At 38.0% G+C, this 70,807-nt stretch overlaps 5 protein-coding genes, 2 long non-coding RNA genes and 2 pseudogenes across 21 annotated transcripts in view; 5 read left to right on the top strand and 4 right to left on the bottom strand.

The window, feature by feature from the left end:
* Positions 1–410, top strand: part of LOC130740981 (uncharacterized) — a 5,320-nt gene extending 4,910 nt beyond the window's left edge. For 13 of the 15 annotated variants that reach the window (XR_009020303.1, XR_009020298.1, XR_009020300.1 and 10 more), the window contains one exon: positions 27–410. This is a non-coding gene — a long non-coding RNA (uncharacterized LOC130740981). The remainder of the gene's footprint in view (positions 1–26) is intronic. The other 2 variants (XR_009020297.1, XR_009020291.1) reach the window with 1 other exon arrangement.
* A 2,851-nt stretch (positions 411–3,261) lies between these two features.
* Positions 3,262–4,771, bottom strand: LOC130731984 (pathogen-related protein-like; annotated as a pseudogene).
* Positions 4,772–9,628: 4,857 nt separating this feature from the next.
* Positions 9,629–16,015, bottom strand: LOC130740971 (TMV resistance protein N-like). The gene is made up of 6 exons (XM_057593714.1): positions 15,340–16,015; positions 13,230–14,319; positions 12,822–13,121; positions 11,318–12,719; positions 10,830–10,903; positions 9,629–10,646 (listed from the first exon to the last, which is right to left on the bottom strand). Exons 1-6 carry the CDS (start codon positions 15,846–15,848, stop codon positions 9,852–9,854), a joined length of 4,170 nt encoding a protein of 1,389 aa, XP_057449697.1. The 5' UTR covers positions 15,849–16,015; the 3' UTR covers positions 9,629–9,851.
* A 2,191-nt stretch (positions 16,016–18,206) lies between these two features.
* Positions 18,207–20,404, bottom strand: LOC130731983 (uncharacterized). Its single transcript, XR_009016907.1, has 3 exons — positions 20,120–20,404; positions 19,739–19,817; positions 18,207–19,589 (listed from the first exon to the last, which is right to left on the bottom strand). It is a non-coding gene; the product is annotated as an uncharacterized LOC130731983 (long non-coding RNA).
* A 20,480-nt stretch (positions 20,405–40,884) lies between these two features.
* LOC130731982 (uncharacterized) lies at positions 40,885–46,660 on the top strand. The gene is made up of 2 exons (XM_057584130.1): positions 40,885–41,036; positions 46,591–46,660. The coding sequence occupies exons 1-2, from the start codon at positions 40,885–40,887 to the stop codon at positions 46,658–46,660; spliced, it is 222 nt and encodes a 73-aa protein (XP_057440113.1).
* Positions 46,661–48,662: 2,002 nt separating this feature from the next.
* Positions 48,663–52,017, top strand: LOC130740927 (WAT1-related protein At5g40230-like). The gene is made up of 6 exons (XM_057593658.1): positions 48,663–49,001; positions 49,101–49,214; positions 50,433–50,667; positions 50,759–50,917; positions 51,013–51,164; positions 51,251–52,017. The coding sequence occupies exons 1-6, from the start codon at positions 48,763–48,765 to the stop codon at positions 51,387–51,389; spliced, it is 1,038 nt and encodes a 345-aa protein (XP_057449641.1). The 5' UTR covers positions 48,663–48,762; the 3' UTR covers positions 51,390–52,017.
* A 1,494-nt stretch (positions 52,018–53,511) lies between these two features.
* On the top strand, positions 53,512–56,191 carry LOC130740921 (alcohol dehydrogenase 1-like). Its single transcript, XM_057593645.1, has 9 exons — positions 53,512–53,683; positions 54,166–54,302; positions 54,396–54,442; positions 54,570–54,978; positions 55,073–55,148; positions 55,259–55,320; positions 55,440–55,535; positions 55,629–55,790; positions 55,883–56,191. Exons 1-9 carry the CDS (start codon positions 53,647–53,649, stop codon positions 55,997–55,999), a joined length of 1,143 nt encoding a protein of 380 aa, XP_057449628.1. The 5' UTR covers positions 53,512–53,646; the 3' UTR covers positions 56,000–56,191.
* A 1,983-nt stretch (positions 56,192–58,174) lies between these two features.
* LOC130740934 (alcohol dehydrogenase 1-like) lies at positions 58,175–60,125 on the top strand (annotated as a pseudogene).
* A 1,863-nt stretch (positions 60,126–61,988) lies between these two features.
* Positions 61,989–69,865, bottom strand: LOC130740910 (glucose-6-phosphate isomerase, cytosolic 1). Its single transcript, XM_057593633.1, has 23 exons — positions 69,621–69,865; positions 69,459–69,535; positions 69,281–69,362; positions 69,008–69,055; positions 68,720–68,875; positions 68,536–68,632; positions 68,309–68,351; positions 68,080–68,147; positions 67,908–67,992; positions 67,609–67,657; positions 67,102–67,174; positions 66,939–66,999; positions 66,420–66,486; positions 65,660–65,716; positions 65,509–65,562; positions 65,290–65,418; positions 64,563–64,626; positions 64,389–64,462; positions 64,079–64,132; positions 63,933–64,001; positions 63,229–63,318; positions 62,942–63,049; positions 61,989–62,368 (listed from the first exon to the last, which is right to left on the bottom strand). Exons 1-23 carry the CDS (start codon positions 69,669–69,671, stop codon positions 62,318–62,320), a joined length of 1,707 nt encoding a protein of 568 aa, XP_057449616.1. The 5' UTR covers positions 69,672–69,865; the 3' UTR covers positions 61,989–62,317.
* Positions 69,866–70,807: the final 942 nt, after the last annotated feature.

The following is a 70,807-nucleotide window of genomic DNA, read 5'->3' as shown; positions in this document are numbered from 1 at the left end:
TCTTTATGGACTGTATGTGCTTACAGATTGGCCCAGAGAAAGGGATGCAGCAAGGAAGACAACCACCTTTGTCTGAGTTTTTGCTCCTCTTTCTGAACAGGTAGGAACAAATTGCTACTTTAATTGGATCAGCTTATGTATGTTCCATAAGATTATTCAGGTGCACCTATCCAAATACACTAGACACTTTTACAAACTGAGAATTAAAATTGGCCCTTCACATTTTTTTCAAGCTTTTTTTACATGTCATGATGGTTCGGGGTTCGGGATGAGCAAATGGAGGGAAATTGCTTGAGGTTCCCCATGAGATTCTTCTAAATACATCTTGGATTGCTATTGTATTTTTCTTAATTTTTGACTTTAAACTATCATCGAATTTATGACATATAGACATTTGAGGGTGTGCTTTAGTTCGGTGAGTACTGAATACTGATGCATGTTCTTTTAGAATAGCGTTTCTTATCTCAGGCCTGCAATATATGCATAATTTATTTGGCTACCAAAAAAAGGCAAAAGAAAACAATGTTGAATTACAAGAAGAAAGAAAGCAGAATGTGCAATACAAAGAAAACTAGAGAAGTAGTACATTTTTGGGCATCATAAAAGGTTAGAGCTTGGTACACTGCCAGTTTGAGATTGATTGAAGAGGTAAAAAGTGCACCAATAAAATCACTGCTGTGATAGCAAATATTATTGCCACTGAAACTAAAATGAAACGATGAAAATGCTCCCTATCAGTGATGACAAGGTTGTAGTCAAAAGATTTTGGGTACTGGGAAGGAATGGATTCATAGGCAGCAGTAGACTTAGGAGAATGATTAAATTCAGGTGCTAGGGAGTTCCCTCTGGATGAAGCAAGAAGGCGACCTGTCTCTAGAGCTGTATGCACATATGTAACAGGTTGCTTTTCTGTCTCAAGAGTCAATGGCACTGTTGGTGCCATGATTGATGAAGAAGATGCAGGGTTCTTTTTTCAGTAACTTACTATAATATGTTAATGTTGCATTGGGTTGATATTCCAAAGCTTGGGTTTGTCTTTTCTTTGCCGTCCAAAGTATATATTACATGGGATGTAATGTACAAATGATACAAATAAAGGCAAAATATTTCTTTACTAGTGCCAAAATTGTATTCTTATAAGGCTTAAAAAGGGAATCAAATCCAGGACCTAGAAAATTATTTCATCAAATTGGGTCCCTAAAAATTTTTTTTTAATTCAATTAAGGCCAAATGTTGCCACAGCTCAATTTTGTCCTAGTCACCTTTACCACGTGGCTTTTTATTTATTTATTAATTAAAAAAATTAATTAAATTTTAATTTTAATTTCAAGTCAGTTATATTAGCAGAAAAAAAAACATAATAAAATCCTAATCTAAATAAAATCCCTAATCTAAACAATAACCTAAACTAATCTAAATAATAACAAATCCCTAATCCAATATGGAAAAAAAACCTCAAAACCTAGAATGATGTTGAACAAGAACCAATGGATCCCAAAATTTGGAGCAAATTGCCACCTGAAAACCTAATCTCTTCCTTTCTCTTACTCTCCCACCCTCAATTCCACCGCCACTACCCTCTCTACAATTGCACCCGCGGCACCTGGCGCAACATCTCCCTCTCCCTCTCCCTCTCTGACTCTTCACCCTCCTCCTGTGCCAACATCGTCTCCTACGGTGGCCTCTTCTGCTTGTCCGATTCCACGTCATGTTCCTTGCTCATTTTCAACCTTCAAGTGGATGATTCTCTCCTTTGAAGGACAAGGGAGAGCCTCTTATCCAATTCGAGTGGGTCTCGCAACCAATTTTATGTATGGGCTCTGCATCCTAATAAAATTTGTTGCTTACCCAAATGGCTTTGGATCTGGGTTCAAAGTGAGGGGACGAGAGAGATGGGTGAGAATCGTGTTTGGATTTTCAGAGATGAAGAAGGGTCGAAGTCGGACCCTACCAGTGGATCTGAATATGCCCCGATGGGTCTGTCAGAACTGTCGCAACTCCCTCTGCATCGTCGGCGTCGATTCTTACGCCGACAAGTTCTTCAACGACCCTTCTCGCTCCAGTTCCTTCCCTTTCCCTTTCCCCTCTAATTATCGTTACAATCATTCATTATTTAACGTTCATCTCGATCAAATTTTCATCATTGTATAGTGAATTGATTTTATCTATGATTTCTTTTGGGGAGTTTTCGTTGATTAGGCTAAGCTCTGTTTTAGGTGCAGCATTTTGTGTTTTTATTGATTAGTTTCTATTGTTTAGGAATTTTATTAAGTTTTTTTATTTTTTTCTGCTTAAATAATGAGTTGGAATTAAAAAATAAAGTTTTATAATTTTTTAATTAAAAAATAAATAAAAAAAGCCACGTGGAATTGCTGACTAGGATAAAATTGAAGTCTGACAGCATTTGTCCTTAATTGAATTAAAAAAAATTCTTAGGGATCCAATTTGATGAAATAATTTTCTAGGTCCTGGATTTGATTCCCTATGTAATCTCAGGGGTCTTTGGACCCTTTAAGCCTTCTTATAATGATAATTAAGTTCAAAACGTTGATGCTAAATGACTAAATAGCCTCATCTGGTCCTGTAGCAGAGGTAAAGCCAAACCAGATGAAGATGGTGGTAGTCGTATTATGTGATGAACAAGGCAAATAGGAAACAAGAAGAATAGATGAAGTGTTAAGCTTAGTTGCAAATTAGATTCCATGTCTTTAAGAGTTTTATTCAAGTTATTTGCAAACACTTTCAAAGATTGAATAGCAAGACTCCTGAAAAGACTCAGAAGCTGAAAGATATAATGATAGCTAAGTAGCTAACTGCATAAACTCATATAATTTGATGTGGTAGATGGCCAAGATGATTGTGTTGTTGTCAAGAGACAGGCTAAGAGAATTTTCAAGTAAACGTAATGGGAGAAGAATATAAAATTTGGTGGAATAAGAAAAGTGATTTTAGTGGAGCACAATGTGCATTTTATATTATCATAGTTATAGCTAGTCATTGAACTAATCGCAACTACCTAGCTGATCCGCAACTAACCAATCTAACAGGCAATAATTACATTCTGATCATGGGCCTAAAGTCCCTTTAACTTTGTAATTGAAAAAGACGAGTAATTGGTTTAAGTTGTAAATATTTAATTCCTTTTTACAAGGTGTCCGTTCGAGAATTGTAAATGGAGAAACCTCTTAGCTCTACCAAAATATGGATGTGTTCTGCTTTAACAAGATTGTCGTCCATTAAGTATCCCTATGCTCAGTAAAAAATAAAACTCTTTGCTTAATTTATCTAAAATCCGTGATGTATACACCAACAAATTTGGGATCTAGCCAAAGAGCTTATCTGAGGAACTCCTAATTGAGCATTCACCAAGCTTGTTACACTGGGGTATTATTACTACCTTATTTGCTTGTATTATTACATGCTCTGTTCAAATTTAAAGTTCCATTTGCTGCTCTACCCAGTGTTCCTGAGAATAGGACAACTTGAAACACCACCTTCAGTACTACCATCAAACTCAGGACCTTTAAGAAGACCTCCAATCAGTTCATTTGCATCAAAAAAGAACTCCACCTTCACGATTTTCGAATCCTCATCCAACTGCGATCCAAAAATAACAAAAACATAAAATTGTTGCAGAAGAAAGGAAGAATCACTGTCTAAATCACCTCAACTAAATATGAGGTAAAATTAAAATCACCTCAGTCTTAGGTAGGTCGATAATATTTTGACATGTATCTTAGGAAATTTTACCTCTTATTTACTTAAGCTATGCATAGTAATTATCATCATAGTTGTTATTTTACCGTGAAAATAGCCATTCCATAGAATTCAATTTTTTCTCCAGTTGGAGCGTGGCCTTTGAAAGGACCCTCCATGTAGCCCCAGTGTCTAAACTTGTAGACAATTACTGGTGGTCCAGAATACACTTGGAGAATCTCCAAAGCAAACCCTCTTGGTAAAGTAGTAGTAAAAGCTATGTGAGATGAATATCTTGTTTCTTTGTCAGTTTTTGAGGTAGGAATGTTTGCAACATGGGAATGTAGCCTCCACCAAGTTCCCCTATCTCTTCCAAACTCATAGGCTTTCTCCCTGCATCATAACAACCAAGATTTCTTCAGATTGATTAAATGTTAACTTCAAAAACAGGTTTTTAAAATTCTGTAGATGCAATAATAGCTGGTAACTAAATCATGCTAACCATTTAGGCTGAAAGTAAATTTCTTAGGATCAATTGATCTGAAATCGTTTATATCAACTTTGTGGAAAAATTCCATTTCCCAATTTTTTACTAAAGTCTGCACCTGCTCTTCAAGTGATCCAGGAGGCCATTCCTGCAGCCATGAAAAGCATATAGTTGGTTGCAAACGTCAACTGACAAACTAGAATTTGTCACGTTGAAAATTAATCAGAGAAGCAAGATTTTACCACATCGAATTCAACATGAATTCATATTCAGTTCAACGAAAATCCAAACAGACATTTGGATTTGTCATTGACACATGAAAGGTGTTGTTTATTATTGAATTGAATTCTAACATGAACACTCTCATACATATTCAATACACTAGAATATTGGGAGATGAGAAAAAGAGAGACCTTGGTTCTGCCTTCTTCAAATAACTTATTCACAGCCTCATAGTTAGGTGGGGCACCAAATCTCCATTTGGTGTTCTTCTCTTGATCTCCGTGCAAATAGGTGCGGTACTTGTCCTTCTCAACACTTGGTGATGCCATCTTTGGCTACAAAAAAGAAGGAAGATAAGGTTTATGATATGAACAGAACTTCTGTTGAATATATATAAGATGTATGTTTTTTTTTTTGGGCTTAATTGCACTTTTGGTCCCCCAACTTTGGCCTTCCTGCGAAAATCGTCCCCAAACTTCAAAATTAGCAAAAAAGTCCCTAACGTTTACACCTGGTTGCAAAAATGATCAACCGTTCAATTCCATCCAATATTTAACGAATTCTGGGATAAAAATTAATAAAAAATAAGAAAATAAAACAAAAACCTAGAAATTGATGAAGGTTCATCTTCTTCAAAGAACCTTCAAAATTATCTTTAATTTTTTCCTCTTCTTTCTCCCTTCTTCACCTCTTCTCTCTTCAAGACTTCAACCTAAAACCCAGATGCAATGAACTCAATTACCCAAAATACATGAAACCAAATACATAATTCAAACATTTTGACCGACAATTACATTTCAAAGATCTGGGTTCTAAATCTTTTTTCGGATTCGAAGATATATACCTAGTTTATGGGTTTTTTTTTTTTTCGGTTTCAACCCGTTGTTTCCTTCCAAGGGCGAAGAGGCACCTCTCTGCCACCGCCGTCACGCCTCTTCTCTCCAAAATCCATATCTAATGAAGATCTCTGATTGTTCATGCAAATATAGCAGTGGCGGCTCCAATCTCCCCCTCGAACCTTCACCCAACGTAACAACGACGATCAAGTTTGAAGCATTTGCCCAGATCGCAGAGGAGGTGATGGGTTGAGGATGATGATGGCTGGGTGATAAGTGCCAAATTTACCTAGTTTTACATATTATTTTAGGCACTTATCTATGATAAAAGTGTGGAATTTCATATCAATTCAACCTCAACTGTGTAGTTCAGTAAATAATTAGAATTAGTATAGCTTTTATGTTGAATTTAGATTCTAATCCCTATTTTTGATGTAGGAATGGATGTTAAAGAATTTCCATTAAGATTTCATTGAAGAAAAGTAACAAGAGGGTGAAGAAATCCATTTTAGAGCAAAGAACTCGCTCAAGCCAAAGAAAATTCGCTCAAGCCAAATTTTCAGGGAAGATCTCGCTCAAGCGAGGTGGTATTTCGCTCAAACGAGCTATGGCGGCGCAGGAAACCCAGACATGAAGAAAGCCACCTGCTCGAGCGAACGCGAATCTCGCTCGAGCGAAATTAAGACGGTTTAAAGTCTATAAATGGCCAGAAACATGGCAGAACAGAGGGAGCTCGAATTTTTGCATCTTTTCTTCATTTCTCTTCACTTCCAGACCTTAGAAACAGGGGAGAAAGCTAGGAGCACTTGGGGATGAGGCTTGGGTGCCGGATTCGACGGCGAGACATCGCAGAGTCTTCGGTTCTTCTCGTTTCTTTTCCATGTTTGTAAAGTTATCCATGGAAATGGATAACTAATTTCTCTTGTTGGGGTTAGATGTAGTTGATAAATCTCTATGTGTTCTATTTGATTCAGTTTATATACTATCATGTTCCTTTGTTTATGATTTAGTGATTTTCTCTTGTGCTTCATGCTTGTTTTGGATTGATCACCTAGAACATGAATTTAGATTTAATAGGATGGTGGGAACTGGCTATTTAAATCTGAACTAGGAGAAATCATCTAATGACTCTAAGATCTAGGGATAGGGTTAGATCATTAGTCTATTCAAACATCCATGCGTAATGCTACTCACTATTGTTAATCGATCAAGGGATTGAGGGTTAATATAGCTGAGTTGATAATCTTCCACGCCGAGGGACTGGGTAGTAAGATAAGAAATGGTGGGAGGAATCATATGCATAGACATGATATGTATTTGAATCAGTAGGATATAGAAAGGTTAATCAATGGAATCTAATCCCAACAGTTTCTCTACCCTATTGTTTTCTATTTTGTTTTCCTTTGTTTTTATTTTCTGTTTGTTACAAAAATCCTCTCAAAATCTTCTGAAACCCCATTACTTAAGTTACTAAAACTATTGAACGGCATAGTGTTACCAATTCCCTGCGGATATGACAAAACCCTATGCTATACTGCAATTGAGTCTTGAGGATTTTAAAAGTAGTATTAGTGTAGAAAAATCTCTCAACACTAGGGGTTTTGAGATCCACAAAATAGTTCGTCGAGCTCGTGGATCTAGTTGCGACGATGGAGCTCCTCCGGTGGTTTCAAGAGAGAGATGGCAGTGCTTGCATCGCTATCAGACACGGCGGAGCAGAAAGAGGTTTCGTGGTGACTATGGTTCATTCCGGTGGCAGAGCTTGAGGCCGGAGAGGGCGAGGCGATGCAACATATCTGACGAGGTGCTTGGCAGTGGCGATTTAGAAGGGATCTGGTTTTTTTTTTTTTTTGAATAGGTTTCCATGGGTTAACTCTGTTTCTTTGCTTTTTTTCCTGATGATGTTTGAGTAGCTGTGTGAGGTTGAGGGTGGATTTTCTGCTTCATCTCATGAATATTGTTGGGTGATTTTTTTTAGCCTTGTTGGTGATTTTTTGGGTGGATTTTCATTTGCCACTGGTAATTAGTTTTTAGTGGTGGTGTTTAGAGACTTCGAGTTGATTCCTGCATGTGATTCTTCATGATAAATCTGATGGCAATTTCAATTTCATGAAGGTGAAAGCTGTTGTTCTTGTTGTTGTTGTTCTGTCTGCTGGACTGTTGCTCGTCCCTAAGGGCTTTGATAAGTATGAATTGAAGTGAAAGATGAGTGGGAGGTGGTGGGTGATGGTGGGTTCGGGGTTGGTGCTGGAAAATTTAAATTTAATAAATTCGATTAACTTAATTAAAATTATCACAAGTTAATTTTTTTATTGATATATAAGGATAGTGATTTTTGGATGAAAAAGCTTTGATTTACTCATTTATATGAAGTTGAAGGAAAAATGGGATGAAGATGATGAATTTCTGGGCTTTTAATATGAAGATGATGAATGTTTCATAGACTAAATTTTTTAATTAATTTTTTGAGGAATATTCCGTTAGTTTTTGGATGGAATTGGACGGAAAACCAATCTTGCAACCCGGCGTAAACGTTAGAGATGTTTTTTGCTAATTTTAAAGTTTGGGGACGATTTTCGCAGGAAGGCTAAAGTTGGGGGACCAAATGTGCAATTAAGCCTTTTTTTATAGACAAATGTTAGCTGTTAATTTGTTAGTAAATTAGTTCTTCGCTAAAATTTGAACTCTGGTCCTTCACCCTGCAAATCCCTTCATTTGATATGAATACATATAAGATGTATGTTATGAGAATGTATAACCGTTAGATTTAATCATAAATGGTTAAGATTAAAACATTCGGTCATTTGATTTTTTGTTTAGAAAATCATACATATTTAAGTGGTCACGTGATTATCACATTACAATTAAATTATTTTAATCTTAACTGTTTATGATAATATCTAACTGTTTATGATTATATTTAACGGTCATAATTATTCTCTGATATTCTGATCATTCTCACCAATATATATATAATATGGTACTTGCTCATCAAGTAATTGTTAGAGTCAGTGTCGTCTTCAGAGAAAATGATGTGTGCCAACCCGTTCTTGTGGACTAACAGCAAACTTTTGCCACACATTGGAATTTCAAGATTTTGGGAATGAATTGACTATTTCATAGTTAATACTAATACAATTTCATTTTGAATTAATAACTTTTGTTTCAAAAGGTGACAACTTTCCTGTCAAAGAGAAATTTTAAATGTGTCAAATCTTTTGTAATAAATCATTAGTATTTACGGTATTTACAACTAGTTAGTGACTAGTCTAAAAATATCATCCAACAGTGATTGAAAATAAGAGGCAAAATTTATTCACGGGTTTAGAGATTAATTTTATCAGTAGTTAATTTATTGGTCACTAAATGCTAGCAACTGAACTGAGGTACATTGGATTTATTGTTGAATTGTTAAGATTAAAATTTGGAATGCTCAAGAGAATTCTCAAGTAGGAGTGTTAGAAGTGAGACTATTCTCTTGTGTCTATCTAAAAAAAGTTGCTATGAAGCTGCTACCATCATTCATATTCCTATCATTTTCCACCTAATTTTCTATATATCTATCTTTTCTCTTTTCATTATGTCACCAATACATCTTTTATTTTCTCTATTTTGCTTCCTATCTCTTTCCTCTCTTCACTCCATTTACACTTCACTTATTATGTCATCAAAACTTTTTCCATCTAAAAACTATGTTGACTGAATTTCTTGATGTAGTGGTTGTACTTTTTTGTAACATCATAAACCAATTATCCAAAAGCTTAAATCATTGGTAAATGACATATGAATGATTATATTTCTAACATGTATACTCACTTCTGCTTGGAGCGTGAACAAACAATACACAATACCATGTGCTAAAATTCAACATTTTTTATTAGAAGAATTGTTGGTGGCAATGATTGAATTCTAGACCAATTAATCATAAAGACTTTGATACCATGTCATGAACTAATTATCACAAAAATTTAAGTTGTTGAGTAAATGACACATGAATGATTATATTTCTAACGGTAACAACCCATATCATTTCACTTGTAAGGTTGCGTATGTCATATGGCAGTGGTAAAATTTATTTTTAGAAACCAAATCCACTTCCACCTAAGTGAGATAGTAGGAGAAAAGAGATAAATAAGTATGATATGTGATATGATAGAAAAAGAAAAGAAATATGAAAAGAAAGTAAGTGAAAATGAGATAGAAGAGGAACTAAAGTATGAATGTATCAAAACTCTATACTAATATGCGAATATACGCAGAGTGCAGACAGACTTATAAGGTGTCATTGTCCTGCTTGTAAAATACACTACTGTTGTTAGTTTCCTACTAGTTTGAGAGTACCTCACTACCAACCGATACAGTGTGACATCATGTGAGAAAAAGAACATGTTCAAAGATATTCATAATATAGATAGAAATAAAACTAGAATGTCAAAACAAATAGTTCAGGGTGAACTTAACAAGTTGACAAATAGCAGTGGAAATTAATATAACATCAGAGTAACAAAAAGTTCATTGTCTGCCTAGAAAGGTGACAAAACACAAAATCATGATAAACTAGATCCTGTTACTAAGATCAAATTTCAAGATGTCAATGATAAGATGACCATTCAAATCTTACTGGCTGCAAAGTTCTTCTTCAGATCTGCCCATTCATCTTCAACTATCTTCTTATTAGTTAGGGCCACTTTGTAAGAAGTCTCATACTTCTTTAAATCTGTGATGATATTCTTGCAATCTGGAACCCATTGAGCAACCTGAGCCTTTAATTTCCCACTTTCAACATCACAACAATCCATTTCTCTCTTCAGCCTGTCTCTGGTCTCAATCAAACCCCTTAATTTTTCTTCTAGTTCAGAAATCTCAGAATTGATCTCTTCAAATTGTATTTTATGTTGAGAGACTTTTGAATTAATGTGCTCTTGGCTGGCTTTGGCACTTCTCAGTTGTTCTGACAGAAGAGATCTTGACTGTACAAGCTGATCATAATCATGGATAGTTTTTTGGGCAGTCACAAATTTTACATCAACACCTTCAATGAAATGTTTTAACTTGTAAATTACCGGCTGAAGCTTGACAGGGATTTGGTCTTCAAATAGGTCAAGTTGCTCCAATACATGAAGTAGTTGTTGCTTGACTTCATCATCTAAAGAAATAACTTCAAGGGAAGTTTCCAAAAGCGTCTCTAATTTTTCAAGGAGGTTCTGGACTTTAGTCTCTGAAACAACTGAGTGAGTGGACAGTGGAGACAACTTATAACTATCAAATAACATGCTCTCAAGCTCGGCAAACGGATCAGAATCTGGTTCAAGATGCTGATTGTCTGTCAAGTCTTTTTCTTCTGACAGTTTAATAGTCTGGCTTGAATTGATGTTAGAAGCACTTGGTGTGTCAAAGCAGATAATCTGATAAATATATTAAGTGTTATTTTCCCAATTAAGACAGAAAGGAGTGTTAATTATGCAAAGTTCGTCATGTATGCTTAAAATTAATTTGACATATGTGAAGTACGAAAACACATTGTACAATAACTTTGTAATTCAGTCAAAAGTGGCGAATAGAAATCATAATACAGATAAGTCACTTACTTGATTTTCAGCCATTGAACTTTTACAGCAATCCTCATCCTTCGAACTTTGTGGTTTTCTCTCACAGCTGAGTTCTGTTGAAACAAAATAAAAAGTTAATCCTCCCAAATTCTATTCTTCTTAGTCTGAAAATATTTAAAGCAAAATCAGGTAAAACCAAATATAGCGCCTTCAACTACACGATACACAAGAAGAACACTTGCCTAGAAAAGAATATGAGAATAACCAGCCTATTGTTTTAAAATGCGGTTCCCACATGCAATAAGGGTCAAAGTATTGCGGTTTTGAATAGGAACAACATAACCACAACTGTAGTTGTATTAATTGAATTTCCCAAGTTGGCAATTTTTTTATAATATAATTGGAACTATGAATCTATAATTGGTATTGAAATATAAAATCAGACATGTGGTTTACACCAAATCGAAGCCAATAGCAAAAAGGAGTCTAAACTCTAAAACAAGGGAGTAGGGAAGTTTCATATATACCAGTGACACTGTGACATGGAGATTTTTCATCTAAGTCATTTTTTTCATCTTGCGTACATGATGAAGTGGTTTGGTGCTCTTCCTGCAATTTCTCAATCTGGTAATTATCTTTGTCATGATTAGAACCTATACATCCAATTCCACTGGCTCTAGGTTGTAACTCATCAATATCTTGTGCACTGAAGGGTTCTAACTCAAAGGCAGACACCGGGTAGACCCCACACGCCTTTACTTTCGTCTTTGACCATTGTCCATCTTCACCAATAACACTGAATTTAAATATGTTGAAAGGATTAAACACTCCACTTTGTGGCATTTTCTTATGAAAAGAATTGTCCCCACCTTTCGTGATGTCAAGATACCATAGAAACACATGATCTGAAATCAAGTTTTGGTCGCCCAGAAAGCTATGGATTCTGTTGGAATAGTTGTAGATATTATACTCAACATATTTATCTTTACCATTTGTAGTCAACTGAGAAACAACGACGCAGAAAATAAAGCCGCATAAGCCAGATAGAGAAATATTTGGAATAGTTATCCAAGTCTCTTCAGAACGATAGGTAAACCAGTCCGGAACTCGGGCACCAGGGAGGAGAACAAATCTGGGATGTTGTAGCACTCGCAATTCAGTGAAGTCTGTCTCCAGAGATGTGCAGTTAATGGCGCTTAACATGTGCAGCGATGGCGGAAGCTCCGGTAGAGACACAAGTTTCATGCAGTTGTCTAACCACAGCTCTTCTAGCATCAAGAGGTTCTTGATGTTTGCAGGCAAGCTCTCAATGCTGCTTCCACTTAGTTTTAAACATGTCAATGATGGTAACAAGCCAATGATGTCAGGGAGTTCTTCTAAGTTGCAACAGTTTTCCACATCCAACAATAATAAAGATTGTAGACCATCAAGGATAGAACATAGGTTCGACGCTTTGAGTTGCTTGCAGCCAGAAAGGACCAGACGTGTAAGGGATCCCATTCCCAGATTATAAGGTAACTTATTGTTCTCAAAAGTGTCAATATGATCACAACCTTGTAGATTAACAAGTGAAAGCTTCTCGCAGTGCCAAATTGATGAGGGTAGTTCTTGGATAACTGTACCATCTAGCCACAGTTCCTTTAGTTCCTTTGAGGAGACTGAAAATTCCTTCAAGGATGAGCAGTTGCTTAGGCGAAGGTAATGGAGAGATTTTAAATGAATTTCGGTTTGAAGGGTTTCAAGCTCTGTGCAGCCTCCTAAATCCAGAAATTTAAGCTCGTGGAGACACAAAATGGATGGATGAACTTCACGCAAACTTTTACACTCAAGAAGAGATAGCCCTTCTAGCTTTGTGGCCATAGATAAATCTGGGACCTCAACAAGGTTTTGGGAGAAAGCAAGGTCGATTTCTTTTAAATTCACAAGATCCTGTATCAAGAAAGACATTTCGCAAGGAAATGTTAACCTTAGGACTCCCTCCTATTGCATACAAATTTAAAAACAAAGTATAATGTATAGACAAATTCATACCTGAACTCCGTCCCAAAGCTTTTCTAGGTGGCTGTTGGGCATGGAAAGCTCTACAAGGAATTTAGCAGAGAAGGATGATGGCAAAGACTCCATATGGTATCCGTGCCATTGTAGGTACCTCAATTTGTGAGGCAATGACTCAAGACCATTAGGAAGGTATATATTGCACCTATCACTCCGCATATCAGAATGGAATTTGAGAAATCTTATGTTGCACATTTTTGTAAAGGAATTATAGCTCAAATGAAGATCCTTTATTATAGACACATCTAAAATTATGCCTTCTACAACTTCAGTTCCCTGACAAATGAAAAATTGTAGTATTAGTTAATGAAAGCGATACTAGTTAGCTACATTGTATAAACAACCATTCATTTTCAAATAAAAGTAATTGAAACTTGTACTAACCCTATTATATTTCAGCACATCATATACTTCCTGAGGATCCCACAATCGACTTCGTTTCCCAGGATCATTGATAGATTCCTGATCAACAATATTATGGCCCATTTCTTGTATCAAGTCATGCATTTCTACTGTATCCTTAACTGAAATAGTTATCAGGGACTTATCCAAAAGGGCTTCTATCCCAATAGTTGCATAGAAATCACAAGCTTCAAGTAGACTCGTTACATGATCTCTGGATTCTCCTTTTAAGAAACATGCAATGTCTAGAAATATGCACTGCTCTGTGCGATCCAAGTCATCAAAACTTAATTTTAATACATTGTGAATTTTCACTTCTTGAATCTTTTGGAGCTTTCTCACTTCACTTTTCCATGCTTCTGTACTTCTCGAACGAAGACGTGCACCCAGAACTTTTAAAGCCAAAGGATTTCCTTTGCAGTAGGAAATTACACTTTTTGATAGCTCCTCGTATCCATTTTTAGGATGCTTTTCTCTGAAGGCATTCAAGCAGAAAAGCTGAAGAGAGTCAGTGTCGTTCAATTCCTTGACCTCATATACTTCATCAACATGGCTAAATATGTGCTTATCTCTAGTTGTTACGATCACCCTACTTCCCGGTCCCAAAAAATCGTACTCACCAATTAGACCTTCTAACTGCTCTGATGTAGCCACATCATCCAAGACAATAAGAACCTTTTTTCGTCTAAGCCTACTCGCCACAAATTGGGATTCAACTTTGGGTACATCAACATGGAGATTTTCTTCACCCAACAGTTGAGAAAGAAGTTTGTTACGTAAGGTATCTAGACCAAACTTTTCTGACAGTTCCCTTACACTTGCGAGAAAGCAAACACCTTCAAATTGAGAAGACAGTTTGGCATGTAAAGCAATTGCCAAGGTTGTCTTACCTATGCCACCCATGCCCCATATTCCAATCATTCGAACTTTACCTGAGCCAATTTTCAATAAGGGTTCAACCTCTACATAGTTACCCTCAATTCCAACCAGTCCTTTTAATTCAATTGGGTATCTGAGATTCAGTTTGTGTAAAACATCTTCAACAATGTCCTTGATAAATCCAGATTCAGTCCTACCACAAAAAAGGGTTAAAATAGTTACAGTAAAGAATGTTTCACAAGTCAATCTAGTATTTGGCTCCTCTAAAGTGAGAGGATCACTTTAGAGGGTAAAGTAAGTCATCACATCCATTAATTGAGTTGCTTTATTGACTTTTCAAAGTAGGAGTAGGTAATCACTATAAATGGTTGTGATGACTTACTTGAGAAGAGTTGGACTCGTCAATTTAATAAAGAAGTGAAAAGAACAAACATAAAGATAATTCATTAACTAGAATCTCTGAACAAATTGGTAGCCTAGTGTGAGTGAGTAACAACACAAAAGAAAGTTAGGGAATGATAAATTCAATATCTCAAGAGAAGAAACTGATTTCTCTGTTTTTAACTAGGCACAGCATTCCTCCAGCCCTCTGAATTGTTGAGTAATTGCAAGTGAGAATATGTAAGTATCTAAAAAGAAAAACACTACAAATACAAGACAAGCACAAACATACCACAAATTCTAAAAATGACAAAACATGACACAGATTTACTATAAACATATAATAGTAGTACATATAAATTATATTCTGACTAAAAACAGACACCATATCAATGTTTCATGAGTTAATATTGATAGTTAATACAAATTGATCTTATTATTTTAGTATTTGGAACTTCAGCTAAGATTTCAGTTGTTATATGCGTGAATCTCGTCGTGTTGTAATAATAGTAATCTGGTATTCAGACAAAAAAGATTGGTAGAAAAAGACAAAAGATTGAAGTATTTTATTAAGTTTGTATGGTTATGGAGTTCTGGCACTCACACACTTCTGAGTTTTTGACTTAAGGTAAGACAAAAAGGAAAGACAAAGAAAAACAAGATCCATTTGTTTGGGCATAAAAAGTGATTGTTTATGGTTTACAGTTAAATTTCGATCCTTACTAGCCCCAGTCTTGGAGACAACTTTAGGCTTCCTGACACAGTCGTAATTGTGAGAGCAATTTAATTTAGTAAAAAAAAACAAAAAAGTGTAGAGTTAAGAAGAAGATACCTGTAAGTTTGAAAGTCCCACCCAGCCAAATTGGCTGCTTTTGTGAGAGCAGATTTCCATTTCTGCACCTTTTCATTGTTACCCTTCAGATCCACCTCATGTTTTGCAAACGCTTCTTTGAAGCTCCCTGTCTGCTTCCTTACATGTGATGGATCTACTTTGTAGAACACAGGTATAACAACCTGTCCATGATCCTTCATGCATTCTATAATCTTAGTGATCTCATCCAAGCACCACTTGGAGTTAGCATAGTTTTCTGAGAAGATGACAACAGATACATGTGACTCTTCAATTGCTCTGATGAGTGCTGATGAGATCTCATCTCCCTTTTCAAGCCTGTAGTCTATGTAGGTTTCAATTTTCTTTTGGATTAGAGCCTCATGAAGATGGCTTGTGATGTTGTCACGTGTGTCTTCACCTCGAAAGCTAAGAAAAACATCATGCTTTTTGGGATGAGATTGAGACCCCATTGAAGAAGAAGCAAAGTTGATTATTTGCTGGTGATTCATTATGATTTGCAAATGCTACACCATTGACAATCAAAACAAACACTAATTTTGCTTAGAAGTATGATATGGAAGATTCAGGACAAACAAGAGGAGACTGTAATGGTAGACCAGACATGTTAACAATATTTCTATCTCCTCATCTCCACCACAATTCGCTCTTATCTCTTTCCTACCTCACTTTGTAAAGTCAAACGTGTACTCAGTCCGGGAAGTTAAGACTAGTGATTCCATTTTTTTTTTATAATTAAATTGAAATGAAGCATAAGGATACTTCAATCCAATACAAGTAGTAGAAAATAATACTAGTGATTCCATGTATTTCATCTTAGAGTAAAATGTGAAAAGAAAAAGACTTGGAAAAAGTTGTATTTTGAGGTATGTATCTCATTAATGGTGATTCATTACGATTTTCAAATGCTACACCATTGTCAATCAAATCAAACACTAATTTTCTTTGTCATCTAGCACATCATTTCGTAAGGTTTAAACGCGTGCTCAGTCTTGGAAGTTACAAGTGGAAACTGCAAAAAGTCACCTTACCATACTCATAATACCCAATAGTCGAATACCCACTTTGGTTTCCAGTTTATTTCTACTCATACCAACATTCTCTTTTTTTTTTCTAGTGTGACGAAGGTTAAAATGTCTACTAAAAAGTGTAATTTAGGAATTGAACTTTTTATTTAGGTTTCAAACAACCACTTTATACCGCTGTAACCGCACTCATTGGGTATCATTCTCTTCTTATTAGCACATTATTTTTTGTGAGAAGTGAAAATAACATCAAACAAAGTAATAGCACAAAGTAAGATAATAGGAAGAAAAAATAAATAAAAAATGAAAGGATTTTTCAAATTGTTTGTGTGAAAAATAAATAAATGAATGTCCTTGAATAATAGTTCAAGTGGTAAAAGCATGAGTTAGAAAGGAGGAGATCTAAAAATCAATCATGGAGAGTTATAGTTTACCTTTCTAATGTAAAAAAAAAATACTATTTTATCAATATATATTATATAAGATATACATGTGCTTTAAACCATAAAATAAGATATGCATGTGCCAAATTTAAATATATAATTAAAATTAATATAAATACATATTAGTACAGTTATTTTACTATTTATGAATAAATTATCATGAATATTTATTTTTTTCTCTAACAAATCAAAAGGTGCGATAAGGAATGAGAAAGAAGCGTAATTTTGGACAAAGATTTGCCAGTTTCATGTTTTCTTGTATGAGGAGTGCAGAAAATTGAGTCACTGCTTTAGATGTAAAATTGAGTATTTAGAGTTGATATACAATTTTATATTGAAATTGATAACTTTGATAACAATTTTCCAATTAAAAAGGAATTAAATGCATCAATTTTTATTTTTCTTAAATTCAGTAGCTTGTTTTTTCAATCTATACAACTAATTAGCTACCGCTGTAATTTTTTATGGCTAACAGGGAAAATTTGATCGCTAAAATAGTCAACAATTGGTTTAGAGACTGTGTTCATCACATATAACGTATTGGTTACGTTGATGACTAATTAGTGACAGATTTTTTATAACTAATTTTGTGATGAATTCTGATGTACTTTTCATATGAATTTTAGGCTGCGGATCAAAGATTTTCATGTTGGAGGGGCTGAAAGAAAATAAAAAAACTTTGTCAATAAATCTTTATATATACTTTACATAATTAAAAAAATTATTTAAATAAAACTTTGCATATTTATCAAGTAATATATCAACAATGAGAATGTCATATTCGATCTAGTTGCGAAACCGAGTCTTAACAACTTTCATAGCAGACACTCAGTAGATGTTAAAATAGGAAGTGTTAAAACAAGATGTATCAATTTCTCAACAATTGGGATCATTTCTGCTTTTCCTATTTCACTTAGCTCCTAGTAAAACTCGGAAATTAAACTTTTTTTTTTCTAAATTAAGATCTTCGGAACATTTGAAAGACAATGCCTTATAACGAAACGGTAAATTCCTATTTTCCAACTTGAAAAAAATCATCTTCATAAAGTCTCTCAACAAGCTTACATATTTTCTCATTATCAAATGATTTAAAATTTTCCTTAGGATCTAAATATGAACTAAAGATAAGAAGTTACGCCGCCTCGACATTAAATCTTCTATTTAACTCTGATAGTTGCTAATCAATTGCAGAAAAAAAAATATTTATTCTGTAAGTTTGTGGAGGATGACAATGAAAAAAGACGAAGAATAATATTAATTTGTACATAAAAATAAATAAATAAACTAAAATTCTTGCGGGGGGTGGGTGTGGCCCGTTCCAGTCCCCAGCTAAATACGCCCCAGAATTATGATATACACTGAAAATTCGCTATTACCGATATAAAAATCACTACAATTAGTTCTTAGAGTACGGCCCCGAAACTAGTGAAGTAAAAGTCAACACTAACCATCATTTAGAGTTGACTTAGTGTTGGGGTGACGTTAAACCAATGCTAAAGTTTAGCGTCAATAGTCATGCTTATTTGACACTATTTTTACTTTGTACGAAGACCAACGCCAATGCATTTTTTTAACGCCAGTCGTATAGGCCAATGCTATTTTATCGACATCAGCCTGACCCGGCTCTATTTACTAGCGGTTTTAAAACAATTCGTGGATGTTTAAAACCGCCACAAACTACATGTACAACTTGAAAACGAGCTCTCTACAAACATACATACATAAATCGAGCTACAGACAACACAAATAGTTAGAGACAACATAATCGAGCTCTCTACAAACATACATATACATGAATAGCCAAAAACTGTATGATCACAACTTGGCCCCATGAAATTTAAATATTATAAAACCCAAAATTACAGACTAACATAAATCTGCTAATAGTTATACCTACTTTCAACATAAATCCAGCTATTACAAACATACATACATCTTAAAGACAAACATTACATGAAGCACCACTTAAGTTAAGCCCCATGAGTAGAAAAAAGAAAACTAAAATCCTCTCCAGGAAATAAAAGTTACAGTAAGTTGGAAAGGTGTTTGCAAAATAGACAAACAACCCAAAATAGAGTTACAAAATTCATGCTCAAGTTAACCAAATTTCACAGAAACTAAAGTACAAAACAATATTACAAACTGATAGAGAATGAGTGAAAAAGGCAACAGAAACATGGCAGCAGCAAGAGTGAATTATACCGTTGAGGGAAAATATTAAAGCTTTTGTTGATCACAAAGCAAGATTTAAAGAAAGACAACCAGGAAAAGAGAGAACCACTATAAAGTATTACACTTTTGTTTCGCATCTATCGAAGTTTGAAGCCTTATAGAAGTGGAATAATGATACCAGCCAAAATGGAACTCCAAACATTCTCAGCTTCTCATTCACACAACAGATGATTAATGAATGATACATGTATCAGTAGAAAAACACACTGACCCTAGCGTCTAAGTTTTTCACCTTTTTCTTCTTATCAAACAAAAAAAATAAAACACAAGATGTAATGTTTGTATATACACACACGTCGTGCATTAGTCATTTCCTTTACATATATATGTCAAAATATATAAAATATAAGGAAGATCAAAGAATACATAGAAAAGGAAAGGAAGAGGAAACAGGGGAAGGAAAAAACTGAGGAACATAAAAGGAACACTTACTGGTGGACATGGTAGCAGAGCAAAGTCCTGGTTCTGGTTGTAACCAGAGCAATCCAGGTAGTGTTATAACCTCCTTTACAAACAAAGACAAAGGCATTTCCTGGCGGAGCAAACCCACACACATCAGCACTAACCTCTCAAGTGACACCACAAGTATAGGCACCACAATCCATGGCACGCAATAATAAGATTTAAAACATATATTGTTTCCATATTCAAAAGGAAAGAGACTAATGAGATTAGAGTTACCATATCCACCAAATGACTGATTTTACTACAGCACAAGTGGCCTTCAACACATCTGTGGCATTTTCTTCCTCATCAAAATCTATGACAGCAAGCAAGCTTCTTCAGCATAATGGAACTTGTACCATGACTTAAAACCCAATAGACTCAAATAATCATTTCATCAAACAAGTAATGTGCACATAGAAATACATCAAACGTGAACCAAAATTGCAGAATAAAAACATGCATTTCTTTGATGATCCAATCATTCCTATTTCAAGAGTAAAAAAATATATATACCACATGCTGCAATCAATGGATATCCTCACGTTTGGTTGAGTGCTTAGAAACAAGGAAGCAACAGAAATGGTAGTAAAAGTGAAGAAGAGGGAGGGGAAAGACCTGCTCTTCGCTGATGAGTTGTTGAAACTTGTCCTTGAAAGCGGGACGGTGGCGGGCGCCGCACTCCTCGCCGGTGAGGTAGCGGGAGTCAGCGCTTTGCGAGGAGGAGGAGGGGGTAGGGAGGCATTGTGGCGTTGAGAGCAAAGGTCGTTGCGGAAGCAGGTGATGAATGCGCGGCAAAAGGCGGGGACACTAGAAAGGTTGACGGGGCGGTGTGGGCACCAAAAGTTTGGAGAGGTAAAAAAGGGATTTGGGTTTGCCACCCTACCCATAGGTAGGGGTGTGAGCGGTTATGGTCCGGCTTACGAATCCGATTAAACCAATTCGAACCGAACACATTATGGTGGGTTGGATTGGATCATTGGTTCGATTCGGATTTTTTTTTACTGAATCCGATCACCATCGGTTCGTTATCGGATTTAGGGATGTAAAAACCGATCAATTCGAACCAACCCTATGAATTGAAAATTGTTTTACATTAAGCTCAAACAATTTCAGATCATTACATTACGTATTTATATTTGTATTAGAGATGATAGTTTTATTTAGATTATATGGACTATGTCATTATCGAATGTTCCGTTCTTTAAAAATGTTGGATTTTCTATCTTATTTATATTTTTTCACGTTTTTAGAATAATTTTCATGCATATTTACAAATAATTTTTTTTATTTTAAATCCGATCATCCAAACCCAACCAATCCGATTGAGATCGGGTTGGTTTGATTTGGATTTAGAAGTAAGAATCATGAAATCCGAACCAACGCAAACCGAATGGACTAGGCGAGACTCCAGGGTCCCTCGCCCAGGACCGCCAGCTTAGGGCGACGAGCAGACCAGGGACTTGGGCCTCCTCCCAGAGGCCCAACCGGCCCATTAGGAATGGTTAAAAGGCGCCAAGCCCAATTCAACATCTATAAATAAGGGATGAATACCAATTGTAAAGGACTCTTAGCTCATTTGAGAAATAACAAAATTGAAATTCAGTTACTTTCTCTCTGTAAAGCGGTTACGCTCTCATTCTCTCTAGGAATCTCACATCACGTTCCTTACACTCTAGGTAGGACCGCCAGCTTAGGGCGACGAGCAGACCAGGGACTTGGGCCTCCTCCCAGAGGCCCAACCGGCCCATTAGGAATGGTTAAAAGGCGCCAAGCCCAATTCAACATCTATAAATAAGGGATGAATACCAATTGTAAAGGACTCTTAGCTCATTTGAGAAATAACAAAATTGAAATTCAGTTACTTTCTCTCTGTAAAGCGGTTACGCTCTCATTCTCTCTAGGAATCTCACATCACGTTCCTTACACTCTAGGTACTATACCTCATCTCAATGTTCATGGATGGAACAAGCGGTCCTGGGACTTGGGCCTCCTCCTAGAGGCCCAACCGGCCCATTAGGAAGGGTTAAAAGGCGCCAAGCCCAACTCCACATCTATAGATAGGGGATGAATACCAACTGTAAAGGACTCTTAGCTCATTTGAGAAATAACAAAATTGAAATTCAGTTACTTTCTGTCTCTAAAGCGGTTACGCTCTCATTCTCTCTAGGAATCTCACATCACATTCCTTACACTCTAGGTATTATACTTTATCTCAATGTTCATGGATGGAACATTTGGCGCCGTCTGTGGGGATCGGTAGATTTCGATTCCCGGACTACGTGGATTGTGATTTGGCTGAGAGAAGTTCAATTTTCCGTGCAATTCCTTTTAGGTTTCTTGATTCTCTAGCGACACTTGATGGAGGCGCAATGTCGACGAAGTAAAAGAAGGATGAAACACATGCGTGATTCGCGCCGCGCGTATGGAAGGCGGCGCAGTGAAGAAACAGAGTCCTCAGTCTCCTTGATGGAACCTTCAGGAGAAGGACCGCCATCATCTCAGCCGGTGGACGCTCGCAAGGATTGGGGGTGGCTGATTAGTGACGTCAATAGTCGCCTGAAGCGGCAGGACACGGAGGTCCGAAGGGCGAATGCAGCAGCGGAGCCTTGGACACTGCAAAGGGAAAGCTATTGGAAGTCCTCGCGGGAGTGGAGGAATTCGTCTCCAAAAGGAAAGCTGGCGTGCTTGGACAAATCGTGTGAAGCAGAGAATCTCCGGGAACCGCGAGCGACGCGAATGAGCGGCAAATCGGGAGGTGAATGGTGCGCTTATCACCAGGCCATGGGCCACGTCACGGAGGAATGTCGCACGTTGCAGCGCGAGGTGAGAAAGCTGATAGCGGTAGGAAAACCTATTAGAACACAGGGCGGTAATGCTTTGATACCTAAAGGAGTAAACACGATCGTTGTATGGTTTGGAGGAGGAGGAGTCACTAGTGCAGCTAGAAAGCGTCACGCCAGGGCGGTGAACGCAGTCACGGAGGTTCATTTCGGATTTCCACACTCAGACATTACCTTTTCATCCGATGACTTCTTTGGAGTAAAGCCGCATCTGGATGAACCGATTTTAATCCTCCTTCGCGTCAACCGACTCAATATACAACGAGTACTTTTGGATCAGGGGAGTTCAACAGACATCATTTACGGCGGAGCGTTTGATAGGCTCGGTTTGAATGAGGGAGGCCTCACTCCTTATGCAGGGACTCTGGTGGGATTTGGGGGCGAGCAAGTATGGGTGAGAGGCGTTCTTGACCTTGACACCACATTTGCCGAGCGAGAGAACGCTAGGACGTTGAAGGTGAGATACTTAATCCTAGGAATGGAAGGATCTTACAACATGATAATTGGCAGAAACACCTTAAACCGACTGTGCGCCGTGATCTCGACGGCACATTTGGCGGTTAAATATCCTTTGCCAAATGGACGAATTGGGAGAGTTGTTGTGGACCAGAAGACTGCAAGGGAGTGCTACTACAACGCAGTAGATCGGTATGGGAAAAGGAGCGCTTCGGTAGGACACCGATGCAACGAGGTCGAGGCTCCGGAAGAAAACCTAGATCCAAGGGGCGAAGGGCGAGTCAACAGGCCCACGCCAATCGAGGAAACCAAGGAACTGAAATTTGGCGAGAAAGTGCTCAAAATAGGGACCAGACTGACTGAGGTCCAGGAACAGAGATTATCAAAGCTGCTGGGCGAGAATTTGGATCTTTTTGCTTGGAGTCACAAGTGTGAGACCCTAACCTTAATTATGTATTGCTTAAGTGATTTATTGAATAAAAGGGAAGTTTTGTGAAGTTTGATTTATTTGCTATTCTGTCCGTGATCTTGTGTGAATTTTTGAGAGGTCTTAACGACCTTATCTGGAGAAGCTTCCTTCATGAGAGTTGTAGCTCTCTGAGTTAGCTAAATTTTCTCGTTAATTTCAGGTCATTCCGACCTCTGTAGCCCAAGATATTCATGTTTTAGTGACGAAAGGTCCAGCTGTACACTACCTACGAATTTTACAAGAATTAGAAATTGTATTCTTGGGTTAAATCATTTTGGTTAGTGATTGATTGTAAGCTAGTTCTTTAATTAGAGGTTAATGGGCTGAAGTAGAGTGTGAGCATGATCTAAGTGGGTTGCTTGATGTTGGGCTTGGAAGATTAGGGTTTTGGAAACCCTTAGAGCCTCCTTGTGGCCGCCGGCCACATTGTTATTTGGGGGAGGGGTTTTTGTTTGTTTTAATTGAAACTTAATCTGATTAATTAGGTGATTAAGAGGTTTGATTGCTGATTTAATTAGTTGACCAACTAAACTTTGGGTTTGGGCCAAGAGTGAAGGGAGAAGGGAAAAAGAAAACAAAACCTAGCCCATATGCTAGTGTTGGCCGCGGTTTTGATAGAGAATAGAGGGGGGAAATCCTAATTTTCTTCTCATTCAGAATTAGCAGTGCACCATACTACCATTCACGTAAAAAAAACAACAAGAAAAAAAAGAGAAAAGTGAAAGAGAAAGGGAGAACGTGAGGGAGATCACGCGAGAGAGAGGGAGAGAACGCGAGAGAGGGAGAGAGATCAAGGGAAGGGGGAAGAGATCGAGCAAACCAGAGAGGGACAGAAAGGGAAAAGCCTTCTTCATACTTCATCTTTCACTCTTTTCATCACCAAACTAGCAAGGTAAGGGCTGGTCTAGGTTGGGTAGTTGCCTAGGGTAATTGTCTTGATTTTTCATGAAAAGAAACATGATCTTGATGGTGTTGGCATGAGTTTTGTGTTCATGATGCTTGCTGGAGTTTTGCTATGAGATACCATGCCCTACTATTCACTAATTGCTATACTTGCCATAGATCTTGATGATATGCGAAAATTACATGCATACTTGCTAAATTTGCCATGCGAATCACTTGCCATAATATGATGGTTGAGATGTAATGAGATCTGGAATTTTGATGTTGAATATGTGTGGTATGTTAATGGAAAATGGTTTAGGAGACCTGAACTTGAAATTTTAGAATTTAAATTTGAGGCAGAAGTGACTCTGCCAGTTTTCTGTACTGGACAGCGAACTTCGTGGCCCATTATCACCTAGTTCTGGTCTTCAAATGAAACCGTGTTAAACTAGAAAGTTGTAGGATTTTAAATTAGCTTTCCATACATGTGTAGAATGTAAGTTTTGGTTGAGAAATGAGTCCTGGAGATCGTTTTTAGCGATCGTTGTATTTGCTGTTTTTTTTCAGAAAACGAATGTGACCCTTGATATCAGAAATCTTGTGTCTATCTGTTACTTAGTTGGGTGTTCTTCTGAATTTTGAATATCTAACTTACAGGTACTGTTTTTGATGTGATTTGTTACTGGCTTGAGTATTCTGAGAAGGTTGCTCATCCAGCTGTAATTCCTTCTACCGTTGATTATATTTCTTGTCGTTTATGTTTTATCCGACGTTGAACTGTTAAGACTCTAGGTTGACTTTAGAGCCTTTAACAAAGAGAATGAGATTAATCTCTTGCAAGTGAAATGAGAATTAATGGAACATAGGTCTAGGTGAGACTATGTACCATGAGAACGATGGTGCCGTTAGAGACAAACGGTAACTTGCACGCGAGGGAGATTTTGTGGATCATTGCAGCTCCACGTGATTTGGTTGACTGCGGTCACCAAGAGATTTTTGTGGATCATTGCGGCTCCACGTGATTTGGTTGACTGCGGTCATCGTGAGACTTTTGTGGATCATTACGGCTCCACGTGATTTATACATCTGCGGATGTATGTGATTGGCCAAGGAGTTTTGGTGGGTTGTGTGTTGTGAGGATGCGTTAGTTTAACTGACTAACTGTTATAGAAATTAATTCCATAAACGAATGATTAAATGTGTATTATGATATGGATTATGTTTATGTTGTTTGCGACCTGACCCTTGCGCTACTTGTTTATTTGTTATTTGTGGGGGGGGGGGTAGATGGTCGTGAGAATATCAGCGACGACGCATTTCTGGGAGATGAAGCTCTACAATGAGAAGCAGGACCAGGCCTGGACGTCTGACACGTCCGGGGTTCACCGTGTGTATGTCGGCGACATCAAACTTACCGGAAAAGACAAACAGTGCAACCTCGTGGAGATCTCAAGCGATTAGGAAGACTAGTCGGGAGTGTTACATTTGGGTTTCCGGGAAGAGATGTCGAGCTTATTCACTTTCTTTTGTTGAACTTTACATTATGTTTAAAATACTTTTATTTCGGTTGTAAACCAGTTAAGGATTTTAAAATGTGGTTTTCACACATGGGTGTGGCCATCGTACTATGCTTTAATTACAATGATTTATTTTGGACAAATTAATTATTCGTTTTATTCCGCCGTTCGACTATTGGTATTTTTACATTGTGGTTGGAAGTTAAGAGGTTTCATTTAAAAAGAATATTTGTCACTAATGAGGATTGATAAATCAAACGACGAAAATTCTTTACGAAAATACACGTGATTAGTTACTGTGTGACACTCGAGAAATCGGGGCGTTACAACAAGGACATGCCAAGGATAGACCCGGACTTCATTTTCCACAGGCTGGCGTTGAATCCCGAAATTAAACTAGTGACCCAGACACGCCGACGAATGGGCGATGAAAAGGAGAAAGCAATCCAACAAAAGGTAAACAAATTACTGGCGGCAGACTTTATCCGGGAAATTAAGTATCCTACCTGGCTGGCGAATGTGGTGATGGTAAAGAAGACGAATGGGAAATGGCGAATGTGTGTGGATTACACAGACCTGAACAAGGCATGTCCAAAAGATTCTTACCCATTACCAAGCATAGACAAGTTAGTGGATGGGGCGTCCGGAAATGAGCTTCTAAGTCTGATGGATGCCTATTCGGGATATCACCAAATCAAGATGCACCCGTTAGATGAGGATAAAACGACCTTTATGACCACCAGGGTAAACTACTGTTATCAGACTATGCCTTTCGGACTGAAGAATGCGGGGGCGACATATCAGCGGTAGATGGATAGGGTATTTGAGGGCCAAGTAGGACGGAACATGGAGGTCTACGTTGATGATATGATCGCAAAGTCAACTTCGGGATCAAGCCATCATGAGGATTTAACAGAAGCTTTCGGCAGGCTCCGAAAGCATAACATGAGGCTCAATCCGGAGAAGTGTTCTTTTGGCATACAGGGCGGGAAGTTCCTAGGCTTCATGATTACGTCGAGAGGAATTGAGATCAATCCAGATAAGTGTAAGGCGATCCAGGAAATGAAAAGCCCAAGTAGCGTGAAGGAGGTGCAGCGCCTGACGGGGCAGATTGCGGCCCTATCCAGGTTTCTCCCTCATTCGGGCGACAAATCGGCTCCGTTCTTCAAATGCCTCAAGAAGAATGCGGCGTTTGAATGGAGTTCAGAGTGCGAAGAAGCCTTTAACCGCCTTAAAGAGATGTTGTCTGCATCGCTCGTTTTATCGAAGCCTGTCCAGGGTCTTCCTTTGCACTTGTATTTTTCCGTCAGCGATCGTGCGATCACCTCGGTAATCCTCCAGGAGGTAGACAGAGAACAAAAGATAGTTTACTTTGTAAGCCATACACTCCAAGGGGCGGAAATCAGGTATCAGAAGATAGAGAAGGCGGCGCTCGCCGTCCTCGTTACCGTCAGACGCTTAAGACAGGTGTTGCAGAAGCCAGATTTGTCAGGAAGACTCGTCGCGTGGTCGTTTGAGTTATCGGAATACGGTTTGCATTATGACAAAAGGGGGACGGTCGGTGCGCAGACTTTAGCTAATTTTGTGGTGGATTTAACGCCTGAAGACGATGAGAAGGTAAGCACGCAATGGACATTGTTTGTGGATGGGTCATCGAACGACAACGGAAGTGGAGCAGAAGTCACGCTACAAGGGCCTGGGAGTTAGTATTAGAGCAGTCCCTCAGATTCTAGTTTAAAGCCAGCAATAATTAGGCAGAGTATGATGCTCTAATCGCAGGTCTGAAGCTAGCAATTGAGGTGCAAATCGATAGTTTGCTGGTTAGAACGGACTCGCTGTTAGTAGCAAACCAAGTAAATGGGGAATTCTAGGTGAAGGAACCGGCCTTGGTAAAATATCTGGAGCGCGTACGGCTATTGATGGGTCGATTGCAAGAGGTCGTAGTTGAGTTCGTGCCAAGGGCGCAGAATCAAAGGGCGGACGCCCTAGCAAAATTGGAAAGCACTCGGAAGCCTGGAAATAATCAAAGTGTGATCCAAGAGACGCTCTCCAATCCTAGCATATAAGGAGAGTTGGTTGCCTCAGTTGACCGCCAAGAAACTTGGATGGACCCCATCGTAGACATCTTGGCGGGAGAACCAAGTGAGGTAGTGAAGTACTCAAAGGAACAAAGGAGAGAGGCGGGACACTACACATTACTCGACGGGATATTCTTTCGACGAGGATTTAGTTCGCCCCTCCTAAGGTGTCTTCCACCTGGGAAATATGAGGTTGTTATGGCAGAGGTTCACGGGGGGGGGGGGGAGGGTTGCGCTAGTCACATCGGAGGAAGGTCTCTGGAAAGCAAAGTCCTCAGGGCAGGTTTTTATGGGCCCACGATAAGAAAAGACTGTGCAGAATTCGTGAAGAAATGCGAAAAGTGTCAAGTATTTGCAGACTTGCCCAGGGCCCCGCCGGAACAATTGGCCACGATTAGCTCCCCATGGCCCTTCGCCATGTGGGGAGTTGACCTCGTCGGGCCTTTCCCCACCGCCAGGTCACAAATGAAGTTCATCCTCGTAGCGGTGGATTACTTCACCAAATGGGTGGAAGTCGAGCCCCTCGCAAGCATTACTGCAGCCAAGATCGTAAGTTTTTACTGGAAAGAATCGTATGCCGATTCGGGGTACCAAGGGCGATCGTATCAGATAATGGGACGCAGTTTGCAAGTAACCAAACAAGAGAATTTTGTGAAGAGATGGGTATTCAGAGAAGGTTTTCTTCAGTGGAACATCCTCAAACTAACGGGCCAGCAGAGTCGGCGAATAAGGTAATCCTGCGGGTTTAAAGCGCCGGCTCTCGGAGGCGAAGGGAGCCTGGTTTGACGAACTACCGGTTGTAATCTGGTCCTACAACACAACGCAACACTCAACCACTGGGGAAACTCCATTCAGGATGGCCTATGGGGCGGACGCTATGTTACCCGTCGAAATAGACAACAGTTCTTGGCGAATAGCGCCGCGGTTTGAGGGCGAGAATTCTTCCAACATGGCGGTGGAGTTAGATTTGTTATAGGAAACACACGAAGTATGACTCGAAAGTGCGACCGAGGGCGAGGTGCTTAAGAAACGAACCGGGAACATTGGGAATAAGTTGAGTCCAATCTGAGAAGGCCCTTACAGAATTTTGAAGGCCTTAGGGAAGGGGGCTTATCACCTGGAGAGCTTATACGGAAGGAGAGTGTCACGTTCCTGGAACGCGGCGAGCCTGAAATACTATTACTGCTAAAGGATTGACAGGGAGCTGGTTTCGGCGCGAGGATGATCAGCTAGGCGCGTCTCGCGAAGATTGAAGGTTTACAAATAAAGACACGTTCTTGTTCTCCATCTCGGGAGTTTGTTGACTATCACGTCTGGTTGAAATACAAAAATTGTATATTGGCCAAAGCGCCTAAATGGTAAAAACAAAGACGCGTTCTTGTTCTCCATCTCGGGAGTTTGTTGACTATCACGTCTGATTGAAAATACAAAAATTGTATCCAGCAATTTCAATCACACTGAATTGCGGCGAGAGCTAGGTGGGAAAAATTCCCTGAAGGTGGCGATCCCAACACGACCTTAATGTCTGGGGATCGCTCCGGAAAAGCCGACGCAGCTCGCCGTCACTCATTGGCGATGTGTGCAGATAAGCTTCCTATCCTAAAAACCTCACCGAAATATGGGCGAGCGAACCTAACTAGGCATAAGTCTGGGTAAACCTATATGGCCATTGGGTCCCTAGCAGCAATAAGCCCTCGACAGGACAAAACTGGCGAGGCCGCACCTGCTCTTACGGGAAATATGGTGTGGACAAAGCCTCGGTTCAAAAACTGAGCAAAAGTCCTAGTTAAACAAGGCACACCATCAATGTCGCCAGACGTAATTCAAGAACAAGGGAACTATTGGGGTGCGAGAGAGAAAAACTCTAAAAAGCGCAAAAACAAGCATAAAACATAAAGAAGTAAAGCCGAATCAAATAACTTGAAAGTAAAATACAAACAAAAAGTTTAAACGAAGAAAAGAAGTACTAAGCATTACAATAACTCGAAATAGGTTAACATTATATCTTTTTCTCTTGTTCCACAGCGTCTCCAAGGTCAACGCAAGCAACTTTTGGCGGATCTTCTGAACCCACTAGTCCGGTGGGGGTAACCTTCTTGAAAGCCCCCAGGAGGTCAAGGTTAATAGTAGGATGGAGATACTTGACTTGAGCCTTGGCAATTAGGAAGCCGCGGATGCGCTCATAAGCCGCCGCGAGAGCAGCCTCCTTCCTTATCTGCTTCTCCAAGGCGATGGCATGGGCATCCTTCTCAGCCAAGAGGTTGCATTTCGATTCCAAATCCGACTGGGTCTCAGCAAGTGTCTTACCTTTGTCCGCCAGTTTTTCGCGCAAATCAGCAATCTCCTTGTCCTTAGCAGCAAGGGTTTCCTCCTGAGAAGCAATGATGGCCTCCTTGGTGCCAAGGTCCTTACGGAGCTCCTCGACCTGGACTTCAAGCTTCTTCTCTTTCTCGTCCGCCGCTATCTGAGCAAGCTTCGCTTCCGCGAGTTTCTTCTGCATCTTCTTTGTCTTATCCACCTCAGACGCCAACTGGTTGGACAAACTGGAGTCGGTCTTGTTGGCCTGGAGGTTGATGGCATGCAGTTTTTTCACCTCCCGGCGAAACTCTGCAATTCCGGTAAGGGGCCGAGCTTAGCAAGCCACTTGGGCGAACAGACAGTCGGCGCGGAGAAGATTTGACACGGCTTCTTGGGCAACGTCCTGCGGGTTTTGGCTGGGCACTTCCCTCAATTTTTCAAGATAAGGGTGAGCAAGCAAGAAGGAAAAAGGGTCGGTAGAAGAGCTGCTGGAAGGGTCCTTTGGGCGGTCCGAGGAAAGATTTTCCTCCCTGATAAGCGCATAATTGATGCACTTTACGTGTGTCTTTCTAAGCTTCATTATATACATTTTTGTGCTTAATTATTATGACTTAGCCATATTTTGAACATTAGTGCTTATTTGGATTATTCATGGAAAAGAGCTTAATTCTACACTTTTAGTTTCTATGACTGTTTTGCTAGAACAGATTGAATATGGAGCTAAAAATATCGAAATAAGGCCCATAATATGTCGTTGGAAAGATAACTCGAAGCCCTACAACTTTCATGTTCATCACAATTGAAGAACAAGCCTCTAACATGGTCAAAATGGCCTTGAAAAGTTGCTGCCGCTAATCCTGCGAGTCTGGAACAGTCTGCACTAAAATGATCATATCTTGGGCTACAGAACTCCGAATTAGGATCCGATTGAAGGTCCGCGAAGCTGACTTAAAGATCTACAACTCTCGTGTTTAACTCAATTGAAGATTCAGACTTATTATGGGACCTGCGAATGCCTGATTGTTCAGCAGCTTACTCCTTTATGTGGGCCCGATTTTGTGAAGATTTAGAAAAGATTTAGATAACAAGGATTGTTACTTGATGAACAAGTTTATTTATTAGTATAAATAAGTGAGTTTAGGCTTTTGTTAGACCTCACCACCACCTCACCACATCTCACCATCACCTCCTCCACCTTCTCCTAATATCTCTCTCCATCTTTTCTAGTATGAGTTGCTAAACTCCATAGTTAGTCTTAGGATTTTTAATATTCTTGTGTTTGCAAACTTGAGGTTCTGTTCTTAATGCAAATTTCTTCTTTATTAATTCTCTTCATCTCTATTTCTAATCTAGGGTTTGCTTAATTCCATAGTTTTAGAAATAAGAGTTGATGCATGTTCGCTTAGTTCATGTTAGTTCGTAACCGTTTCTTAATCGCTTAGTTTAGGAAAATGTGAATTAATTTCCGCTTAGTTAATTAGTTCTCACGAATTAGGGAATTAATCTTTTGTAACCAACGAAGGTTTGTTGCACTTGAATGTTATAATCCGATGACTAACACTTTCTTTTATCTGATTAAATCTCTTTTAAGTTTTATTTGTTACTTTACAATCAAATCAATCAAACCCCCTTTTTAATTGCTTTGTTTTACTCTATTATCAATTAATACTTCACTGAGTCCTTGTGAGATCGATCCTGGTGTTCATCACCTTGTACTGCATTCAAAGCAGAATACTTTGACACGCACCCGCGACAGTGCGTTCGTCACTCCCCGCCACCAACCCTAGGGGAGCTAGGGGCTGATGAACCATGAGTAGTCTGGATGGGCGGAGGAGACGGAGGGCGGGCAGAGGACGGTGACTGCTGGCCCGCCATTGAGGTCAGGAGGCGAGAGGTACCCACGGCTGGGGAAGCGTTCACCTCGCCATGCTGATCGAGCGCCAAGGAATCGTGTGCGAAATCCGGAAAAATGGAGTCGAGCGTCGAAGGAGCAACTGGGGAGCTTGGCTCGCCTAGCTTCCTCTTCTTGGGAGAACCATTGCCCACCGGTGAGCTTCGCCTTTTCTCTCCAACCTGGACCGAAGAGGGTGCCTTAACGTTCCCAGAGAGGAAGGCTTCCAGCAGATCGGCAGTAGTGAATTTCATATTTCCTGAAAAGCAAAAAGGGAAAATCATCAAAAACGAAGAAATTCGGAGGAAAGTGTGAAGAAGACGGTAAAAGGGAAAACCTAATCGGGGGGACAGCTTGGAGCCTGGAGGAGCGCCTAGTAGTTCAGTGCAACTAAAAAGGGGAAGCCGGGATAAGACCCCAATGGCGAAACTTTCTATAAAGGAGGAAGACGTTTTGGGAGAATCGGATATGGGTTTGGGTCATTGTGTCCAATAAAATGGAAAAAAGGCTCTCCCTTCCCTTTGTGTGAATGACGACGGGTAAGTAGGGTGGACGACGACCCGGAAGTACCGGCGGGCCAAGTAAGATTCGGAACCAACCTGATAAGGAGCAAACCGTTCTCGACCCGGCCGAGGCACCAGAACGACCCAACCATGGGTCCTCAGGGATCGAGAGTCTGTTTCAAAGAAAAAGTAAAAGAGGGCAGGGGAAAGCGCCACATCAACACTACGTCAGAGAATCTCAAAGCACCTCAGATAGGTCCAGGAGCGGGGGTGAAGTTGGCAAGGAGAAACGTTGATATCACACAACACTTGGGTAAGAAAGGGTGAGAAGGGGAGTTTAACGCCAAGATCAAGAAACAAGTATTCATATACGAAGAAGAAGTGGGAGTACTTGGGGTCATTAAACATGCGGTGTTGCCAAGGGCGGTCTTGCCCCCGGCATCCGGTGGTACGAAGAAGGTCCTCTAACGACGGGGAACAGCAAATCCCACCAACCCTGCGAGCAAGGTCAGAAATAGAGCCGCTGGTAGAAAGCTCTGATGGTTGATCAAGGATCTCCTGTTTAGGAGCTTCAGAGATGGGGGAAGGGAGAGTGCCAAAGGTTGCCAAGCGATGAGCTTTGATTTCCTCCGTAGAGGAAAGGGCCCCGGCGGTGGGCATCGTAAAAATGGAAAAAGAAAGAAGGGATGAAAAAACTAACCAGGAAGGAACTGTGAGAAGAGGAGCAAGAAGGGCCGGAGCTTGGAGTTTGCAAGATTGGCGAAAGGAACCAGTATGAGAGCCAGGGACGAATATGAGAACAATTGACAGCAAGTGATGAATGATGGAAAAAAGGAAGAATTTAAAGGCTAAGGAGAATAGCGGTTGGGAAATCGAGCCTCAACGTGGCAAGATGAAATGATTACTCGAGCGAGTGTGATGTAGATTTCGGGAAGTGGGAACAATGCGTTAAGCGGAGGGTTACAACGGTTGAAGATCATTGGTTCGAAATCAAATCGACAGGTTCAATTGAGATTTGAAGGGGCATTTCGGGAATAGCAGTTGAGGTTCTGTAAATTCATTGACATTTGAATTGTTTCAGCACATTACATGTGGTGTACACGCGTCAAGGCATTGTGGACTCTGGCGGTCACAACTAAAGTCAAGGCGAGGGAACCAAGCGTCATCGCCGCAAGCCCACTTGTGGACTTGGGCCGCCAAGGGAACGTGGCAAGACGTTCAAAATGTTAATTTTAAAGCTTTTATTATCAAGCCATGTTGGCCATTATTCTTTGTTGTTAGACCTCATGTTTTAGCGTCAATTAGCTTCTCATGGTCGTCGCCCTAGTTTTTCTACTTAAAGACACACTTAGCTCTCATGCTTCGAGCTCGGTGTCTTGTGGACTTGTAGACTGGGCGAGACTCCAGGGTCCCTCGCCCAGGACCGCCAGCTTAGGGCGACGAGCGGACCAGGGACTTGGGCCTCCTCCCAGAGGCCCAACCGGCCCATTAGGAAGGGTTAAAAGGCGCCAAGCCCAACTCCACATCTATAAATAGGAGATGAATACCAATTGTAAAGGACTCTTAGCTCATTTGAGAAATAACAAAATTGAAATTCAGTTACTTTCTCTCTCTAAAGCGGTTACGCTCTCATTCTCTCTAGTAATCTCACATCACGTTCCTTACACTCTAGGTATTATACCTCATCTCAATGTTCATGGATGGAACACCGAACATGTTTGATTGGTTCGGACATTTTATCACCCTAAATCTGAACCAATCTGGTCCGATTACAACCCTGCCTATGGGGCTTGGCACCCCACTTATTCAATACAGGATTTAAAGTTCCATATTGAATACGAGATTTAATGTTCTGTATTGAATACGGAAATTTAAAAACCATACTGTATTTGAGCATGACTGTCACTTTTTCAACCATTCATGCCTCTGCCTTTGCATACTAAAACAGATACGGAATTTTATATCCCGTATTGATACAGAACTTTAAATCCTGTATCGAATAAAGTGGGGTGTCAAGCCCCATAAGTAGGGTGGCAAACCCAAATCCCGGCAAAAACAAATACTATTTGAAAATGGAGACTTAAGGCATGTATTTTTTTTCTTTTTTTACAGACTTATGTATTTTCTTTTTTAGTCTATCAGCATTTTCCATTTTTTGTTTTCATTTTTAAAAGAAAAAAAATACAGCTGAAAACATGACATGTTTAACTGATATTTAAAAAATGTTTTCGGAGTTAAAATGAAAATATGAAAAAAAAATAGATATAAAATAGAAAATCATTTTCATTGAAAAATGAAAATGAGCTATTACTATTGTGAGTCTGTCTCTACTCCCGCCACCATGATCGTGGATAATGCAAGGCTATTTAGGCAATTGCCTTAAGCCCCAAAATTAGTATCTGTATAGTATATGCTATATACTACTGAGATTTAAGATAGAGGTAATGGAACAATAAAAAATAATGACATAGAATTATTATCTTCAACTTGCATATTTTTTATAAATCAAAATTTATGAATTGCGAGTACAATGAATACTTTAACCCAATACAAATATGAGGTATAAAATAGAGGTTTTTTTTTTTTGATCAAGTGTAAAACAGAGTTGATTCAAGTATAATTGCCGCACTACAATAATAATTGTTTAACCCCACCAACATACAAGAAATCCTACAATATAATTTCAACTCATCCTTAGAACAATATACATCATCAAGGGTTTTGATTTATTTTCAGTATTTAAATAACTAAGAGAACTGTTAACAAAAGAAATTATGATAGAAGTATGTAGTTATATTAAAATTGTCAAGTTCAAACGCATCATACTAATTTTGATCAATAACAATTTTTATATAGAAGCACTTTAATGTCAACTAAGCTTCTCAATCAATTTGAATTTCAGCATATATTCAATTTGAACAAAGCACTTCGACGTCAAACCATTTCAAAAAGATAAAGATTCAGAATTCGCAGGACCGTCTGGCACACATACAACACAAGTGAAGGCACATTCACTCCTGGCCGTCCAATGTCAGCTCATTATTCAGAAAAGATGAAGACAAATTTCAAGGCACCAAAGATAAAGTCAGAATGCAACCAAATGCTAAGGATTCAAATGAGATCCCATGAAGACTATCTCTTTCCTTAAAGCTCGCTGAACAAAAAGGAAAAAGGACAACATGTTAACACCATATTTCTCAATTGTCTCATGTCTAAAAAGTAGCCAAAGTGTATTGCCACCTACTAGCTAACAAACATCACCTTTTTAGCTAAAGGATAGATTTGAACAGTAGCATTTAATGCATCCACCAACCGAAACATTTGAATCAACGGCTAGAACAACGGCTGAATTTATCTCACAACAGCTACGACAATTGCAAGCAAGTATTTAAGGCAGATCTGAAGAAAGAAGAACATAAGAGTCAAACGACAAAAAGGACAAGAACATCAAAGCATTCATTTCTTCATTCTTCTAAGCATTCAAATCTCTTCAAGCTCAAAGCAGAAATTCCTTAAGTGTCAAATACTTAACCGCCAAATCTGCTGAAAGAGAGAAAGAACCTAGAACCTTAAAGAGTAAAACCTCTTCATTTATTTCTCTCTAGATTCAGAACTCTTGAGTGATCCAAAGTCAATTCTGAACCAAAACACTTAGAGTTCCAGTGCTATAAATTCTCTACTATAACTCTTGTAAGAAGAGAATCTTTGTAGAACCAAACGATCAGTGTAAAGATTGTAGGAGAAGTCTTGAAGAATACTTGTATTGGAGAAGTCCTTGAAACTTGCTAGTGAAAATCTTGGTGGTGGCCAAGTACTGGACGTAGCCCATCGTTCAGGAGTGAACCAGTATAAATCTGTGTGTGCTAATGGTCCGATAACTCGGCTTATATTTCTGCTGCACTAAACGTTTACGAAAAGCCTTCAAAAACATATATTCTTTTCGAAAAACCGATTTTTGAAAGAACACAATTCAAACCCCCATTTCTTGTGTTATTTACTTACATCTCAAAAACTGTAGATGTTTTTCAAATATATACGTGTGTTGCGCGCGCATGTCGTGCGTGCATGTGTATTGTTTATAGAATTTTATTACCAATCCATGTAATATTTGCTACAGCTGAAAGAAGTTTTTCAAAATTAAAATTGTTCAAATCATATATAAGGTCAACAATGTTGTAAGATAAATTGAATGTGTTAACTATTTTATCTATGGAAACCGAAATGGTTTAATTATAAAATTATGAAAAATGATTTCACAACACAAAAAATTAAAGATTAATATAAAAATTTGATAATGTATGATATATTAAATCTTCGAGAGCCCTCGCCGGAAAACGACAAAAAACGGATCTCCATGAAAATATGTTAGTTACTTGTTTGTTACTTAGACTTGCTCATATATAAATTTGTTATTGGCGGTTGCTATTAGTTAATGAGTTTGTTGTGCCTTGAGCAATTGTTAATCTCACCCGCCTCTCATCTAATTCCACCCCTTTTTTCCACGCCCTTGCGCTAGTTCACACACTTATAAGTGCGTATTTCACGACTTCACGCACTTAAAAGATGGGGCATGGAATTAACAACTACCTTGTATAAAAGGTTGTGAGCTTATTGTATTTTGATCATCCATTGAATTCAATTCATAGTAATGATTTTTCTCAAAAAATTGTTCTTTTCTTCTCTCGTTTCCTTCTTCCTCATCTTCTTTACGATTTATTCCCAACACCTTTCCTCTGGAGATCTGATTGGCACTTGTCCCCTTAGCTGAGAGAGCTTCTTGACAGTTTGCTTTGAAGAGGTATTGTTCCTTCTTCACTATTAGTTCTTCATTATTAATCTACTGCATAGTCTTGTTCTTGAAATTTATCTTAATAAAAATACTTCATATGAGGATGAAATTAGAAACCATGGTTTAAGAATTGGATTGTTGAGAATTAGACTGAAATTAAGAAACGCAATGTTTGAGAGAAGCCTGATGCATAATCTTATTTGTACAAATAGAAGAATGTTAATTATAATGTGATATTATAACTTTTTGGTGCTTTTCCTGGATAGTTCTCATAAGTAAATTCATGAATGTTATGAAAGTTAAGGAGTGAATAGATTGGTTGTACTCCCTCATTAATTTTCAAATAAACATAAACACTAGATTGGTTGCCCCCTTTTCCTTCTATAAATAACTCCCCTCATTCATCTCCTCTTCCCTCTCTCTTTGGCTTACACCTTTCTATAAGTCTTCTCTCTAGAACTAGGAGTGTTTGGTCCAAATGTGACCATTGTGAAATTGTTTTTTTCACTTCACTTTCTTGCATGTCATTTGATGTTTAGTAATTTCAGTTTCTTCACTTGAAATGGCTTAGAATACATTCCATTTTCTATATCTTTTGTTCTTCTCCTCTCATAAAAAAATGCCAGTGAGATCATATATATATATATATATATATATAGACACACACACACACACACGCTTGAGATCACTCTCCTCCATAAGCTATCTCTCTCAACACCAAACCTCCAAACTCATTTCAGTAATAAAGCTTTGTTCTTCCACCCTATAAAGCCCAAACCAAGCCCACCTACCTCTTGTGATTGACATATCATCATCCCAGGTATCCAAACAATATTTCTCTCATTGTCTTCTTTCTCCCATACGAAAGCTCTTAAAATCCTTTCCACCTCACCAACAATGCCAACTAAGAGAAGTGTTCACAAAAGAAATTATCACTTTGATAGAAGTATCGAGTTATATTAAAACTTTAACTTCTTGTCCATAGGTGTGTGTGCGTGCGTACGTGTGTGTTGTGCGTGTCGTGTGCGTGCGTGTGTATTGTCTATAGTGTCAATCCATGTAACAATTGCTACTGCTCAAAGAAGTTTGTCAAAATTAAAATTGCTCAAGTTACAGATAAGATCAACAATATTATAAGATAGATTAAATATGTTAACTATTATATCTATTAAAAGCGAAATGTTTTAATTATAAAACTCTGATAAATGATTTCATAGCTAAAAAAACTAAAAGATTAATATAAAACTGATAACTTATATGATATATTAAATCTTTTAACAAAAAGTTTCCGAAAGAAAGTCACTCACCGCTAATGGACCCTGCCGGCCACCACCACCACTATCATTGCCACCCACCACTGTCACCCACCGTCGCCACCCCTATTATTACTATCACCATAAGCACCACCACCACTTCCCCACAATCGTCGTCGCTGTAACGCCTCAATTTTTAAACCAGGGATCACATTAGTAACCCAACAAATATGGGGACTAACTCGGATTTTTTTTCTTTTTCCAAACGGTGATATTTTGAAATCAAAGGTCCATCATCACCCAAGCAGCCCGAGAAGTTCCCAGGTAAGCTGGTAGGGCACAATGTCTCATTAAAAGCCCTTCTTGCCTTAGACAGAACAACACGAGTTCTTACTTGAACTCAAATGAGGTTTTTCGATAATATTTTCAAATCATTTCTAAAACAATTCAATTATCTATTAAGTTCAAAATCCAGTTGACTAGTTTATCTCAATTTTCAAAATTTGAACCTTTAATCGTTTGATTTTCAAACTTTAGCAAATGATAATATCTAAGCATAAGTTTAATAGCCATATAGAGATAATAAGATAAACCGATTAAAAACCTAAATAACCGCTAGCATAATTCAAAATCCAACAAAATATCGACTATCGGCGAGATTCGAGTTTAAAGATAACAATTATTCAAAAACTCCCACTTTGCAAGCCTTCCTTCTACGCCACTCCAAAGCCTCGTCGCCTAGCCCTAGTCGTCGCCCCACTCCTTGTCAACACAAAAATCAGACTTCACCACACGACGACTCATCAACGAAAGCGTTAAGCGCCCAAGTAGACAAATATCAACCATTAAGGGTTAGTCTCAATAACAAACAACAACAATTCAAAATTTGAAAATAAGATAAGATACTGAAGTTCAACTTTGAAAATAAAAGATGACAACAAAAACATCATATCAAGAATAACAAACAAGTCACACGAATTATCAAGAGAAGTAGGTTGGTCCTAATGCCTACATGCAACTACCAAAATGGATCGATCAAAGCCTCACAAGGCTAGACAACCACGTTGTCGAGTAATTCAAAACATCTCCTCGAGATGGGACGACCTCGTGGGACAATTACCACCACGTCGCCACTTAAAATTTCAAACCCTAGATGCTCTTGTTCCAGTGCCATAAATTATCTACCATTACTCTTGTAAGAAGAGAAACCTTGTAGAATTAAATGATCTTGAAAAGATTGTAGGAGAAGTCGTGTACAATACTTGTAAGAGAAGTACTGTAGAATACTTGGAGAAGTCATGAAGAATACTTGTGGGAGAAGTCCTTGAGAATACTTATATTAGAGAATTCCTTGAAACTTGCTAGTGGAAATCTTGGTGGTGGCCAAGTATTGGACGTAGCCCAATCGTTTAAGGGTGAACCAGTATAAATCTGTGTGTGTTGATCGTCTGCTAAACTCTGTTTACTATTCCGCTGCACTAAACCGTTTACAAAAAGTTTTCAAGAACTAATATTCTTTTCAAAAACCAAGTTTTAAAAGTGTTTTAAAAGTACACAATTCAAATCACCCTTTCTTGTGTTATTTACTTGCATCTCACATTGTTTGTATTTTGGCACTTTGTGCTATCCTTATCTATTATTTTACTATTGTTGCATTATTTGGAAATAAATGTTGTCAAGTCATTGTTTGTATTTTGACACTTTGTGCTAAATTTTGTCAAGTCATTATTGTCAAGTCCATCCATTTCAATCTAATTTCTATCCTTGTCTATTACTCCCTCTGTTCCAGAAAGTTTGTAATTTAAGGTTGTGGTACAAAGAGTAAGAAATCAATTATTAATAGTATAATTTGACTAGATTGTCCTTATTTAATTTTACTAGTATGATGTGCAAATATTAAATTATACTTAGATAGAGAAGAATGTAATTAATAAAGAAGAGTTGTGGTTGGTTAATATGAAATGTGATAAGTGAGAGAAAATGTATTAAATGAGGGTATAGGTGGAAAAAAATGGGGAAAAATACATTAGTATTCTAAAACAACAAACTATTTGGGATATTGAAATCATACCAAAAACTGCAAACTTTCGGGAACGAAGGGAGTAGTAAACTATTATTGCATTGTATGGAAATTAAATGTTGTCAAGTCATTGTTGTCAAGTCTGTCCATTTCAATATGATTTCTATCTTTATCTATTATTTAACTACATCGCATTATTTTTTTGGAGTTCGTCCATTTCAACCACTCAATCTGATTTCTCTCTATATCTATTATTTAACTACATTGCATTATTTGTTTGGAGTCTGTCCATTTCACCAACTCAATTTCTTACTTAAATGGGGGCTCATTCTTCCATTGTTGTACCAATACCTAAAATCTCATATTACTAACAAAATACTAATGAATCCTTCAGAATTTCCTTTTGATATCAAAGCTTACAAAAGGCCGCCTGAAATCGAAGAGAGGTATATTGTCAACTGGTTCAGAGAGCAACGAAACCAAATAAAGGAAGGATATACACCTCATGTCAAGAGAAAATATCTCAATAGAGATCATGCAACGGCAATCTAAAGATTGATTGATGACTACTTTGCAGATCAACCTACATATGACTATGCAATGTTTCGTCGGCGATTCCGGATGCAGAAACATGTGTTCCTTCGGATCGTTGGGGACCTATCTAGCAGTGAGAACTACTACACCCAAAGAGTTGACGCAGCAAAAAAAGAAGGTATATCTCCATTAGCAAAATGTACCACGACCATGTGAATGTTAGCATATGGTGTGGCGGTCGATGCAGTTGATGAATACATTAAAATAGGAGGTACTACAGCATTGAAGTGCTTTGCGTAGATTCTGTAAAGGAATCATACAATTGTATGAGCCAGTGTATCTGAGAGCCCCAACTCAAGATGACATACAAAGAATATTGCATGTTAGTGAAATGCGGGGGTTCCCAGGGATGATTGGGAGTATTGATTGCATGCACTGGGAATGGAAAAATTGTCCTACATCATGGGAAGGTCAATTTACTCGGGAGATAAGGGAACCACCATTGTTATTCATGAAGCAGTTGCAACTTATGATTTATGGAGTTGACATGCTTTTTTTGGATGTCCGGGCACATTGAATGATATAAATGTTCTAGACTGTTCACCCGTGTTCGATGACGTTGAACAGGAAAATACTCCCAGAGTGAACTTCTTTGTGAATCAACGTCCGTATAATATGACATACTATCTTGATGACGGTATCTACCCTTCTTATCCGACTTTCGTCAAATCAATTAGACTTCCTCAAAGTGAACCAGATAAGTTATTTGCAAAATATCATGAGGGATGTCGGAAGGACATCGAACGTGCATTTGGGGTTGTAAGACCCAGATTTCAGAACAGGATTAAATAATTATTTTTCCGACTCACGCGTAGGATCAGTGTAAGCGTGACAGGAGTTTGCTGTTTGGGAAAGTTTAATGAAGAAGCAAGTTCAGGAATTGGTTGAGGATAGTACCATAGACGTTTTAGGAATTAGCACGAGTCGTCTGCACACCCGCCTTATGGCGAGAGTTTTCAGAATAGGCTAATTCCGCTCTTAAAGCATTGTTTAAGCGAAATTCTAAATCCTTAGCCTTATTTTTCCCTCGACCAGCGTTTCATTTCGGAACTCTGGACTGTATGCACGATAGGTTTCACTTCTCAGAAGTCTGACGACGCTAAATTCTTTTCTCTAAAAACTCCAAATTCAAACGCTGAATGAAGACTTTTTCTATTCGGAGCTTCTAACGAAGTTTCCATCCGCGTTTCCAGTTTTCTTTCGACTTTTCCAATCTTTCTTCAGAACGAAGTTTTGTCATCCGACTTTCACAGCAAAAAGTAGTTTTTCGGGGCAATTTAACTCACACCGCTTTTGGATCGTTTTCTTCAAATTCAAGAGACTTGTTTTGGGTTCTGGAATTTTGTCGCCAGAATCTCGCTTAGAATTCACAGATGAACGTACTGCAAAAATCGGAATCGCGAAATATTCATTTTCCCGAGATTTCACTCTCCTATAAATAGAAGAAAAAACACAAAATATCTCTCATTCCCACCATTTGAGGCCGCGAGCTTGAGGAGAAGAAGGAGAGGGAGAACTTCGTCGTTTCTTGACGATCTTCGTGTTGTTCGTTGTTACTTCGCGACATCGAGGTACTCTTGCTTATTCTTACCTCTGATCGTTCTTTCTATCGCGTTTCTTTATCTCTTTCTGAGCTCAAAGTTTCGAGCTTTTCGTAAAATTGTTCGATTTTCCCGATTTTTCTTTTGAACTACCTTCTATAGTTGCTCAACAAGCTAAATCACTCGTCGATGCACGCCGATTTCGATCGAGTCGCCAAAGACCTGAAAAACTGTATAAAACCCATTTTACGCACATATTGAAACTTTATCTTCGAAAAGCCACAATCCGACTTAGTGCCCTTAGGATTAGTTACTATAAATGTCGTTGTGAACAACCACATCAAATTTGTTTTTCAAAGTTTCGACTTTGAGTTTTTGAGCTTTAATTTTGGACCAAAGTGCCCCTAACTAGTCGTAATTCAAACCGTTCGTTCTAAAATTTTTCCGACAATTTCTTTGTCGTAGTTTTACCCTAAAACTACCTAGGAATTAAATTAGATCGAAGAAAAAGCGCCGGAACCCTTTTTCCTTGAGTGGCCGAGATCATGTTTTGAGGGGGGGAGAAATTCGTTTTTCGCGATAACTCGTCCTCTCGTGCTCGATTGTTGTACTCTGAAGCTTTGTAAGCTTTGTCTATCGTTAATTAACTTTGTTGTGATCGAGCTATTCGATTTTGGATTGATTTTCGCTTTGTTTTCTCCAAGGTTCAATTGAGGGAACTTTGGGTATTACTGAGCTAGATTGTGAGGAAAACCTACACCGCGAGGCTGGAGCAACTCGAGGTTAGGGCAACTTACTTACTAGCTATTTGTATTGTAGGCGTCGATAAATTCGACTTGAATATTGTTTGATATTGAATATTGCTTGGATATTGTCTATCGCTTGAATTGGAAAATGTTTTCTGGAGGCTTCGGCCGAGTAAACTTATATGAGACGCGTGTCTCCGTTTTCTGAGAGGCTTCGACCGTTTACTGGTTTCTGTCTTATGATTTCCGCACTGAATTATTGTTATATTGATATTGTTATTGAACTGTGCGCTTTGTCGCGACTACAGAGTGTGGAATCATGTAACGTCCTACTTGTATCATTTCGGGTTGAATGAACAACCCGAGGTTTGAGATTAAGCCTATTGGAACACTTAGACTTTCCCCGGGGATTACATTTGGGGGGATTTTGGCAAACTTGGAATGATTAGAATTTGGAACTAGAGACCTTAGGGAACTTAGTTTTAAAGAATGAAACTCATAACTTGACTAATCCAACTTGAAATATTTTTATTAACGAATAAAACCATAGGGGACTTAAGTGGAGAAATGATTGCGAAAGACAGGGAAATGTCGACAAGTCTTGGAGATGCTGGGATTTGATGATCATCACGAGGATGAACCATAGTGACCAGAGATATGTCACTGAGTACAATGCGTACTCCGGCTTCTTACAACCTAGTCGTAGAGTCGACTTTGACCTTCGGGTATTATTGAATTAAGAGTCGTAGCTAAACACTATATGGTGAGGACGATACCATGTTTGGCTAACCATATTGCATCATGCATACATTCGGGGCTTGAGACGATCGGAGGATCGGGCTTCGGTGAAGTTGAGACGGCTTCGGTCGGCTTCACGAAGGTTGAGACAGTCGAAAGATTGGCCTTCATCGAAGAACACCAAGAGTGTATCTTCGGCATAGCGGGCAAAATGGTTCAACCTAGAGGGCTTAGAATTGATCCGACTATGCATGAGTTTGTAAGTGACACCCGAGCGGAAATGGTTAAACACTAGGCCGGTGTTAGGACTAACTTGATGGTGCCCATCCCAATTGAACTATCCGGATCATTTTGAATTGCATTTCACGCATACATGTACCTTAACTGGAATCGCGTGCTGTTTGCATTATTGAATTATTGTTAGAGCCGATAACATGCTAGGAATATATATAAACATATATATATATATATATATATATATATATATATATATCTATACCCCCATCACATGTTGTTTGTATATTTACTCTATTCCGTGAGTTGACCCTAGTGCCTTGGCTTTGGTTTCATGTTTGTATTTAGGCGGTCGGCCTACTGCTAGATGTCGATGGCGGATTGGTTTTTGATGGTCTCTCCCTCGGGGGGATCAGGTTTGAGCTGGTTGACCGACATGCCCCCATCGCTTGGGTGATCGATCCTGAGGATCATCGGGCCACGTATCGGGGAAGGGTCATGGAGGACCGGATTGATGAGCGTGGACATCTGACGAGAGGAGTTCTGCGACGCATGGAGCTGAGCTTTAACTTACCACCTTCGGTGCGTTGTGGACCGGGCACTGGCCGGAGACCACCTTCACCACCTTCATCTTCATCCGACGACGAGGATCCATCTGAGATCGAGACTGATACTGAGGCACCTGTCGCGCCACTTCCTGCTACTGCTGTCGATCCTACCGATGTTGCGTCGTCCTCGAGGCTCGTGGAGCCGAAGAGGGAGCCTGTTGTTCCGTCTGCCTCTCGCCGTTTTCCGTTTACTCCATCACGCGGCTACCGCGTGGAACCCCTGGTACGTGTGGTGGAAGAGGATGTCTTTTCTGAGGAGGTAGATGTTGAGATGGGTTCGACTAGGGTTGTACGCAGGACAGTCAGGAGGGAAGTCGTGGACTTGGACACTGAGATGATCACGGTGGACTCTGATTCTAACACTGATGTCGACTACTACGTCGGGAGCGACAAGGAGGAGGAGGAGGAGGAGGAGCTTTGAGCGGTACCGGAGGGTAGGTTAGGTGGGCGCCATATTTTGTGTAGAGCTCTGATTCGTTTTATTTTGGGACAGGGTAGGTTCCCGACGCATAGCTTTTTGTGTGGTTCTCTTGCTGGCAGTGGCAGACCTTGGAGAGGACAGGGAGGAGCACTGGCTCCCTCATGCTTTTGGAAAATTCCTATATTATGAATTGTTTGGGACTTTTTTGTGTCGAAAGAAATATAATAGATATTTCATAGTACGCATTTATAATAATCATTTCTCGTGTCCCAGTGGTTAGTGCCTTGCTATTTTTTCACCAGGTCTGGGGATCGATTCCTCTTTGCACCTGTTTTTAAGGTGTTATTTTCACATTGTTTTATATTTTACCAACTATCCAATTGGCTCCACTTTTGACCAGATTTTAAATTGGACTTCATTTATATCTTTTAACTTATCATTAATCTTGATAATAACTTTTATACTATTAATTATACAAGCTCAAAAAGAATAAAAAATGACCATTTGCTCGTATTGCTACTAAAAAAATTAATTCATGTATTAACATAATATTTTAGCTCCCTCAAATATTCTGATCAAGTTCCGCCACTACTTGCTGGGGGATCATAGAGAGTTAGTCGGACTATAGGGGTCTTTGCTTAGGCCATTTTGGGGCCAACTTTCTTCTGGAGGATTGTAATTATAACTTTGTCACTCACGTTTCTGGATCTGTAAATATTTGCATGTGGGCACACTACTTGGGAGTCACTGCGAGTGCGCGTGACGTTGGAGTGCAGCTGAGGCTGTACCTGTTTATATGATGTACATCGGTTAGGTTTAAATTGCAGGATTATGTCTTTATCTTTATGACGTTTCCATTTCAACAAAAGAAACAAACGAAAAAAAAAATACCTGTTTTCCGCTTAAAGTTTATTTTTAAGTTACTTAAGTGACACCTGAAAATCGGGGTGTTACAGGGGTGTTGTTGGTGTCGCAGGCTCGATTTAAAATCATTCGCGAGCGCGTTTGTGAGACATAGCCGATTTGGGTCTCAACATGAGGTCATGTATCATATTGCATAATATGATTGTTGAGGATGAACGAGATACATATGCTCAACATTGGACATATTATGATCAATCTGAGGCAAGTGGGTCTAGTACACCAGAGCCATTTTCGACCGAGGTGCTACCTGCATTTGCAAATCATGTGCGTGCTAGATCTGTGATGCGTGATTCAAAGGTACATCACGAATTGCAAGCAGATTTAGTCAAACACATATGGGCAAAGTTCTGAATGTTTCATGATTAAATAGATTGTTTGCTTAGTGTATTGTATTGTATTGTATTGTATTGTATTGTAATTTTAAGTTTTTTGTAATTTTACTTGTTTTAATAATGACTATCCCTATATCTCGTCTTTATTACTTGTAAGAAAAAATTAATTAAGAATATAAAATTAAAAAATAAAATTCAAATAAATTATTAAACTAGAAAGAAAAAAAATTAACTCTTAATTATTTTAATTTAATTTCAATCGATAATTGTTATTAATATATAATCACAAAACAAAAACATAAAAGAAAATAAGAATATAAAATAAAAGTGGTGGGGTAGGGTGTTGAATTTATTAAACAAGACAATTGTAGTGAGTAAAAGTTGAATGTGTGTTGAATTGAATTATTAGATGGAGGAGAAAGAAGATGATGTAGAGTGTAAAAAGTGAAAAACGAGGGTGTTGAAAAACAAAACCATTGTACAAAGTCCAATGGCTCGTTTGGTACACTGTATTAGGCATGATAGTATAAGCTTATACAATATATTATGGACTTATCCATTGTTTGGTGGTCAGTGGTCACATTGTATTGTATAAACTTATACATCAATCTCCTCTTATACACCAAAATGATGGATCATTTAATTCATCCTATAAATGATGGATAAGACATGATTAGAGTGCAATGTATAAGCTACTTGAATATATTTAATCACCCTCCACCACCACCGCCTCCACCACTACCACCACCACCACCACCATCACTACCGCCACAACCGTCGCCGCCACCACCACCACCACCGCTGCTGCCACCACAACCACCCTCCACCACCACCACCCTCCACCTCCACCACTACCACCACCACTGCCGCCACCACCACCATCGTCGCCACCACCACGCTCTACCTCCACCACACCGCCTCCACCACTACCGCCGCCGCCACCACCATCATCACCATTGTCGCCGCCACCACAACCACCTTCCACAACCACTACCACCACCACTGCCTCCACTTCCATCACCGTCGCCACCACCACCACCACGCTCTAGTCATCGTTATCGCCACTACTACCACTACCACTGTCGCCACCACCACCCTCCCCCATCACCGCCACCACTACCGCCACCACCACCACCACTGTCGCCACCGCCACCATGCTCCACCACTGTCACCATCGTTGATACCTTCTTGCCACCACTACCGCCGGCCCGCCGCCCCCACCCTCCGGCACGACCGCCACCAAGACCACCTTCCACCACCACTGTCACCACCACTGGCGCCATCGCCACGACTACCACCACCGCCGCCGCCACCACCATCCACCACTACTGCCACCATCATCACCTTACACCACGATTGTCGCCACCAAATTATACAGTGTATGATCAAACGCTGTATAGTATTAAAAATTTATTAGGCCTAATACAATCAAGACTTATACTATCAGACCTTATACTATACAACGTACCAAACGGACCCTAAGAGATAAAAGAGGTGTTGAAAAATAAAACCATTAAACCAAACATGCACCACAACCACAGTTAGATCACGACAACAATCTAAAAAAAAAAATCCTGAAAAAAGTTCTAAAATTATTTTTTAAATGAAGCAAAAGTGTTTTTACTCCCTCCGTTCCAGAAAATTTGTTGTTTTACACCATTTTTCAATATCCCAAAATGTTTGTTGTTTTAGAAAATTAATGCATTTTTTGCTAATTTTTTCCACCTACACCCTCATTTAATATATTTTCTCTCACTTATCACATTTCATATTGACCAACTACAACTCTTCTCTATTAATTACATTTTTCTCTATCTAAGTATACTTTAATAGTTGCACATCATACTAGTAAAATTAAATAAGGGCAATCTAGTCAAATTATACTATCAATAATTGTTTTCTTACTCTTTATGCAACAACCTTAAAGTACAAACTTACTGGAACGGAGGGAGTAACACTTAGCAATGATGAAGGCGGCGGCCGTACTATTAAAATATCAATGCATCGACCAATCATAAAGTGTTCGGGAAAACACAACAACAGGAGTCAAGTGTAGACGTAAGCTGTGAGGTGAACTCAGAACTGAAGGTGTCTGTCTGTGTGTTTCAGAATCAATCAGAAATGGGGAAGGTGAGAGCTGCGTTTGTGGGAATGATCATGGCAGAGTGTGCTCAAGTTGGTTTAATCATATTGAGCAAACAAGTCATGGCACAAGGCATGACCAATTTCATCTTCATCTTCTACTCCAACACAATCGCTTCCCTCATTCTTCTTCCCACTTCATTCTTAGTCCACAGATTTCAACGCCCTCCTATCACTTTCTCCATCCTTTGCCAATTCTTCTTGCTTGGATTACTCGGGCAAGTTCACTTAATCCTACCCCTTTATTGATTATGCATAAATTGTGAGTTCTATTCTAATAACATGGTTTTTTTTTTTCATTTTTAGTTTGTTTTCAGATTTTTGGCTCAGGCTTTTGGGTATGCTGGGATTAACTACAGCTCACCGACGCTTGGTACTGCCATGCTCAACCTTATTCCTGGTTTTACCTTCATACTTGCAGTTGCTTTCAGGTTCAGTGACTTTGAATTATTTGAGAATTTTCTGTTCTTTCAGACAAATTTATTTGAGCACTTTGGCTAGTTGTCATTATTCTATTTGGGTGAATAAAGAGGAAATTTTGAGCTTATTGAACATTCTAGTTTTGGTAACACTTGTGTTTTCTGGTTGAATGAGAATTTATAAATATAAATAATGTGTTTTCTGTGAATAATATATCATGACTGTGCCTTGTGATGGATTTTCTTCAATTCTGTTATCACTAATTTTCCGCCTAATGAAGGATTGGTGCCATCAACTCCTATTTCATGGAGATTTTGAAGTAGCATTTTGTTGGAACTACCATGTCCTCACTTTAGGATGAAGTAAATGTTTCACATTGAATTACAAACTATCTTGAGTGACAGCTGTGCAGTACTTCTCTATCTCACTAGTATTTGGATACTTGTTAGTATCTCATTTTGAGACAAAAAAGTGAACAAAACTCTTCCATGGATTGAAAATCCGTTTAAATTACACTCAATTGTATCCAAACACACACGGAGGATAGAATTAACTTTTTAAGTCTTTTTCCTTCAGTTTTATTTCTTAGTTGTTGGATAGACTGCAAACCCATAAGTAATTTGCAAGGGTTAATTCAACTGGCATATAACCTGTCCAAGTCTCAATCATTTTCTTGGATTTGTCTCTTTTCTGGCTCCAAATGAAGTCAAATTAATTTATCAATTCTCAAGGGAATTGCTCTATTGAGCCTATTACAATGTAATTTGACCTAAAATTCTCTCATATATCAATTTGGTTTACCAACATGCATAAATAGTTGTCAATTACTGAAATAGTTATACTGCAGAATCATGTCGCTGAGATTTTTTGCACTCTTTATTTTCCCAAAATTCTTTCCAACTAAAGATTCACAATTAATCATATTTTGTCTTGAAAATGAAAAATGTTCCATTTTTGGAGTTTAGGCACCTGGTGCTAACACGAGTGCTTTGAGATTCTTGTTTTCAATAATCATATGTTCAGATCACATAATGATTTATTTGATCAGAAAACCTTCTGCAATTCTTTTAAGTAAAAGCAACTCCTCAGGGTTTTGAAAGTTTTGTATGTTTTGTGTCTTTTTTTCTAGACAAAAGGCTGACCAAATATGCACACTCATTGTAAAGCAAAAGATACATACTTGTTCTTTCAATCAAACCAGTCATTCACTGCTATACATATGCTTTCAGAATGGAACTATTGGATTGGAAAAGCTCTAGTACCCTTGCTAAATCACTGGGAACAATAGTATCAATTACTGGTGCATTTATTGCGACATTGTACAAAGGCCCTGCACTTCTGATGGGGCTATCACCTTCAAACTCATCTCAGCAGCCAGTTTCCTCTCAAGATTCTAATTGGATACTTGGAGGATTATTTCTCGCAGCTGATTGCGTAATGGCTTCAGGATTTTTAATTTTACAGGTAAAATTATCAAGTAGAAGTAGAGCTTCATGATTAATGCTTTCTACTTGCATGGTACACAATGGGTTGAATATAATTGGCTATATTTCAGGCTTCTATTCTTAAGAAATATCCAGCAGGGTTGATTACTGTATTCTTTTATACTTTCTTTGTGGCCATTCAATCTGGTGTGACCTGTTTGGTTGTGGAAAGAGACATCAGTGCTTGGAGCTTGGAACCAATGTTTAGGTTGCTTGCTGTTTTATACTCGGTAATCAAAATGTAAATTAATTTGATTAGCTTAGAACTAGTAACTACTGCTTATCTTGGCCTAGAAGTCTGAAACATCATCTGTAAACATTCCAGGGAGTCATGGGCTCTGCATTTCAAGTCGGTGTTACTACTTGGTGTTTACACCAGACAGGACCTGTTTTTGTTTCCATGTTCAAGCCCATAGGCATTGTCATATCGGTGGTTGTAGGTGTTGCCATCCTTGGAGATGCATTCTATCTTGGAAGGTAAGTTTGTGTCTCTCTTCTATATTGTGTTCAGTTGTACTGTTGAGTTTATTCAACGATCGCGAATTCATTGTCTTTCAATGCAGTCTGGTTGGTGCAACTGTGATTGTTCTTGGGTTTTATTCTGTACTGTGGGGGAAATCCAAAGATATTGAAGTGAAAAGCTTGGAATCAAGGGGGAAACAGACCCCTCTTTTGAAGGAAAACAGCAGTGAAGACATTTAAAGTACATTTAAAAGGATGCTTGCTACAATTCTGCCGCAAATATGCAGTTTCGATTGTTTCACTCAGAGTAAGGGAGTAAGCTCTGACTCTGAAGTATGTTACAAGAAAACTATCTGGTAAATCTTCTAAGAAATATTTTGATTCAATTGATCTGTATTTAGACATAAATTTTGATATACTCCCTCCGGTCCTATTTATAAGTAACAAAAAAAAATTCACATAGTTTAAGAAATGTAGTTAAACTAGATAAAATGCATTAAATTTGTCTTAAATTAAAATGAACTTCCAAAATTACCCTTTGTTATTAGTGTTGGAAAGTGGAAAAGAAAGAGAATAATTAAAGAGACACATTTTACAAGTTATAATTAATAAGGGCATCATTGGAAAAAATTAATTAATATAGCTCAAACTTTCATTTGGTTCTTATAAAAAGGACCAAGATTTTTCTTCTCTTTCATGCTTATAAATAGGACCGGAGGGAGTATATGATATTATGTATTCATGTAGCTCCTACCAATGGGGAAAAAGCCCTGGTGTATTTGTTAAGAATAATGACTATTCATAAATACCACATGCAATCAATTAGATTGTTGGAAGAAAATATCAATAAATGCATAGCATTGATTCATGGAAATCTCAAGCTTAGTTTCAATCAAATAATCCATCACAAATTTTCTGCTCTGGAAATCTCAATTCCTACTATTGATTTTGAAGCCTAAACGTAGAGCTTCACATCACAAGCCAAGAAAAACCAGCAGATGATGTCATTGATTCTGCTGGTAATAAATAAAAAAAATGCAGAAAAAGAGCAATGGGCGATAAATGATGGATTACTCACCTCATGGCTTCAATGTAACATGAAGGAAGTACAATCTAATAGTATGACCTACGGAGGGGATACAACTTTTTCAATTTGGAATTCAAACTATGACCAGTTACTGCCCAACAACGAAGATAGTGAGACAGACCACTTTGAAAAACAACCTCGATGACTTATCAAAGGGAACCTTGTCCTTGGATGAATAAATCCAAAAAATCAAGGAAATTTGTGACAAACTAGCTGCAATTGAGAAACCTCTCTCAGATGTAGACAAAACTTTCCATATCTCAAAAGGTCTTGGAAGCAAATACAAGGAGTTTCAAAGTGAAAATGGATCCTCTTCAGCAGCATTACAGCCATTAAATTTTATAACCAACGGTTTATATTAGTAATAGAAATTGATTGATTAAAAATTGACTAATTTAATTAAGTGCACACTAGATAGATGGTGTAGACGGTAGAGTGTTAGAATATAATATAAAATCATTCATTTGACCATTACCCAATAGTTGAAACTTTTAAGATAATTGATTGTTTGACATGGTATCAAAGTCTTTATGACCAAGGTCTAGAGTTTAATTCTTGCAGCCTCAATTCTTCTTATAAATAAAGTTGAATTTAAGCACATGGTTTGTGTACTTGTCAATGTCAACGCTTCAAGCCTAAAAAACTCTTACATGAGGGAACGTGTTAAAATATAATATAAAATAATTCATTTAACCCTTAATAGCTTAATCTTTTTGAATATTTGTGTTTCAGTGTTTTACAAAGAATATGTATTCTTTCAAATCACGGTTTTATTTTTTTTAACAGAAATGACGGTTTTATTAAAACATCCTTATCCCCCCTTTTAATCATTAAATTAATGGGTTTGAAGTTAAATTCCACAAATTGAACAAGGATAAGTTGCCAAGACGCTATAGGAAAAGGAAAAACAAGGACAAAGGGAAAGAAGAACTAGACAAAGTTACAACTTGAGTAATTATTATGTTATTGCCACTTGATGGTGCCCCACAATTGTGATTAGGAAGTCCCTAAACAACCATAAAAAAAAAAAGGAAGTTCCTAAACAAGGAAAAGAAAAATCAGAGAAAACTAACTAGCCACTTGTGTAATACCATTTGATTAGGAATTTCCTAAACAAGGAAGGAAGGAAGAAACTAGAAACCAGCAATAGTTTTACAACGTGGCTGGCTATGTGTCCTAAACCTTAAGGCGCCGCTTGGAAATAAAACAAGAGCAGGGATAGCGGTATTCTTATTCTACACAGTACGTTTGTTTGTTTTAAAAATCCATTTTTCGGTGGTTTAGTTTCTCCTTCTATCTCTATAAATAACCTTCACGGACTCACAGTTTCTTCCACAAACAAATACCATTCATTACCAGCTCACTCATCAATTCATTCTCAGTTCATCTTAATTTCTGAAAGCTATAGCTATGTCGACCACAGCTGGTCAAGTCATCAAATGCAGAGGTCAGTGACACAATCATCATCCACTCTAATCTTTCCTTCTGTTCTGTTTTGATCTATCTATCTATCTGCTACCTGCTCTATTTCTAGTTTACTTATTTTACTTTATAGGAATTGATTTTTCAGGTTTACACTAAAACTAACTATGATCATCATTCATCAATATCTAATCTTCTAACTAATCTAATTTCTGGATCAGACATGTTCTTCACACTTTTTTATGGCCACTTAAACTCTTGATGGCTACTTAACTTCAAATGTTTAACAAAGTTTTGATCTATTTCGCTGATTTTTTATTCTATCCAGAAAATTTTTAAAACCCTTTCCCTCTTTTTAGATCCTTCTCTGTATAAATAGAAAATTATAAATTTTGTTGAGCACTGTTTCTTATTGTTGAATATTCGAGGGTATGGCTATAAATTCAGTGATAATGTGTTGCTAACTGTGTGTCTTGGTTGATTTGTTGGAACTTGGAAATGTACTAGCCGCGGTTTCATGGGAGGCAGGGAAGCCACTAGTGATTGAAGAAGTGGAGGTGGCGCCGCCGCAGGCCGGTGAAGTGCGTCTGAAGATACTCTACACCTCCCTTTGCCACACTGATGTTTACTTCTGGGAAGCTAAGGTAACAAACAATAAACTTGCATTACCCACTCTACATTCTATTTATATTTAGCTCAAGTTGTTTAATATGATCTTCATTTTCCCCTTGTTTCAGGGTCAGACTCCATTGTTTCCTCGGATATTTGGTCATGAAGCTGGAGGGTATGTTTCTCTTCTGAGTATAGCACACAATCACATATCATAAATCTATGCCTTTTTGATACATTTGTTTGAACATGAAATACTTTTGGTTAAACCTTACTAAAAATGTTGGCATGATGTTATTCAGCATTGTGGAGAGCGTAGGCGAAGGTGTGACTCATCTGAAACCAGGGGACCATGCTCTCCCAGTATTCACAGGAGAATGTGGTGAATGCCCACATTGCAAATCAGAGGAGAGCAACATGTGTGATCTTCTTAGGATCAACACTGATAGGGGTGTCATGATCAGTGACAACCAGAGTAGATTCTCCATAAAAGGAAAACCCATATACCATTTTGTTGGTACCTCAACATTCAGTGAATACACAGTTCTCCATGCTGGATGTGTTGCAAAGATCAACCCTGCTGCCCCACTTGACAAAGTTTGTATTCTCAGTTGTGGAATATGCACAGGTTTTGGTGCTACTGTCAATGTTGCAAAACCAAAACCTGGTTCTTCTGTTGCCATCTTTGGACTTGGAGCTGTTGGCCTTGCTGTATGTTACCTTGCCTTTTGCTTTTGTGTGTGCATGTGTTATACTTATACTTTTTATAGCAACTCATAGAGGCTAATATTGACAAAAAATTTAGGCTGCTGAAGGGGCAAGGGTTTCTGGTGCATCAAGAATCATTGGGGTTGATTTAGTTTCCAGCCGATTTGAAGGAGGTAAAATGTTTTCTTCTTCTTCCATACAAAATGCTTGAAGATTCAGCTCAACATAAATGAAGTGGATATTCAATTCTTGATTGTATTTCTGGTTTTATTCTTGTTGGCAGCCAAGAAGTTTGGAGTCAATGAGTTCGTGAACCCAAAAGATCACGACAAACCTGTACAAGAGGTTAATTCATTGAAAATTTCATATTATGTTATATTTACGTTGACTTAAAGCTATGCTTTTCCAACTTATACTTTCACATTCTGATGCTATGAATTAAAAATGTGAATGCTGGTGTGCAGGTAATTGCTGAAATGACCAATGGAGGTGTGGATCGTGCTGTTGAATGCACTGGCAGCATCCAGGCCATGATCTCTGCATTTGAATGTGTCCATGATGTATGCGAAAGCAGAACTCTTTTATTCTATGTTGCTGAAGAGTTCCTATAAACCAAGGCCTAATCTTGATTGATTTCTTCTTCTTTTTCACAGGGTTGGGGTGTTGCTGTACTTGTTGGAGTGCCAAACAAAGATGATGCATTCAAAACTCATCCTGTGAATTTCTTGAATGAGAGGACTCTTAAGGGCACCTTCTATGGCAACTACAAACCCCGCACTGATCTTCCTAATGTTGTAGAGATGTACATGAGAGGGGTAATTAAGCTTATAAAATGATTTTCCTAAAGTCATTCAAGTAGAACTAGTACAATTTTGTTGCTAAGCATCTTATGGTGATACTTTTGCAGGAACTTGAACTGGAGAAATTCATCACCCACACAGTTTCGTTCTCTGAGATTAACAAAGCTTTTGATTACATGCTGAAAGGAGAGTCCATCAGATGCATCATCCGCATGGAGGAGTAAAACCCAAAAACAATGATGTGTGAGTCCCTATTTGGGGACTGAGTTCTCTTTCTGGTTGTGAAAGAAAAAAGGCATATATAAATAATCCCTTAGGAGGATTATGAAATTTGTGATGTTTGAATGTATAGAATGGCAGGGCCTTTGCTTCTGGGCTTGTCTAATACAGAATAAATAAAATGTGGCTTTTTTCAATTTGCTGCTGTTCTAGTTAATAATTTATTTTCATCATTCTAAAGTTAAAACGTTGTCTGAGGTTAATAATCTAAAGTTAAACGGAGAGCTTCGTTTTGACTATTTGCAAGGTTAATAATCTAAGAACTGGTGCTGTCTTTGATATTTAGGAGTCTAGGAGCTTGTGTGAAAGTTTGTAAATTGCATTTGAAGATGTTTATAAGGGTGAAGTCTGGATAGCTTTATGCAACAAGATGGGGAATATTTTAAGATGCAATTAGATTAAATGTATACTTCAATCATCCAAGGATTGGCACAGGAACATTACAGTTCTAGTATCTTTGTTTAGCATAAACATTGGTTCCACAGATGAATTCTCAAGTTAAAAGGGATCAGTGCTTATAATGTTTACAGTTGAATTTGAAAACAACATCAATTAATACAAAGACTAAATGTAGCTATATGTTACCAGCTTTGATGTTAATTTGCTCCATCTTTTGGTAGCAAATATGAGAAGAGAATTTCGTTCCACATATCAGGAACACCAGGTAGACACCAATGACTGCAATCTGGCACAGATGGCTTGTCACTCCATGTACCCACATGTCCATCACTCCTATATGCTCCCATGGGTGTAACATGCAGAACTGTCACAGGAACAGTCATTTTTTTTCACAACTCTGTTGATCATGTCTGAAATTGGACTCTTGTCCCTGCCATTTGTTCTCTTCCAAGGCCTTCGGGCCACCTTGCAAGCGTGGCGGTTCTGTCCACTGCCACAAAGATAAGCATATTAATAGCATGTTTGACTAACTTCTCTTTCCACAGAATCAATTTTGAAATCCAAAAGCTATTCACATAAGTTTCTCACTAGAATTGATTCTTAATTGCAGAAAGATTTCCAAACATGCTATAAGCCTTAACTCTTATAGTTCACACTTTGCGCCTACCATTAAGTTTGATGGCCCTTGTGTTGCCAAGAGAATAGAGAAATAAACCCTTAATTTGGTTATGTTTAGTCATTGTCTCATCTATAAACTTGCAAAACAAATAGATAAAAATGGTGTTAAAACTTACCTCCAGTGAGATGATTCAAAGGTACGGAAGAATACTCTTGTCCTGTTTGTGTTAATTGTATTCTCTACCCAAGAGGCCCAGGTGAGTAAAGCTGTGTTGAAAGCAGAATTAATTGGCATTCCAAGCTTCAGTGAGTTACCAACCTGAAAGTACCAGCCCCTGGCTGAAGAGCATGTTAGTAGCAATAGTAGACATTCTTCAAGAAAAGTTTAGGCTAGTCATGTAGGGAAAACTAACACATATATTAGTTATACATGAATATCCAAACATTTTCACGTCTGGCTAACTCCGTGGATGTTTGGATACACGGTGCAAAATCAACGTTAAGCCAAAATCATGGTGGAACGCCACAAAAACTAAGGACTCACAGTTTCTTCCACAAACAAATACAAATTTATTACCAGCTCACTCATCAAATCATATTCTCAGTTCATCTTAATTTGTGAAAGCTAGCTATGTCGAGCACAGATGGTCAGGTCATCAAATGCAGAGGTCAGTGACACAATCATCATCCACTCTAATCTTTCCTTCTGTTCTGTTTTGATCTATCTATCTATCTATCTGCTACCTGCTCTATTTCTAGTTTACTTATTTTACTTTATAGGCATTGATTTTTCGGGTTTACACTAAAACTAACTATTATCATCATTCATCAATATCTAATCTTCTAACTAATCTAATTTCTGGATGGGACATATTCTTCACACTTTTTATGGCTAATTAAACTCCATTTAGCTTCAAATGTTGAACAAAGTTTTGATCTATTTAGCTGATTTTTCTTCTGTATCCAGAAAATTTTAATTCCCTTTTTTCTGATCCTTCTGAGTAAATAAAGAAAATTGTAAATTCTGTTAGTTAACTGTTTCTGATCCTTCTGTATTGCTAATGGAATGAATGAATGTCCTGTTTTGAAATGTACTAGCTGCGGTTTCATGGGAGGCGGGGAAGCCGCTTGTGATTGAAGAAGTGGAGGTGGCGCCACCGCAAGCCGGAGAAGTGCGTCTCAAGATACTCTACACATCCCTCTGCCACACTGATGTTTACTTCTGGGAAGCTAAGGTAACAAACAACACACTTGCATTACTCACTCAACATTCTGTTTATATTTAGCTCAAGTTTAACATAGATCTTCATTTTCCCATTGTTTCAGGGTCAGACTCCATTGTTTCCTCGTATATTTGGTCATGAAGCTGGAGGGTATGTTTCTCTTTTGAATATAACACTTGTGCACACAATTAATGATTATAAATCCTTGCCTTTTTGATAAATTTGGTTCATATTTCTTAAGTTTATATGGTTTCAACATGGAATGCTTTTGGTTAAACCTTACTAATAATGTTGTTATGATGTTATTCAGCATTGTGGAGAGTGTAGGCGAAGGTGTTACTCATCTGAAACCAGGGGACCATGCTCTCCCAGTATTCACAGGAGAATGTGGTGAATGCCCACATTGCAAATCAGAGGAGAGCAACATGTGTGATCTTCTTAGGATCAACACTGATAGGGGTGTCATGATCAGTGACAACCAGAGTAGATTCTCCATAAAAGGAAAACCCATATACCATTTTGTTGGTACCTCAACATTCAGTGAATACACAGTTCTTCATGCTGGATGTGTTGCAAAGATCAACCCTGCTGCCCCACTTGACAAAGTTTGTATTCTCAGTTGTGGAATATGCACAGGTTTTGGTGCCACTGTCAATGTTGCAAAACCAAAACCTGGTTCTTCTATTGCCATCTTTGGACTTGGAGCTGTTGGCCTTGCTGTATGTTCCCCTTATGCCTTTTGCTTTTGTGTGTGCATATGTTATACTTATACTTTTTACAGCAACTTATAAAGGCTAATATTGACTTGAAATTTAGGCTGCGGAAGGGGCAAGGATTTCTGGTGCATCAAGAATCATTGGGGTTGATTTAGTTTCCAGCCGATTTGAAGAAGGTAAACTGATTTCTTCTTCTTCTTCTTCTTCTTCTTCTTCTTCTTCTTCTTCTTCTTCCATACAAATGCTTGAAGATTCAGCTCAACATAAATGAAGTGGATATTCAATTATTGATTGTATTTCTGGTTTTATTATTGTTGGCAGCCAAGAAGTTTGGAGTCAATGAGTTCGTGAACCCAAAAGATCACGACAAACCTGTACAAGAGGTTAATTCATTGATAATTTCATATTATTTGTTATAGTTATGTTGTCTTAAAGCAATGCTTTTCCAGTTTAGACTTTCATATTCTGATGCTATGAATTAAAAATGTGAATGCTGGTGTGTAGGTAATTGCTGAAATGACCAATGGAGGTGTGGATCGGGCTGTTGAATGCACTGGCAGCATCCAGGCCATCTGCATTCGAATGTGTCCATGATGTACGTAAAAGCAGAACTCTTATATCTTTGTTGCTAAAGAGTTTATATAAACCAAGGCCTAATCTTGATTGATTTCTTCTTCTTTTGTTCAGGGTTGGGGTGTTGCTGTACTTGTTGGAGTGCCAAACAAAGATGATGCATTCAAAACTCATCCTGTGAATTTCTTGAATGAGAGGACACTTAAGGGCACCTTCTATGGCAACTACAAACCCCGCACTGATCTTCCTAATGTCGTGGAGAAGTACATGAAAGGGGTAAGTAACCTTATAAATTGATCTTCCTAAAGTCTTTCAAGTAGAACTAGTACTATTGTGTTGCTAATGTGATTCATCTTATGGTGCAGGAACTTGAACTGGAGAAATTCATCACCCACACAGTTCCATTCTCAGAGATCAACAAAGCTTTTGACTACATGTTGAAAGGGCAGTCCATCAGATGCATCATCCGCATGGAGGAGTAAAACCTTAAAACAATGATGTGTGAGTCCCTATTAGGGGACTGAGTTCTGTTTCTGGTTGTGCATATTTTATATTTTGAACAAAGATGATTTTATATTTTATCCCTTAGGATACTGAATTTGTGAGGATTTGTGAAGTTTGAATTTAGAGAATGATTAGGCATTTGCTCTTGTGATGATTTTATATTTTACAATGTCTTGTTATGTATTGAAGCAATTTAGCATGATCTTCATTTTCTCCCTCTTTCAGGGTCAAACTTCATTGTTTCCTCGAATATTTGGCCATGAAGATGAGGGGGTATGCTTTTCTTTTAAATATTGAACTTACACACACAATCACATATCATAAATGGAAAATGATATGTGCGACAAGACGAAATTCGTTTCTATGTCTTCTCTCATTCGTATTGCCATTAAATTATAGTTTTAATATATGCTTCAATGCTATTTATTGTAAAATAAAACTGATTGGTTAAATTGAATATACATTGAATTCGTGGAGGAAAGTATTGAGTCATATATCATTGTTGAATATGAAACAATGTATCAAAAAGGCAAGAATTTATGATCAGCAGTGATATATGGCTTGAATATTTTTCTCCACAAATTCAACGAACAATCAATTCAACCAATTAATTTTATTTAACAATAAATAACATTGAATTAAATTAACATTGATCCCGTAAAAAAAAACAATAAATAACATTGAAGCAATATTAAAACTATAATTTAATGGCCACTAAGAATGAGAGAAGGCATAGAGACAAATTTCGTCTCGTGCCACATATCATTTTCCTTTGGTTAAACCTTACTAATAATGTTGGTATCATGTTATTTAGGATTGTGGAGAGCGTAGGTGAGGTTGTGACCCATTTGAAACCAGGGGACCATGCCCTCCCTGTATTCACATGAGAATGTGGTGAATGTCCACATTGTAAGTCAGAAGAGAGCAACATGTGTGATCTTCTCAAATTCAACACCGATCGGGGTGTGATGATCAATGATAACCAGACTAGATTCTAAATAAAGGGAAAGCCAATATACCATTTTGTTGGTACTTCTAATTCAGTGAATAAACTGTCCTTCATGCTGGATGTGTAGCAAAGATCAACCCTGCTGTCCCACTTTAACATAGTATGTATTCCCCACTTGACAAAGTTCCTCAACCGATGAACCGATAATGTTGATTCTCAATCAATGTTGCCAATTGTGCAGCAAAGTGAAGAAGAGGCATCGAAATTTGCTTCCCAATCTATCTCCTAATTGTGATTGTACCAAATTTAAGATACGGTTTAATTTATGGGTTCAATTTTGAGGGGTTGAAACATTGATTTGGTTGGGAAGGGGAAAGGGGATTAAATGTGAGATTTTAAAGTTCAAGAGGGGGAGGGGGGATAAGAGGAGAGTGCAAGGAGGCGAGTGTGGTGATGGGTAGGAGGAAGAGGAAGATGATGGCGGGGAAGAGCTGGCTGACAAAAAAAATATGTGGATGAAAAAAAATACAATGTAAGATACGTGAGATGCTGTGGAAAAGTAGGTTGGTCCAAATTGATACACGTAGGAACTTATTTAGCTTTTGGACCAAATTTGATTAAGAAACAATTTAATAGTCTATTGCAATTTTGCAAATGATTTTTTACAAGGGCCTAATTTGATTCTCTTTAAAAACCAGGGACTAAAAACATATTTAACCCTTTTATTATAAAACATAAATTTAACTAAATGCCTACAAAGAGTATGGAGCATAAAATTGGAATTGGAACTTCAGAAAAAACATTTCGAAACTTCAAACTTCAAAACCAAAAGTATGAAGCCCATTACATCCTCCTAGCATACCAAAATTATATGCCTACAAAGAACTAGAACATCACAATCAATATAGGATATAAAGTTTTTGGACTAATTAAGCTTAACAATTTGGCAGGCTTTATAGGTCAAGACATCCCTCTTTACTAATGACATTGAAACATGTTACAAATGAGCTCAAATTTTCTATGAATATCTAGCAAACCAAGCTGTGTTTACAACAAAACAGGATAAGCTCCACTCCAAACAAATATTACAATCCAAAACGGTATTCATTCTCAGCAGGAGATAACTCAACAAAAAAGCAAAGAAAAACCGAGAAACGAGCTGAACAAAGAAAAAAAGGTGAGGATGTTAAAACATGCCCCTAGACATGCTGTAAATAAAGGTTCACAAGATGATATTTTTATTTATTTGCATAGTTGAAAAAACAATCAGCAAAAATGTACTTATATTTTTGGCAAAGAAGTTGGCAGATCTGCAGGGACCTCCGAACTTGCCTGCCACGTGAAAATAAAAGTTGTCATTAATTCTACCGGCAATCTAAATGGATATTAACAAGTAATCCAATAATGTTCTACCCTAAGGCATAAAGACCCTACCCTGATCCCACTTACGATTGGTATTATTATCAATGATAAAAAGTTCTATGTAATCGTCACTTTAACTTAGAATCATGACTGTTAGTCTTCAATATGACTAATAACATGTTTGGATTAGTTTCTTTTTTCAGAAAAAATTCTGACATTCAAAAGCTAGACACATAAGCTTCTTCACATAATTGATTTTGGCTGTCTAATCAATTACAGGAGCATTTCGAAACATGCACCAAGACACTAAGACTAAATGCATGTTTGGAAATCATTCTACAATTGATCCTAAAGTCAAAATAAATTCTGGGGGAGACTTCTGTAAATAGCTTTTGGGTGCTAGAATTGATTATGAAGAAAAATAAATTGATCCAAACATGCTATAAGTAGACGGCCCTTTTTCAGAAATAACATTTTAAACATTTGATTACAAAACAATATATAGTTCTTCCTTTCTTTAAGAAGGATAATGGATTTTCATACCTGAAGATATCTTGTCAACACTGTTGTAGTACTGAAATTAAAGCCCTGAACTGGTTCTCCTTTAGTACGAGAAGCATTAAGTTGCTTTCTAACTTGAGTAGCCAGTGACTGCATTTTCATTAAATATGGTCAGAAGAAAAAACCAAGTGAAAAAACAGTGGGTAGAAAACTAGCGTTGAAGTTACAGTGCATATGTGTGCGCGCGGGGGTGGGTGCGGGTGTGTGTTTGAGTGTAAATAAGAGTTGGAAGTCGGTTCACGATAAGGTAGCTAATATCGAAAACATACCTTCCCCAGCTCTACTCCCCACTGATCAAAAGAATTGATTCCCCAAATGAAACCCTCTACGGCAATTCTGTGTTCATATATTGCCAACAACTGAGGAACATAGAGCACAAACGAAATTAGGACCAATAAAGTAATTTGCATAGATCATCATATCAAGAGAACATAAACTGACATTGATGAGTGATCGCATCATGGAAAGCAGACTGACAAATGAGTCTCTCATATCATGAGAAAGGTATGTGACCAACTTAAGTAGAGGAAACAAAAGCAAAAAATACCCAATAGGATCCTTGCAAAGTGAATGCTTCCTAGTGTTTTCTCATATTAAATGGACCCACTTAATCTAACTAGATTTCCAAGGGACAATAAATAAATAAAATGCAATAGCTATTGAACTGTTAATACATATATTTGAATTCACCCAAGGCATAGCCACAAACAAGGATTCCTTCCAGTTCAAACGTTTTATACGGTGTCCATGCCTAGTTAGGAATGTGACAGTTCTCTAAGAGAGCACGAATGAACTAAATGGTCTCCCATTTTTCAAGGGTATGGATAAATAAATTCAATACATTATTGTAAACATAACCACCTAATTTTTCAGTTGAACATGCACAACAAAAGAAATAACTGAAACAATCAAACTTGTATGAACAAGAAACAACCATTAGTAATCAGTAATTGCGACCTAGTGAGCTCAGTACCTGCCCAATATTGTAAGAATTCAATGACGGAAGCAGAAGGCTGATAGAAGGACGGTTTCCGCTGAATGTCTGCAGATTGGAAAAAAAAAGGAAATGAAGCATGGTGTAAGGACTATCGATTCCATTGTTAGCAGAAGGGAAATCACCTTGTGAGGAATAAGATGTGGGGAAACATTTTCCTTTTGCAGCTGTTCAGCTGTCTGCAAGAAAGTGACAGATGGTCATATTCCTCATGATAAATCAGGAGAATACTAGTATAAAATTCTAGTCCACAGCTGAAAAATGTAGCTATAAGTAATTAGTTCTGGGCTGTCTGAGTCTGCATCTTAGATTCTCAGTTACTCTCTATATGGAAAGATTGTTACATATGATTTACAATAAAGATAATAAAGTCAACACAGACTTCTATAGAACATATTATGTAGTTAGGAAGAAAAAAGCAAAGGATAAATGTACCTTCCCATATGCAAGGGCATCAGGCTGAGCAAAATAGTTGGACATTAGCTCATCATGGTTACTCACCACTTCACCTGGTTATAAAATGCATTGCTAAAGTAGTATCAGAGCCTTGACTCTCAAACCAGCCAACAACAATGACAAAACTCCATAATGTTACTTCATACTCTTTACCTTTCAGAGAGACAGGTTGCTGACTTTTTACAACTCCAATAAAATCACAAGGAATCACACGCCCCTACAAGTAAGGAGGCACAAGTTTCTCAACAACATAGTTTGTCAATAAAAAAATTGTATACTGAAAGATATCAAATCAAAGGAAGCAAAGCTTTTCACTTAAAGCTGCAATAGAGGCAAAGAGAAGAAAATCAAATAAGATTCTAAATTGGTATAACTACTGATTTGTGGTGCTATGTTAATTAAATATGCTTCCCCCACCTTTTTCACCTTATCACGAGCAGAAAATTGAAATCAGCAACGGAAAGACTAAATAATGGGTTGGCCTAATAAATCACAAAGTTGTGCAAGCAGTATACAGAAATGTCACAATTGGAAATTTAAGGAGAAAAAGTGTGCTCTTGGACTTCAAATATCCTATGCAATTTCTTCCTGAATTTATTTATGCCCATATCATAATCTATAATTTGACTGAAGGATTAGCATTCAAAACAGGACAAAAATTGAATTGAAATGTCAAGCACAACATGCAATAGTAGACATATCTCATTGAGTGATTTTAAAACTAAAATTAACTGTAAACACTATATTAGCATAGACTTTTGAGCTCTAATTTTAACATTGGTAAATCTATCAGACAAGTAGTATTTCCATGTAAAGCTTTTAACATAAGTTTATTAAGCCTTTCAAGCTAAAGAAAAATTATGAGCTATAAGTATATCACCTGATGTATGAGCTGGTAAAAGCTATGCTGCCCATTAGTTCCTGGTTCACCAAAATCAATTTCACCAGCCTCAAATGGTAGAGGAACACCATCAATTGAAACACCCTTGCCATTGCTCTCCATGCTAACCTAATGTAAGAAAATAGAAATAAAAATTATTATAAAAAAAATAAAATGGCATTAAAACAACATTCAAGCACAGTGCTGCAACAAACTTGCCTGTTGAATGTGTGGGGCAAGCTTCTCAAGAGCTTGACTATAAGGTAAGATGGCCTGGAAGAGTACCAGATGTCACATTTTTTTGACAAAGCCGGCTAAGAACAAAGAAACCTATTAAACATTTCTAATGAGAACATAGATAAGTACGTACTCTGGCAGGATATCCAAGAAATGAAACATTCCAAACGCTCAATAAACCCAGAAGCACCTGGAGTACTCATAAAATGTCAGAGCATCTCATTGTGTATTTGACATAAGTACAGAACATCTTAACAAGAGAACCCAAGGTCCTTGAATCAAGGGATCTAGAAAAGTTACAGTAAGCCAAATTCCTAACCACCGACCACTCCCCCCCCCCCCCCTCAGAAAAGGAATATACTAAGAGAGAAGATAAGTCTAGAGCAAGAGGATCAGTAATCCTCCTAATGGCAAAAGAGACTGGAGGGAGGAAAAATTCCCTCTTCAAAACTGTCAAAAATTAACGTTACTTCTGATTAAAAAAACTGTCAAATCCCCACCCATCCCAAAAATAAGGAATGTATTAAGAGAGAAGAAATGTCCAGAGCTAGGGATTAGTTATCCTCCCAACAGAAAAAGAAACAAGGGGAAAAGGAGAGGGAAAAAATCAACTAAAAGGAGCTCCCCATTCCGTATTAAATCTGTCAAAAATCAATATTACTTTTGATTAGATTTCAAGGCATGAATAAAAATACTTAAAGTATTAAAATTGTTCCAATAGGGAGATCCATATAAAACATTAAAACCCAAAATTATATTACACTGAAACCACAGTGGAAGGATAACCAGTGTGCACTATTTCGAACACCAGAAAAAATTATGTTTGAATGTGCAGAGGTGCACATGTACGAGAAAACTCCAAATTATAAAATGGTTAGCAAAGGAGCACTTACAGGGATGTTCTTTTCAAATGGCTGTGAATAGAAATGTTGATCAATGCTGGAAGCCCCCTTTAAGAACCTGAGGGCAAAAGACCATCAGAATAAAAAATGGAAGCATCGTAGATAAATATCTAAATAAGTGCCTTAATTTCTTACAAAAGTTAGATTCAAAAGTAAGTTGTATTTCACAACCAGTGTCAATATTATGCAATAAATATTTGAACCATGACGCATACAAGAGGGGGGACCTAACTAAACTTTATCAAATTATGAAAAGGTCATGAATAGCATATATATCAGAGGAACTCTTATAAGAACCCTTAATTTAATTACGAAGTTGATTATTTTTAAAGGATGAAGAAGGTGATGCATGATGAAGCTTGTCCAACCTTGTCCTAATCTTACTCTAGGGTGTAATAGACACGAATTGTCAATAATACAGTAATTCAAATCAAACCAAAGTAAATAATACTATTTCTAGGAAAAAGAAGTTCCTATAGATTAGGATGATATCAATAACGAGAGACATACTTCTCAATTGCTGAAAAGCCGTACTGTAGAGATAACGGCAACACACCGACAGCACTGCAAACTGCAAGCCGCATTTCAGATCATGGTAATCAAATCTGTTGAAACCCTCAAATGTACTTTAAGGATGAGAGTGGTAGGAGGAAATAGAAGAAATATTACTCACCACTATACCGACCACCAACCCAGTCCCAAAATGCAAAAGCATTGTTAGGATCAATACCAAACTTTTCCACAAGCTGTTTCAGAAATTAAAGTAGGGGAAAATAGTCAGGTTCAGCCATAATTACAGATGGATAAATGCATGTCTCATGACCTTTATAGTACAAGAATAGTACCAGATAAACATTAACTCATAGAACTCCACCCCGTTGTAATCTTACGATATAGTTTTATTATTTCATTATCATTTGCTGTAGTTCAAAAACTTTGACATAAATAAACCCACCAAGGATACACAATTTGGAAAATGATTCAAGCGAGCAAGAGAGTTGTGAGTGATTTCGAACGATGTACGCATTAAAAGATATCCGAAGCAAGACATGTAAATGTATCGAGCAAACAATAATGACCGGTTGAAAGCAGAAAAGAACTTGATTTATGAATAATCGAAGAAATACATATTCAAGACAACTTAGTCAGCTAATGCCACAAAAGTAAAGTATGGTAATACCGTGAGATTTGTGCTAACAGCCACCATATGCTTTGCAACTGCAGAGGGCCTGAAAATAACCATATCATGAGACACTCTTCAATTCATTATCACAGTCAATTTTGATTATTGAACACTTTCTATCTTTTAAACAAACTGTTCGTATATTTAGAATGTGTGGGATGAGATGTATATTACAAGAAGTCTAGAAGTATATTTTCCAATTTCGGTTCTACAAGTTTCTGCATAAAAAAGGAAGAAAACTGCAGACCCCCCAACAAATGCCTACACTGAAACACTAACGTAAATATTACACTTACCCAAGTGCAGATGAAATCCATTCTCTGAGAGTTCGAGCATTCAGCATGGTTTCAGCTGTTGTAAAAGTCTTTGAAACAATCACAACTGCAATCATTATAAGGAACATTAAGACATGCAAGATAAACCTCCATGCCTATGTATCTACTATACATATGATCCAGTGATATTTACCGAGAGTTGTTTCAGGATTTAATCCAGTGATATTTCTAGCAACGTCAATAGGATCAACATTTGCAAGACTGCAGATAGATTAAAACAAAGGATGAGATTGATTTTATGGAACTATAATAAGATATGTAGCTATGTTAAGCTAGATTCGGAAACGAAAAATATCATAAAGTCACAGTAAGTCAAACCTTGAAATCACACTTTGGAAAAATCACTACCATAATATACTTACAAGCGCAGTTGGCGACCCCGTGCAGATTCAATAGCTTCAGGATCTGCAAGGTGACAAAAACATTTTCAACACAAATTCTCATAGTCAACTAATGACAGTGATATCACAAAATACCACATAATATTTGTGAGCAAGCACATATTTTTATGTGTCAATACAAAATAGGACGGAATTTTTTTGATCGAACAACTACTACGACTAAAGAGAATTGGTAATAATCACCCAACCTGTTTGAAGTGCAGTGTGTACAAAGAGTGGACCTAAGAAACTGCCACCAATACCAACTGCCACAACATCCTTCAGGGCCTTTCCTGTAGCTCCAACCTAAACAATAGACTTAGTAGTTAATACGTACCAGCTCAATCAATTGTTCAACAAACATCCATTTTGGATACAGGAGTAGCAAATTACCCAGGATCCACTGCGAACCCGGTCAGAGAACTCCTTGATCTTGTCAAGAACAGACCAAACTTCAGGAACAACATTTTTCCCATCACTTTGTATAACAGCATCCCTTGCAGCACGAAGGGCTACGTGAAGCACCGACCTATCCTCAGTACTGTTAATCTGCATGTGAATCCAACATCATCCAAAAATGACAATAACATCAGCACATTCAGCATGAGGATCCATTTCAGTTGTATCACACTTTGCTAAATTGAAATTTATAATGAATGAGTAAAACACAACATCACTTACATGTTCCCCGCTGAACATGCGGTTAATCTTTTCTTTGAGGGATGCAGCCTACACAACATTAACACCAGAAACAATAACCATGAGGCCCTTTTTGTGATTAGTAACAATTTTTTTTATTACATCGGAAATATAAATTACACCCTCCAGCATCAATCCCCATACCTCCCCTCCTCAACCCATATGTCACCCAACTAACTCTTATCCCTTGAGTTATCCTTCGGGGACGATTAGTGACCGACTAATCGCGAAATCAATAACTATGAAAATACCAACCTCAGCCAAGTTAAAAAGCTTCTGGATTGTTTCAGGGGTGGCTTGTTGCCTTGAATAGTCCAGCAGAATGTCATCAAAATCACTGCATAATAATAATAACATGCAAAATCAGAAAGTTTCAATTTTAATGTATTAATTAACAGCATCTACAAAGAAAGAAAGTATTTTTAAATCTTACACAAGCATCGATTGGCACCTCCCATCATCACTCAATAGATCACGAAGATGGGTCTTCTTGATGCTCTCCACATGAACCTGCTCAAAGGAAACGCTGAATTTAGTGATAATCTTGAGATTTGAGTGAGTAATGAGAAACGACTGATGAACATGGTTCGGTTACCTTCAACTCGTTCCATTGCTGAGTGTCAGAGATGAGAGTGGATGAAGCCATTTTTGTTTGTGGAAGAAGGAGAATCAGTGTGTTCTTTTGAGGCGAGCGGCGGCGGAGGTGCGGTCAGACACGGTTGATCGGCGGCGAGAGCATGGGAAGAGATTTGAGTTGATTGCTATCGCTATTCAATTGAACGAACCACAAAAGGTGAGAATAGAATATAGGCCATTAGGCCTCAACATGGATTATCAAGTAAAAATATGGGCCAACGGTATATGAGAGTTGTTGCATGTTAGATAGTTGGACTTTTTTAAGTATCTAATGATGCGTCTTTGAGAAGCATTCGTTAAGAGAGGTCTATTCATTTAACTTAATTTCAGAGCCTTAGAAAATTAGTCTCATGACCGTTAGTTCTGGATACTTAGGAAAACAAATGTATGCTCTGATTCATGTCACCACCCTTAATTGAGATAAAAGTCTTATATTATTCGGTGTTTCATTCCGTAAGTCATCATATAACAGTTATAAAATAACATAAACGAACAAGGTGTTGGCTAAGCAATCTACAAGTTAGACTCTTATAAGGGTGATAACATAAGTTTGAACATTAGAACAATGTTATTTGTCGAGAGATATCATAGTTTTTCGAACGAGATTAATCTTACACTTAAGAGAAGTCGGGATACTATCAAAGACCCAAAAAGAAAAGTTATGAATTTACATGATTTTGAAAATACCTTAATTTAAGATGTATAGATATTATCTTGAGGGGTTAGTTTATTGGAGCATGATAGGTCTCGTACTTAATAAGTTGTTGGTGCGAACCATCATCCACTTGTAGTAAGGTAAATGTAAGTTTTCTGTGAGTGCTTTGAGTTTGACAGTTTTCCTTATCTTAAACTATACACAATTCCCTTTACCTTGAATTTTATTTAACAAAAAAAGATGTATAGATATTAAATTAAGATTTATATAAAATAGTAATTATTTAAACATTATATTTACTTTTCTATTCATTCTCTGTGTATGGCGAACCTTCGACTGTCACGTTGTGGTGGGTGGGGTGTGCTCGTAATGCTCTGTGTATGGCGAACCTTCGACTGTCAGATCACCTGATAGATGATAATGTTGTTGTCATGGAATCCGACTTGCAGACAATGATTGCTGGTATTCGTGAGGCTCCGCGTTCCCCTCGG

This window comes from Lotus japonicus, chromosome 1 (assembly GCF_012489685.1).
Source record: "Lotus japonicus ecotype B-129 chromosome 1, LjGifu_v1.2".
NCBI classification, from domain to species: Eukaryota; Viridiplantae; Streptophyta; class Magnoliopsida; order Fabales; family Fabaceae; genus Lotus; species Lotus japonicus.
The sequence above is the reverse complement of the archived record's forward strand: the minus strand, read 5'-3'. Positions and strand labels throughout refer to the sequence as shown.

Bases quoted from the DNA above. Each gene is read 5' to 3' on its own strand.
- LOC130740971 (XM_057593714.1), bottom strand. From the start codon at position 15,848: ATGAATCACCAGCAAATAATCAACTTTGCTTCTTCTTCAATGGGGTCT. The intron at 10,904-11,317 runs GTATATATGAAA...TTGTTTCAACAG, and splicing joins TCCATGTCACAGTGTCACTG to AACTCAGCTGTGAGAGAAAA. The intron at 10,647-10,829 runs GTAAGTGACTTA...TATATTTATCAG, and splicing joins GTTCAATGGCTGAAAATCAA to ATTATCTGCTTTGACACACC.
- LOC130731982 (XM_057584130.1), top strand. From the start codon at position 40,885: ATGAATCCTTCAGAATTTCCTTTTGATATCAAAGCTTACAAAAGGCCG. The intron at 41,037-46,590 runs TCATGCAACGGC...TGCTAGATCTGT, and splicing joins AGAAAATATCTCAATAGAGA to GATGCGTGATTCAAAGGTAC.
- LOC130740927 (XM_057593658.1), top strand. From the start codon at position 48,763: ATGGGGAAGGTGAGAGCTGCGTTTGTGGGAATGATCATGGCAGAGTGT. The intron at 49,215-50,432 runs GTTCAGTGACTT...ATATGCTTTCAG, and splicing joins ATACTTGCAGTTGCTTTCAG to AATGGAACTATTGGATTGGA. The intron at 50,668-50,758 runs GTAAAATTATCA...GCTATATTTCAG, and splicing joins CAGGATTTTTAATTTTACAG to GCTTCTATTCTTAAGAAATA.
- LOC130740921 (XM_057593645.1), top strand. From the start codon at position 53,647: ATGTCGACCACAGCTGGTCAAGTCATCAAATGCAGAG. The intron at 54,979-55,072 runs GTATGTTACCTT...CAAAAAATTTAG, and splicing joins TTGGAGCTGTTGGCCTTGCT to GCTGCTGAAGGGGCAAGGGT. The intron at 55,536-55,628 runs GTATGCGAAAGC...TCTTTTTCACAG, and splicing joins CATTTGAATGTGTCCATGAT to GGTTGGGGTGTTGCTGTACT.
- LOC130740910 (XM_057593633.1), bottom strand. From the start codon at position 69,671: ATGGCTTCATCCACTCTCATCTCTGACACTCAGCAATGGAACGAGTTG. The intron at 65,717-66,419 runs GTAAGTGCTCCT...TGAGTACTCCAG, and splicing joins CATTTGAAAAGAACATCCCT to GTGCTTCTGGGTTTATTGAG. The intron at 65,563-65,659 runs GTACGTACTTAT...GTACTCTTCCAG, and splicing joins TTCTTGGATATCCTGCCAGA to GCCATCTTACCTTATAGTCA.